A 72,089-nucleotide genomic window follows, 5' to 3' on the forward strand; every position below is an offset into this window, starting at 1 on the left:
TGTGTGTCCCTGATCCACAGACAAGCAGGGTGTTTACAGCACGGGCAGTGCTCAGTGCTGAAGACTGAGGAAGTTCAGAGCACAGTAAAGAGCCCTTGGGGGGTGTATGTGTGGGGACACCCCAGGATGAGGCACAAGATAATCGCAAATAAAGACACAGTAAGGAAAACAGTATGACCTGACTCAGTGTCAGATGAATGGGCAACTGCTCAGGGGAGTTGGTTAAAGTCACTGTTAGTAAGTAGGGTGTGGTGGAAACTTCTGGAAAGGCTTCTTTGTGAAGGTGAACTTGAAACAGGCTTTGGAAGAAGAAAGACTGCATCACAAAGCTGAGGGAGTAGGTTCAGGGAGAGAACGGGGAAGCCCACATAGGAGCAACAAGTTTAGAGCAGCCAAGTAGAGAAGGTGAACTTGAATTCTGAAGGAGGTAAGCGCATTCAGGGAAGATTGGGAAGGCCAGAGGAAGATGATGAAATCCTGTGAAAGAGACATTTAAAAAAAAAAAGATTTTATTTATTTATTTGTTTGTTTAGAGTGTGAGTGGGGGGGAGGGGCAGAGGGACAGAGAAAATCTCAAGCAGACTCTGAGCTGAGCATGGATCCCCATGTGGGGCTTAAGCTCATGACCCTGAGATCATGACCTGAGCTGAAATCAAGAGTTGGACGCTTAACTGACTGAGCCACCCAGGCGCCCCTAGGAGACATTTTTAAGGAGCCAAAATTTAAGATCAAATTAAGGACTGGTTAAAATTACTTTCTTAGCTGAAAAGATGGAGGAAGAGTGGGGATGATGGGCAAAATATCTTCTAGCCCTGAGTAAAGTCAGCCAAACCTGATAAAATTAGACTCAGGTTAGTAATTTCCCTTTGTTTGCTTCTGTGTATGTTTTTTAGTGTATGGTCCTACTCTCTTATAGTGAAGTCCTAATTCCTCTCTTCTTTCCTCACTTTCTTTACAAAACCCTGCTTAGGGATTCGAACCAGCAGCCAGAGGTCAGTCCTAACAGGGTGGTTTTTGTGGCAGTTCAGGAGCAGTGGCAGCGGGTTCTCCCCTAGCCCTCTCATCCCTGTGTGAGGACTTTCAGACTTCGGCAGATAGATGAGCCCGAAGCCACCACCTGTTCCCAGGGGCACATACATCTGCCTGCATCCATTTGCTCAGCAAGACTCCTTCTGGGGCCAACACACCAATTCCCATACCCAAACCCAGTCCTCTGACCTTCCCGAAAGGACAGGATTCCCTTATACTGACACAGGGAATCTAATTCTTGTCCTTTTGAGTAAGGAGTTTTTTTCCACAGTTGAGGTGGGGCCAGATTTAAAAATGAAAGCCTGGGATTCTGTTGTTTTTCTAATACCTGCCTCCCGGAGTGAGCTCACTGTTCATAATGACACCCTTCCAGCCCAGCCTCGCCCACCTTTTTCAGAATACCAGTAGTGCTTAATGTCCTTTCTGCTCTGTTGCAGCTGGGAATTCACCTCCTTTCATGCCTGTTAGAATCAGATGGTATCCCTTTAAGACCCCCACATAAAACAGGTGTAGATCTGTCCTTCGTTAACCTGCTTTTGATTGATCCACGGTTTTCATTTCTAATTAGGCCTGTTTGCTTAAGACGGACAAATAAAACCAACACGTGCTCCTTAGTCCTGTTAGAGTGGGTGGCAAGGTAGACCATTTTCTACTTTGTAGTTAGTTTTAAAATTCAAACTGTAAATGTGAATTACTTTTCTGACTCTTCTGGTGTAGGTTATTGTTATGCTAATTCAGGTGTATGTCTTCCAGGACCTTTTAAGTATATAAATCTTGTTGTTCTTTTGAACAAATTGGATGGTTAATCCCTTAATCAGTTATTGAGAGATTGCTACAAGCACAGAGCAAAGGCCAGACCTCAAAGCTCAGCAGTTTGAAGGTCATCATTGTTATGCATTTGGTGTTTCTCCTCTGTTTTTCCTTTTTTCTTCTGTTAAATAGGAAAGTTACTTTAATCCTACAGAAAGCACTTTCCTTTAAAGTGGAAGGATGGGAGCCTGGGAGGAGAAAGAGGTTCTAATGATTCAAACAATAGGTGATGTTGTGGATGGGAACTCTCTCTTCCCACCCCCCACCCTCTTTGCCTCTTCGGCTTCCCTCTTCAGTATTTTCTGAGAACGGAAATCTATCTCCAGTAGGCTGGCTGTATTTGTCATGCAGCTTCTCTGTTTTCTCAACAAAGTATTTGTGTGCATTCTGTGGATGACCTTTTGTTAGCATAAATAAGCAGTTTTTCCTTGATCTGTCCCTGGAAATATTCATTGAGACTCCATCAATTGCTCAGAAATAATAGGTTAAATTTAAACACAGTATCATTCATTGACAAGTGTTTCTGACTATAATCGGGGGAGGTTTAACTTCATATGGATGGTTATTGCTGACAAGACAAGACAATGTGCCTCAGATCCTGTGTGTGTGTAGGCCCTGGCTTGAACCCTGTCCTACCTGGGTTGATAGGGACCTGTAGCCGGTCATGCCCTTGGGCAGTTGTGCTACCTCCTTTCTACAGGATGTGTTCTGAACTGATTTATATTTACAAGACCTGAGTCCACCATTCTGCTGCTCCAGCTGACCAAAGCGTATCCTGTTACAGCCTTTCTTCTACCAGGCCTCACTCAATAGAGCCCAGGAAGGACCTTTTTGGGGGGTGCCTAATCAGCAAAAGCCCCATGTGGAAATCCCATCAAGGGAAAGTGATGCAGAATTGAAAGCAAGGTGCAGAAATAAGAGGAAGGTGATAGAAATCAAGATTCTGACACCAAAGCAGAAAAATTTCTGTGTAGACCTTCTCCCATGGAGTAGGATTAAGGTCCAAATTGGAATCTAAAGTGCCAAGGGAAGTCACAGACAAATGTTTTATTTTATTTTTTTTTAAGATTTATTTATTTATTTGAGAGAGAGAGAGAGAACGAGAGTGAGAGAGAGCTGAGTGAGCACTAGCTAGGGGAGGGGCAGAGGGAGGGGGAGAGAGAATCCCAAGCAGACTCCACACTGAGTGTGGAGTCCGACACAGGGGGCTCGATCTCATGACCCTGAGATCATGACCTGAGCTGAAACCAAGATTTGGACGCTTAACTGATTGAGCCACCGAAGTGCCCCACAAATGATGTTTTAAATCTGTGGCCCTGTGAGGGTTTTAAATTTTTATTCTTTTAAAAAAAAGTTGTTGTCTAAAATCTGTCTAAAATCTAAATTGCCTTGTTTGGTGTTCTTTCTGTGGCTCTCGTCACTCACACTGGGCCAGCTCCTGTGATAACAGCCTTTCTTTTTCAGGACTTGTGTTGAGCAGACGTAGGTGTTTATAGTGTTGGGCTTCACAAACGAGTAACCAAGGAAGGTCACTTAGAAAACAAAAGTAGAAGTTCCCCATATGGAAAAAGTAAGTCAACTTCTTTAGGAGTACAGACCCCCAAATGATGACAATAATCATAGTTACCCATCAGTGAGCATTTACTGCATTTGCTACTATAACCTGGGCATTACTGTCTGCCATTTTATAGAGGAGAGCAATGAGGCTCCCACACACTAAGCAAGCTAGTTATAGAGTGAGCATTCAAGTCCAGATCTGTTGGGCACAGCAATTGATTGAGAGATGGTCACATGACCCAAGCCAGGCCAATGGAAGTTTCTAAGATCAATTGGCAAAATAATTTCTTCTGGGAATCCTGAAAAGTTAATGTAAGCTTGAACATTCTTGATAAACCTGAAGGGAATGTGTCTAAGAGGAAGCCAAAGCAGAGAAAAGCATGAGAAATAGAGAAAATTGGGTCTCTGAGGACATGATTTCGGCACCTGGATACACCTATGCCTGAAGCCAAAATCTCTTAGACTGTTTAGTTACATAAAACAATATATTCCTTTTTTTTTTTTTTTTTGTTTAAACCTCTTTGTTGGAAAAGGTAGAGTCATGCATTCATGCAGGCAGTCTTTTGACCCCCATATGGCTGTATAAGAATGGGTTTTGGGCCTGAAACAATCTCTTGCCAAGAGATAGAGTCCTTGTGGCCTGTGCTGGGCTTATCGCCTTGTGTCAAAATAACTCTTCCTGTTTCAGATTTAGTGTGTGCTCTTTTGTTCTGGTTAAGCATGTGTGTCATATATGGCACCTGGCCAACCCTACTATTTCTATCCTCTTCGGGGAGGGGGCTGAGTCCTTCTACTGGAGCACAAGAGGGGTACGTGCAGGCCAGTTGCTCTGCATCTGCTGCCAGGAGGGACCTGCTGGCCATGGGGGACAGGTGCCCACCATTGGAACTGATCTCACTCTTTCCCTTTTCTGTGTGCTTGAAGCTTTGTTCCATCCAGTGCTTGACTGACTTGTGTCTTCCTAGCAATTCCAGTACCACGATTAAGTGGATAGAAGTGTTTGGACTTCTGTTCCAGGTGATAGGCAACATATGTCACTTGCTTGACACTCTTTGGAATAGTTTTCTGTCTTGAAATGGAAAACTAAAAGGATCTTGACTATTCTGTTTCCATTCCCAAACTTTCTCTGAGTCTACAGGTAAGCCCACTCATTTCTCCTACCCTTCCCTCTCTCCAGAATCTACCGTCATTACAGTGCCATCATTATCATACTGTATTTTTATGTATCTGTCCTTCACTAGACTGCAAAATCCTATAGAGCTGAAATAATGCCTCTCTGTGTGTATGTGTGTATTTAATTCTTGCCTCTAGGCCCAAATTGACTCCAAAAATGCAAACTAATCTTCAATATTTATTTATTTTTTATTTTTTATTTTTTTTTAAAGATTTTATTTATTTGACAGAGAGAAAGACAGCCAGAGAGGGAACACAAGCAGGGGGAGTGGGAGAGGGAGAAGCAGACTCCCCGCTGAGCGGGGAGCCCGATGCGGGGCTCGATCCCAGGACCCTGGGATCATGACCTGAGCCGAAGGCAGACGCTTAACGACTGAGCCACCCAGGCGCCCCCAAACTAATCTTCAATATTTAAACAAATTCTTTAGTTAGCCTTATGCGTCCAGGTGTAGATTCTCTAGCCACTCCCTAATATAATATAATATAATATAATGTAATATAATATAATATAATGTAACAACCCCTCCCAAGCTTCTCAAACTTTAACATGCAAACAAATCATCTGAGGGTCTTGTCAAAATGTAGAATCTATTTCAGAAGGCACTAAGGTGGAGCCAGAGATTCTTATTCCTAATAAATGCTTTGGTACTTTGAGAAGCAAAATATTGGGTATGTGTCATTAGCTTCTCCAGGAAGATGTCAGCTCAGAGCATGTAAGAACCTTCTAATAAATCCCTGACTTGTTAGGTGGTAAAGATGTATTTTTCAAGAGCTAAATTCAAATTCTAACTTTATTCCAATGGAGATTCAATTACTAAAATAAAACTTGAGGTACACAGAGGCATTATTTTCTTAGTCAACCAGTAAGTACTTTTTGAGCACTGACTTTGAGCCTACCTCTTGGCTAAACATAATGATATACAAAGGAAATATGGGACTAGTTCAGTGTAACCAATTTTAGACCTGGAGAGAAAAGAGATTCTCTCCTGCTGATTTAAGAGTGCTATCCAAATTTGTCATACCCCAAATATCTTCACTTTTTCCATTGCCTTGATAGTTCTTTGCTTGACATTGCAGATTAAGAGAAGGTTCTGGAGCTCATCATTCATTCACACTTTGATGTGTATTTACTCTGCTTTCTTTCCTTTTACCCAAAAGAGATCCACCAAATAAGGGAACTGGGATTTTGCTCTGGTGGCTGAACCTATCTTGGGGCAAGAGGATAATACTAGTGGAAGGCAGTGGGGATCCCATAGGATGAAGTTCTTATTGCTGTATTTCTTTAAGAGAATGTTATATACCCAACCATGTTGCTCAGTAGAAATGGCACCAAAGGTAAGATGAAGTCTACTTATTTTGAAATTTTATATCTGGACCATAAGAATCACTGAAGGTCAGAGAACTCAGTGATTGCTGGGTCTAAAATTATCTCCTTGTAAAGAAGGAACCCATGACCCCGAGTGTAGTTTGACTTGCCCCACACATGAGTCTAGTGCAGTGTGGGGCCCATTGCTCCTGGTTGGAGCTCTTTTTATAGCACAAGAAGCAGGGGTGAAGCAGGGGTGGCTAAGAGCCCACACACTCCTCTGCAGTCAGGCTGTTTGGGTTTGACTTTTACTTCTTCAGTTGCTAATGGGCTTTGAGTGAGTTTTTTGGGCTCTCTGCTCTCAATTCCTCATTTATAAAATAAAGATTGTGGTAGTAATTACCTCAGTGGGCTGTTGTAAAGATTAAATGAGTTGATATAGGTAAAGCAATTAAAGCAGTGCCCATCCCGAGCAGGTGCCCAGTAAGTATAGGTGGCTGTTACTATCCTCTTTACTGTTGCCTTCCGAGATGTGACTACAAGGCTACCAATAAGGACCCTCCGCTACAGGCCAGCCCTGAACCCTAGGCTTCCTCTACCTACTTGCCATTGCCTCATACTCAATTATATAAGCTAAATGTGCCTCCCTAACCAAAAAAAAAAAAAAAAAAAAAAAAAAAAGGCTGACATTACACAGTTGACAATGTGGGTTAAAATGCCAATATTCCTGAGAGAGGGATCATGATAATTTACTTTCACATTGGATCCTTTCCCAGAAACAGGTTTGCAAGGAAGAAGGACCACAAGGCTTTGGGAGTCTGGAATGTCAGGGTGATGGGGAAGGGGTGGTAGCTAGGACAGGGAGGAGGGAGGTGAGGGCACAGAAGGCAGTCTGTCCAAGGCCAAGCTCCTTAGCTCCTTCAGTATCCAGGATCCATTCTCTCTCTTGCCCTCGCTGATTCCTTCTCCATGGGCCCTCACATGGGAATAACTGTGTATCCAAGCTTTGATCCCTTTAGCCAACAGAAGTCTGAAGGACCATTGAAAACTCCTCATTGTATAGGGGGAAATAGAGCTCAGTGTTGCCGGGCCCAGAGCATCCCAGGGAGTGACTGGTGTAGGCCAGAGTTTCTCAACTTTGGTGCTATTGACATTTGGTGTTGGATAATTTTTGTTGTGGGGTTGTCTTGTGCTTTGTGGGATGTTTAGCAGCATCCTTTGCCTCTACTCACTGCATGCCAGTAATACTCCTTCCAACTAGGTGGTGACAACCAAAAATGTCTCCTGACATTGCCAAGTGTTCCCTTGGGAACAAAATTGCTGAGAACTGAGAACGCTTGGCTTAAGCCTCCCTAAGACCCAGCAATTTGATTCTCTCTTGGTCAGGCCAGACTGGACTCAGATCAGTAGGATCATGGGCTTATTGACTTCTATTCTCCACAAGGAGATTCTTGTCCACTCTCCAACTTCCTCTGGACAAAATCCACTTGAGCCTCAATTTACCTGATATAGACACTCCCCTGTGATAGGAGGAGGACGTTTGCTCCTGGCTAGAGATGGCTGGCTGAGGATGTAACAGGCTATCCTAGGTTGGAGGACAAGGTGACCCCTTAATGCCCACTACCCTAGTTGTCAGCTGGGGACACTCAGATTTTGACAACCACATAGGATCACTTCAAACTCCTATTTCTTCAGAGAGGGGGAAGCCAGCTTTAGCTCCCAGAGATGGTGGGAAGGAGCAGGGAAAGAGTATAACCAAACAACAACCAAGTTTGTAAAATGATCGTATGACACCCACTGGGGTGGAGGAACGTGGACTGTATTCCAAGCAACATGGACTGTATTCATGAAAAGGAATTTATTTCTTGGTTTTTGTTTTTTCTCCTTCAGTTGAGCTGGGTTGAAAGTTGTTAAGAGTGAGACTTTTGGAGTGAGACACCTAGGTTCAAATCTTTCCTTCACTTCTTCCTACTTGTGATCCTGGGCAATTTCCTAGACCTCTCTAAACCTCGGTTTCCTTGACTGGAAATGTGAATAATAATTATACCTACCTCCCAGAGTTAGCCATAATTAAGCTCCACATAACACTGATGCGTCCTGGGAAATGAAAATCCCCAAGTGCACCTCAGTCCTCGATCCACAGGGCTCCCATCAGCTTGTTCCCCGATTGCCCGGCAGCCTTCCTCTCTGCTTATTTCTCAGTACAGACTCTAAGTGTCTTCCAAATGTGTATTTCTCAGTTCTCCAGGGGTTGCTTGGCTATCAGTCTGTGGCTGAGCCTGAATAAACACCTGGAGTGTGGGGATTTGGTCGAGTGTGCTTTTGGCAGCAAAGCCAGGCTTGGAGTGGGCTTGTGATGTGGTACATCTCACAGCCCAGACACTTAGGCAGGAAGCGCTCTCCTCTGGGCTCTTCCAGAACCCATAGTAACACCCACGTAGGCACCCGGAACAGGAGTCCCTCGTGTCATGTGATCGTTGTTGGTCACCTTATCACAACTTTTCAACTGGCAAAGATGAGGTCTGAGATGTCTTCACTGGAGGGTCTTACTTTGTGTGAAGACAATCAACATTTTAAGACACACCAGCTGGAAAATTCTTTCATAATATGAATACTGTAAATATTTATTTAAGCTTCCTCTTCCCTCCACTGACATTTCAGAAGCAAGAAAATTGTTGAAGAGGCCAGATTTTTACACATAGTATTTATAAAGTATACTTTGGGTAGGGAGAGTGTAAACATCTCTGTCCTGGATTTTAACTCTTAGTACAAATTACTTCTTTGGGACTGAGATGGTATTTCAGATTAGAGAGGTAGAGTTATGGTGTTTAACTAATTTGCCCAAAGTCACACACTTAGTAAATGACTTTGTAGTCAGACAGAATTCAGCTTAAATCTCCACCTCAATGGTAGTTATTTGTGTAAATTCAGCATGTTGCTTAATGTCTCCAAGCCTTGGTTTCTGTATCTGTAATATGAGGATAGGGTTGGGGTGATTACATAAAATAAAGAATGTCAAGTTCTCAGTAGGGTGTTGGCATATAACATGGGTTCAATAAATTTAGCTATGATGATAATTAGACAGTTACATAGATTATCATTTTACAATTCCTATCTGTCCCCACGACCATTCCTTTACTTACTGGCACCAATGGACAGGAAGGTGTCTGTGTTCAGTCAATGCCTAGCAGGATACTTGATATTTGGGGTGTTGAGAAAGTATTTGAATGAATGAGTGAATGAACAAATAATGAGACCATGACACAGGAGATTTTCATTGATCAGTGAATTTCTAAATTGATATGCTGGGAAAACTTGTTGAAAATATCTAAGGCTCAGTAGTGACTATTGAATACAGATGTTATTGAACTAGGTTGCAGAAGGTCTTTGGGCAGGAAGGCAGCCAGAGGGCAGAGTCTACCAATGACTGATTAATGGCAAACCCTTACCAGAGGTCAACTGAAACAGTTGTATGTGTGAATAACTTTTAAACAAGGCAATTTGCAGGGAATTGGGAAATTTCCTTCACCCTCCCAATTCTGCCCAACATTGTCTCTCTGTCATTGGAGAATGATTCCTTTGGACTAAGTAGTGTTTATGGTAGGCTAACTGAAGTTAAAAAGAGAGAGACCCAACATGTGTATTACTGGCTCTTTAATCACATTTGGAGGGCAAATATGTGCTCAGGGTGGCCGTCTTCCATTCAGGGACCCGATTGTTGGAGGTTTGCCAAATCACCCTAGGGATCTCCTCCCTTCCAGCCAGCTGAATGGGGAAAAGAGCATGGAGAAGAGCTCTATGGGAGATGTTCATGAGCCAGACTTAACAGTAGCACTTAGCACTTCTGTCTCTATTTCATTGGCCAGCACTCACCCATGTGGCCATACCTGTCTGCAAGGGAGTCTGGGAAATGGAGTGCCTGGCTGGGCAACTGCTTTCCAGGCACATTAGTGCAGTATAGGAAGAAGGACAAAAACACCTGGCGATCCGTGAGCTGTCTTTGCCACGCCTTTTAAGGAGGTAGTATTTCTGGGAAGGGTGGGTTAGTGTAAATTAGTTTGTCCCTGCCAGAAGAAGGAGATCCTCAGTTTGAAGCCTTTCTCCCAGAAAAAGTTGAGGAGAAAGGTTTGGGGCTACCAAAGTGGAGTGGTGCAGGCTGTGGGGAGAATAACTGGGGCAGACCTGGGACCTAGGGTCCTAGTCTCAGGGGTGGGGAAAGTGGGGCTTCAGAAGGGGACAGGAGAAATGTAAGATAAAGACACAAAGTCTCTGAAGTCCCAGTTTTGTGGAGGATAAGAAAAAGCTGCCTTACAGGGAAGCAAAATGGTGCCATGGGCACCTTTGCTGTAAAGCAGTTACAGGCCACTTGTGGGCTGCATTCAGGTGCCATGAACTGTGTGGGGAGAATAAGGGCATGCTTTCCTCCTCACTGCTTTTCCTCCTCCAAGGAGAGTCAGGCTCATTATGTCTCTAGGTGGATTTTATAGTTCTGGATTTGAGCCTAAAAGTTGCATGTGGTTTTCAAATACTTATTTTATCACACACTCCACGATTACTTCCATTATGTGTGGCTAACATTTGAGTCTTTTCAGATTTAGTAGGGATATAAAAGGTTTAAATAAGCCCAATATCAGATGTGTCTGGGATTCCATTTCTTGCACGCAGACTGTAAATAAATGCTGATGAAAAATATTTTAGTTCCAAATTCTGCCACCCCAAATCCTGCAAATATGCACATTAAAGCCCCATAATCCCATAAAAGCCTTTTTACTTGTAAATAACACTATCTTGTTTTCCATCTCAAATTTCTTCTCCTGTAATTACACAATATTTGGTTTCCCCTTTTTAGGCAATTCAAATTAAAACTTATTTCATTTCATAATTACAAACATTCATTTTGAGTAAAGACTAATCTGAAGGGAATTTGGTTCCAGTGATACTGTAACCTAGACTTGTAATAGCAAAGCAATCCATCTCCTTACTAATGTCTTGGAATCTTTTAAGACTCTACCCCAGCTAAACATTTGCATTTGGAAAGTTTTATCCTTTTTCCTGAAATAATAATGCTTTATTAAGAGCACTGTGTGATTTGATTTTTTTTTTTAAATAATGATTTAAATCAAAGACTTAAAGATATAAAGAATTTAAAGCGTGAGCCAATTCACCCTCTTAGTTTTGGGTTATTTTATAACTCCCATGAGTTCTGGAGTAGAATGTTGCTTGGAAAATGTTCATTATTAAGTTCATTTTCAACCATTTCCTGGAAAAGGAGAAAGAAAATATTCTTTGTCTGGGTGTCATGATAGGTGGTAATTTTGAAATGTTAGATAAAGTGTATGTTATTACTATTCTGAATATGGATAGAGGAGAAAAAGAGCATGCTGACTGGACATTTATGGATGGGTAGTTAATATCTAGGAAAACATAGTGTCTATAAACCAAAAAAAAAATACATTGAGAAAATGCCAAATGGAGTGCTTGCAAGGTGTTTATCCACTGCAGTGTAAAACAAAACAAAACAAAACACAGCAGGCCAAAACACAGTGGTCTACAGCAATAATTTATCATGATCTCACAGTTCTGGGGCTTGATGGGTTCAGGTGGGCAATTTTTGCTTGTTGGGGCTCTTCATGTGTTTGTAGTCAGAAGGTGGCTGAGGCTGGAGGCACCTGAAGTCTTCATCACGCACACTGCTAGCTCTCAGGCTGGAACACCTGGTGGGGGCTGTTGGGGCATCTCTTTCTCTAACAACCTCAATCCATGGCTAGCTTGGGCATCTTCACAGCGCAGGGGTCTCATGGTAGTCGGACTTCTGATGTGGTGGTTCGTTTTCCCCCAGAGCAAGTGCTCCAGGACACCAGGACAGAGGTCATAAGGCTTTTTCTAATTGCCTTTCAAAGTCCTGTGGCATCACTTCTCCTCATCTGTTGGTTGTGAGTGAGTCATGGGGAACAGTCCAGGTTCCATGGGAGGTGATTACCCAAGATTATGAATAGAGGGAGGCCTGGTTCATTGGGAGGCCATCTTTACAACTGCCTACCACAATCACCAAGCCATTGATGAGCTGCCCACTCAGACCATTTTAATGGGTGAAGCGACCACACCACATCAGATGAGTGTCTGTATTCTGAGAGGTCTGATTTGGTAAGAGCTGGGAGGGAAGGGAACAGATGGAGGTTCTTTCTTAGGACTACCTCATACTGTTTGAATGCTGTGTGCATGTGTGCCTGTGTGCGTGTGCACTTTGGGTAGTATTTTGGATTTCCCTGGTTACAGTTTGATTTAAGCTGGGGTCAGGAGGAGAGATATATTGAATGCCCACCGTGTGCCAGGTTCTATGCTATACACTTTAAGCATTTAATATTATTTTTGGGAGACTGTTAATGGCGTGGTCATATTCAAATACTTGGTGGCTTTGTCGCAAACCACGGGACACTGAACGAGGGTAAGTTACTTAACTTTCCCAGGGCCTCAGTTTTCTCATGTGTAATGTGTTTGAAGGGCTTTTGTTCATAGAGAGAAATGCTCTGTTCTCTTTTCAATTTTTTTCATGCCCATTTTATTAATCTTATGAATTTATCTACGAGTATTTAAAAAATTTTTAAAGCTACAGATTTCTCTCTTTATGTACTGTTTATACAACGAATAATAAAAAGTCATGAATTTAACCAATGACATTTTTGAAAACATGTAAACAGTGATTACTGGTTAAATCTAAGATTTCTAAATATTTAATTAAAATTATAAGTCTAATTTATCATATTCTTGTAAATATTTTAGAAGGCAGATAACACTCATACAATATTAATGTGTTTACAGTACTAATCAGGACCCTTACACCAAAACCTGGTATAAAAATGGTAATATACCTGTTTGTTTCTTCATTATCTCTATTTCTTTTCTGTTTATTTTTCCCCAGGCAGAATGCTTTGGTGCATTTACTCGCCTGGAGATTCAGAGTGAGCCTCCCAACTTATTGAGGTTGTGGGCCACAGGTTGACATCCTCCCCCAGTCAAAGTTCCTAATTCCCCGCTCCTGCTTTATTTTTCTGCATAGCACTTTTCTTCACCGGAAGTGTATACTGTACTCGTTTGTTAAGTGTCTTCACATCCATGCAGATATTTTTTGTCAGTTCACTGTTGTATTCTCAATGTCCAGAACAGTCCCTGGCACATAGGAGTTAATCACAAAAATTTATTGAATGAACAGATGATGTATTCTGGACCGGGATAGTGATCCATGATCCATGAAATGGATCCGTGAAACAAGTGTGTCTCTTCCATGGAGATTTTGAATTGGCTACCCTGTTGGGCAGACTCTGATGTAAGTCAGGTGTCATTCACTTTATGACGAACTGTTCAAATCCTGGGCTTTGACCAAGTAATAGTTTTTATTTATTTATTTTTCTGATCAAGTATGCCTCCTGAATCATACTGATTCGTATCCATCTTTATAGATCCAGGGGAGTGCGTTTTAGCATTGTGTGCTCTGAACTGGGGCCTAACCCATGTCAATCATATCACATCAGTTTGGTGCCCTGAAATGGCAAGTTTCCTCCTCATTGACCAGTAAGACCTACAATATTAAAACCCGCGTTCCAGGTTTGAAAGGATGAAATGGGATAATCCACGTAAGGTGAAGAGAATAAATAGAGCCTGGCACATATTAAACTCTCAGTATTCTTCTTCTCATCATATTAATTAGGTCATTTTCAGTTATTAGCCTTGCTAAAAAAGAGAGCCAGTTGTTTTCTCCATAGGAATTATGAGGAATTCCTTTGTCCCAGTTTGGATGACAGGATATATGCTTTGTGTATTTGCGCCTGTAGAACCAAAGCGCTGTGTCTCTCACAACAGGTCTGAACAAATATAGGAAGATGAATTAGTAATGAATCCTAGAACAGTAGAGGTGTCTGCTCCCAGCTTTCTCTTCTTTTCTGCACAGCTCCATGACCTATAGATTGTAGGAGCAGAGGGGACTAGTATTTGTTGAGGCGTGTAGTATGTGCCATGAATTTGCTGGGTGATATACAGCTATTATTTATTTATTCCAACCAACAACCAACTGAGATCTGAGTTTTCCTTTCAGATACCAGTTTTTTACATGTATCTTATGGATATAGAAACCGAGGCTTAGAAAGTTAAAGTCACCTAACTAGCAGGCATCGGAATAAGAATTAGAACTCACGTATGACTGATTCCAAACTGTTTTTTTCCCATTATACTGTGGTTTAAGGGGGAGAGAGCATTCCTGAAGAACATGATAACAACTTCTTTGAACGTTCTTAGGGCTTTGTCAGTTGCAGTATCTTTTCAATCCCAATCAGTAAGCGTTTAGTATTGAGACTTTACTCAGTTCTTATTGAGCAAAATTTCCAAATGAAAACTTGTGTCCAGGATGGCCAGGGACCTAATGTCAAATACGTGGGTGCAAGTGGCATTTACCTGGGTGGCTCAGTCATTGGGCGTCTGCCTTCGGCTCAGGTAATGGTCCCGGGGTCCTGGGATCAAGCCCCGCATCGGGCTCCCTGCTCGGTGGGAGTCCTGCTTCTCCCTCTCCCACTCCCCCTGCTTGTGTTCCCTCTCTCGCTGTGTCTCTCTCTGTCAGATAAATAAATAAATCTTTAAAAAAATTATTTAAATATAAGTCTATTATGCTGACATATAATTATGCTAGTATTTCAAGAAGATATAGTCCTAGAAAAGGAAGTCATCAGTACACATTTTAAATTTAAATGGTTGTTGTAAATTTACCCTTTAAAATGTAATAATGGGCACCTCACAATGTTTTTGCTTATATAGATGTCCTTAGCTTTAAAAGTTTCTACTAATATTTTTGGCAAATACTGCTTTAATGTGCATTAAAGTGTTAATGAGGTTGTGTCTTCATTATTATTGTTTATTATCTGGATTATTTCATGTGTCTGTGAACTCATATTCATATTTCTTGGGCTCATTTTTACATTGAGTTTTTTTCCTATTCACTTGGACATTTTTTATACTAGAGATGTTAACCCTTACCATTATATAAGTTATAAATACTTTTCTCATGTCTTGCCATTTGTCTTTCAACTTTGACCACAGAATCAATTTTCTTAGCAAAATTATTCTGTAAATGTCATTATAAGAGAGAATATAATCTGTTATAAATGTTGGTTTGATAATAACAGCATTAAATAAATATGTTTAATGAGTAAAATAATATTCACAGAACTAAATTATCCTCTGGGAAAAAGATACCTAATTCAGTATATGGGAAAGCTAACCCTAGAAGACGTAGTAATAAACTTTTCATCTGTCAACAGTATAATGCTATATTATAAATAGCAAAATAATTTCTGGAGAAATTTCCCTCGAAATAGAATGAAGACAGAACTACTTTAGACTGTATTAACAAAATATACTTACGTTCTAGAGCTGATATATAAAGGGAAAAATAGAGTACAAAGGAAAATCTTCCCTTATCGGCTCAAAAAAGCTCATTCTAAGAAAAGCCTTTTCCCTGCTGCCAAACAAACTTACAGGACAATCTCTTTTTACATGAGCATGGGTCTTCCTACCCTTGCCTGTTATTTGTCACCATTGGCCCAGGAGGGATAATTACTAAGCAATCTAGTTGAGATTGATGATGGCAGTGGGATAGTGGGAGTCTTGGTTCTATCACTTATTATTTGTATAGACTTGAACAGTTTACTTAGCACCCCAGCCTCAGTTTCCCCTTCTGTAGAGTGGGAGTAAGAATGCCTACTCACAGGGAAGTTGTAAAGATTACATGCGATAAAATATGTGAAACTATTTTAGAACACATAAATTGCTATAAATCATAAGTTCTTGGATATGATAATTCATTTATCACATCATTTTCAAATAATGATGACTAAATTAATCAATTCAGTTACCTTTTACGGAGGGAATGAGGTTTGGGAAGAAAAGAAGACACAGGTTCTGCTTTAATAGGTCTTCATACCTACTAATTCTACTTTGCATGTACATAATGCCTTAGAGTTTACAAAGTGGTTTCCCCCTCTGTGTTTCTTATCCATTCATTCATTCATTCAAGCATGGAACTATAACGGTGACAAATCAGGCAGAGTCCTTGACCTCATGGTTAGAGAAAAAGCAAGTACACAGAAGAGTAAGTGAAACATGTGCAAATTATAATACTTGCCATGGAGAAATGGAGCATGGGTGGGATGGCGAATGACAGGTATTTTAGGAGGGTGGTTGGAGAATGTATCCTTGAGGTAGTCGCAGTCAAGGCATGCTATTCCTGAAGCAGGAAAGTGCTTAGCATGTTCAAAGAGCAGAAAGTGCTGGGAGGTGTGTGTGTGCAAGGCGGAAAGTGCCTCAGGCTCAAGGTGGAGAGACAGCGCTGGGCTGGATCCTAGAGGGCTCTCTGGGCCAGGCTAAGGAGTTTGGATTTTATTCCAGATACAACGTGAAAGCACTGGAGGCTCTTAAACCAGAGCTGAATGTCGAGAAGATTGCTTTATTGCTCTGAGATTGGATTAGAGGGGGTAGGGTTGGAGAGGTGGGTTACCACTAAGGGGGCTTTTGCAGTGGTCAGGGGAGAAAGACTCTTTATTTAATTATGACTGGTAGAATTTGTTAGGAACTAGGGTAGACACAGGAACTCTTTACCTATCTAACTTCATCTTGTACTTGGGGTCTCAGGGCTTTGAAAGAGATGTTATTTCACACCCAGTTCTAGGATGGCGTGCTCTGTCACTGGTTTTGAGAGTTGAATGGAAATGATCATGGGAAGCAAGCAAGTGTATAGCAGATTTCTTTCAGCTGAACTGTCCTAGATTTATCCATGTCAAACATCCACAGTTTTGGATTCTGTATTAGTCTGATGGAGTTGCCATAGCAAAGTACCACAGACTAGGTGGCTTAAACAAAAGAAATTTATTTTCTCACAATGCTGGAAGCTTGAAATCTGAGATCAAAGTGTCAGTAGGATTGCTTTTATCAGAGGCCTCTCTCCGAGTGTCTTCACATGGACTTCCCTCCGTGCGTGTCTGTGTCCTAATCTCCTCTTCTTATAAGACACCAGTTGCATTGGACTAGGGCCCACCCTAATGACCTCATTGTAACTTATTTGCCTCTTTAAAGACCATATGTCGAAATACAGTCCCATTCTGAGGTACTGGGGGCTAAGACTTCAATGTATAAATTTCGGAGGGAACACAGTTGAGCTCATAACAGTTTCTGAGATGAAATTGTGTTTGGGGAATCAGGCATGGTAATGAAAGTCAGGATCTAGTTAACTTATATCTGGCATGTGCAGAAATGGTTGCATTTCTCCTTAGTCTTAAGAAGAAAAAGACATGGTTTCCTTTTATAATTAGTGCCAACTATGATGACTTAAATACCTCCTCAAAGGATTGTTTAGCACATTCACTAAGCCTTTGTTAGACCACCTGCTTTACCTCTTGTTAATATTCATGTGATTTGTGCCCTCTTTCTTTAAGAGTAATATTTTAACTTCTCTCTACTAAGGTAAATTTTGGGGAAAAAATAGAATGAAACCAAATATGAGCTACTGTTGATACTCTGTATTTTGCAGTTATGTGCTTTCTATACTTTCTCTGTGCTATCTCATCATGAGAGTCAATTTCCAGGCACATTTTGTAGCTGTGATGATTGGAGGCATCGCTTCCTCAACTGAAGGGATTTCAATTGAGGGACCAAGCCACAAGTTATTCAAGAGGGATTAGCACTTCTCTCCCTGGACACAGCTTGAGCACATGAAAAGAGGAAGTTGTGGGGAAGAGGAGGTCAATGAGAGAAGTGGCTCAGGTTGGTGAAGGTTAGGGAAACCTCAGTAATCTTCCCGTGGGCACTGCTTGGCCCTGTGACTAAATGCTCACTCAAGGTAGCATTTTGGACTTTTCTTTCCCTTGCTGGGGAGGGGGATATATCACTATATGGATTTCAACTGACATTTTGATATTAAAGTGTCTCATACAAGTTTTGGATGAGCTAGTTACAAAACTTTGAGACCAACATGCATATTTATGAGTTTATACGTAATATTTATGAGTTTATGTGTCCCAACCCAAAAAAAGCCTTCTGTCCCTTTTGTGAATTACCATGATCAGAACTAGGACTGGCTATTGGCAGCTTCAGGAATCAAATTCTGCAGCCAGAGTTCTTTTTGGACCTTGGTGTTGGTCTAAGGCCTGTGGTGTTAGGGAGATCCATAGACTATATGGTCTTGCCATTCCATCTGAGGGTTTCATCTGTTTACTTATGAAGTTCCTGGGGCCAGGCTAGGTTCAGCAAAAATAAAACTGGCTTTGGACTCAGACATTGGCTGCACCACTGTTAATTTTTTGACCTCTCTGAGCCTCAGTTTCCATCCCTGAAAATGGGAACAACTCTTAAATGGTTGAGTCATAGAATTGCTCAGTAAGTACTTGTGAACCGAATGAATATTTCCTTCCCTTCCCTCCGATCAGTCTAGGTCTATCCCATTTCTTATCCTTTCTATCATTATGTCTTTATCAAAAACACTTCTTAGAGATGGTTTTTGATATGTTAATATATCCTCAAGTAAATTTAGGACAGTTACCTCTCTTAGAGCTATCTTTAAACTTTGTCTCTAACCACGGGAAGAAAGTTCTGTGTCTCCTTTGGAGAGGTTTTATATAGTAAGTGGAAATAGGTGCGAAGGCATTGTTGGTACCACTTAAAGTATGCCCCATAGGCGACCATATAACACTGTCTAAACATGAGGGTGGTTTTAGCTTCTGTAGTCATTGGTGTCATCATAATCTTCATCATCATAGTCATGCCATCATCATTTCTTTCTTCTCCTCTTTCTTCTTCTTGTACATGATCATCAGGTGCAATCGTAAGTGTCCAGGTATTTATTATATTAATGGATTGTTTGGAACAATGAATGGTTATAAGGGTAAATGCCTTTATAATCTCAAAACTGTTGAGCTTAATAGGCTGTCATGGACACATTCCATATCATACCTATCAGTCTTTCTGTTCCTATTGTCGGCACTGTCACTCAACCTTGGGAAACAGCCTGGGTTTTATATTCAGACAAAAACTCTATTCAGATACTGGCTCTGGAGGGGACAGGGGAGGGGGAAAGGGGTAACTAGGTGATGAACATTAAGGAAGGTACGTGATGTAATGAGCACTAGGTGTTATATAAGACAGACTAATCACTGACCTCTACCTCTGAAACCAGCAATGCATTATATGTTAATTGATTGAATTTAAATAAAAAAAATGCTGGCTCTGCTACTCTGACCTATGTGAACTTGGACAAGATCCTTAACTTCTCTGAGCCTCAGTTTCATTTCTGCAACATAAAAATAATAAACCAATGGCAAGACCAATTGCAGAGATGTTGCAGGATTAAATAAAAAGAATGTATTTGGAACATTTGACATAGTTCTGGACACATATAAATGCTCAATTAATGGTAGTTATTACTATTGTTATTAATATTCTAATATAAATAAAAACCCCTAAAATGAAATCTAGCATAGAGTAATGCTCAGTGAGTAGCAGTAATGGTTGTTATTTTTATTGGTATAGGAACCCTTCAAAACATAACATAAATCTTCCATCCATCCCTGTACCTTTAAAGGAGCCTGACTTAACCAAGCCCAAGCTGCTGACACCAATGAAAATGAGACTTTAACCTGTAGCTCCAAGGTCAACTATTGCCTTGGACTTGCTCATTTCCATTCTTTATTTAACTCCTCCATATCTCCTCTGTTCTTTACCATCTAGCTTCTGATATCTCAGTTTTGCCTTGCACTTTTAGCTCTGTGCTCATTCCTAAGACATGGTTTAACTTGGGGACTCTCTGCACATGGCTCACCTCATCTTCTGACTCTCCTGTGCCTCCCCCTAGGCTTCTGCTGTCCCTTGCTTCTGTTAGGCTCTGGGCTTCCCAAGGGGACGTTGGACGAAATCTAGCCATGGTCTGGGTTTGGTCATTAGCAAGTCCTTGATCAATCAAAAAAGGTTCTTATTTATTATCTCAAAATGTCTATTTGGCATAAAATTCCATCCTGGATCTTAAATTCTCCCCCTTAGAAAATGTCCCTTCTTCTCTACTAGTTTACTAGGCTTGTAAGAGGATTCTGAGATCAATTCACCTTTTCCCCATGGTGAGAAAGCTGCTAGCAATCCCCCATTCTTACAGTATTGGCAATATTTTGTCCATTCTGACTCTGTCACTCTCTGGCACCTATTTTTATGAAGATTGCTTTACAAGGCCAGGCCTAATGATTAGGAGGATCATTAGTCCAATCATTAGTCCATGGGTAGAGCACACTGAAACACATTTGGCGTAACTGCCCTGGGTCTATGCCAAAATGTCTAGAGAGGAGAGACCACAGTTCTTGCCAAAGCTCTGAGCCCCAATGTGGTCCCATGAATCCTACTAGTTCAAGGGTTTAGCCAGCCTTAATTTTATTTTATTTATTTATTTTTTAAAGATTTTATTGATTTATTTGACACACAGAGAGATAGAGAACACTAGCAGGGGGGAGCAGCAGGCAGGGGGAGAGGGAGAAGCAGGCTCCCTGCCGAGCAGGGAGCCTGATGTGGGACTCGATCCCAGGACCCCGGGATCATGACCTGAGTCAAAGGCAGACGCTTAACTGACTGAGCCACCGAGGTGTCCCATAGCCAGCCCTAATTTTAATTAAAATTTTGATTGTAGAGTTGCTTGATGCCTACGCTATTTCTTACCAGTTTGAATTCAGCAGACTTCCATAACCTATTACCAAGGGCTATTTAATAGATCTACTTCAGCAAAATCATTATCAAAATAAGCTCAATAACTGAACAGGCAGATTTCGCTTTCTAAACTGGTCTTCCCTATACAGAGGTTTCCAGATAACAATTAGTAAACTGTGGTCATGCTATTGTGTCTCTTGGGATCTGAATGGATTTTTTATTCCATGCAGAGAAGCGGACATGTAGACAGCACGAAAAGAAAACACACACACATTTCAGGAAAAACCACCTAACATTTATTTCAGGGTTGTTTCATCAAGCAAAAAGGCTGCCTTTTAGCTGCTCCGATGCTTTCTGAAACCTTTCAAGCTACAAAGAGAGTGATTCTGGTTTGTGTGGCTAAAACGCTGGAGAGGATGATTGGTTTCATTAGCCAGGGAGGAGTGATAATATGCTGCAATACTTCTCTAGTTATTGGGCACTTTATATTAATAACTCATGATGGCTGGAGTGTTTAGGTGTATATTTCAAACTCAGTGTAAAATACCATGCCATTAAGAATTTAAACACATTCTAATTTAATTATGGCCAAGAGCTGGTTCCAAGTGAGCCTGTGTTTTTGTTGGCTAGTTTCAATATTGCAAATTTTGAATATGGAAAGATTTATTTTCTTTTACTCCTTGCTTCTTTTATTCTGGATTGTTAAAAACCTTAATCATTTAAAAGAACACACATTTGGAAAAAGAAATGCGATTGAAGTTATGGAAAATTCTGGATTTCTTTAATACTATTTTGTTTTCCCCTTTGAAATGGGCCATTTTTTTCCCTACCCACAATATATTGATTAGTCACAAGTTCTTTTTACCTCTTTTTGTCCTTAAATGACTTTTCCATTCCTCAAACAGCTAGATTCTTGTCACATAATTTTTCTATCATGGCTTAAATGGTAAAAAAAAATCTACCACTTGAAAAAGAAACTATCATTTAGTTACCATCCAAGTCAACTTGGGATATGACAGATAGAGATGATTGCCTGGGTCCTACCTTCTGGGAGCCATTGACTTAGCCAGGCAAATATAAGGAAGGAGGAAGGAGTTAGCCCAGGACAACTAGTAATGAATAAAATTGAAGCTCATATGTAAATTCAGCCACATAAGAGTATTGCCGCCCTGTCCTACTGCCTGAGCTCCTTCCACACACTCTTCAAGCTAACCCCTTTTGGTGGCTTTTGATAATCAATTTAAACAGATCTAGCTTAATAAAAGTATTTTTAAAAAATAAGGAGGAGGAGAGGAGGGTCTTCACTGAGGGATTTTCCTTGAATCTTGAATACTTTGAATTGGTTGGTCACGACTCTTCAATGTTTAGGAATGAGCTCAATTATCAGTGACATCTGGGGAACCGGTGAACGATGTGAATCTAATGTTTATGCATAGCTTTTATACCTGATGGCAATTTTAGAGCCAATTCTCATGAATTCCCTGCCATCTTCACCCACGGGGACCTTGGAGGCTCCAAATGTAGTAAGCAGTGGGCTCCCTAGTATAACTCCAAGTGTAAATCTTGGGTCTCTGAGTCCTCGAATTGGTAGGGAACCAGGAGAGGATAGATGCCAGGGTGGTGCAATGTGTTCTGATAATTTTTTATTATGTTGGGAAAACAATATAATTGATACAGTAATTTAATATTAATTTGAAAGACATAAACCACTTAATTTGGAAAAATGAACAAGCATACCGATCTAGTTTTCTTATATAAATTATACACCGAGGGGAAAAAAAATTGGTCGATTTGGGATGTGACAATGAAAGAATCCAGAAGATTCAGATATGGGTTTAGGGGGAGAGTAGAATTAGCTTTTTGGATTTTGGATTGATAATTTTAAAGATATACATGTCAAAAGATGCATGATTTTGAAAACTGTTTCTTGCTTTAATGGTTTTGAGGGGCAAGGAATCCTTTTCAGGAAGTATATAGCCAAAGGACTGTCCCTTAGGAAACAAGGAGTCCCATCTCTATAGTCCTTTGCTGCCCTGTCATTTTAGATGTTCCCTGCTGCCTTGCCTGCCGTAGGAGGATTAGAGTTGGCCGCTACACGCGTTGCAGGCCACCCAAGACTGCTGAAAAGACCTGTAGCATTTTGTCAAATTATTTTTCATACTAAATTTATATTTAAAAATTATTTATTGATGTGTCTCCCTACCCCATTAGGCTGTGAGAGCCCTTCAAAGACAGACATTATGAGCTGGTGCCGGGCTCAGAGCAAGCTCATGATCAATATTGAATAAATGAATTAATAAACATCTTGGTTTTAAAGGAGTGATACATGAACCAGAAAAAACTGCCCACCCATGGAGCTGCAATGCCAGTGGAGAGTGGTCAGTACCTGTGAGTGAGGCAGGGTGGAATCTTGAGCGGACAAGGCCTATTCCTACAAGATACCACTCATTACTCCTCTGCACATTAGCTATTTGTATTGTTAGTGTCTAGGACATTTTATATTCTGTGTTTTTCTAGTTGGCCATGTATTATAAATATTTTTCCACATGGCTTCAAGTCCCTCATGCTTTCTGTTTGTAACAGATGAGTACAATTCCACTGAGTTGCTATAAGATGATTTTCTTAAACTTTATGTCCCGTGGAGTTATTGGTGTGAGATTGTTGAGTGAAGGGAAGTGGACTCTTTGCTATTAACAGCCTTATTATGAAAAAAGAAAAACAAAAACTAGCACAAATTTACATGACAATCAGCTTAGAGGAGTGAACCAATTTTCAGTTTGGCTTTACCATCACACCCCCTTCCAGAAGTCACTTTCAGCATCCTACCTCCCACATTGCACACTCCCCTCACCTCAAACACCCACAGCCATTTCCTGTGGCTTGCCTCTACAGGACACTGAAACATTCAGGGGGAAAGAAAAATGCTCCAAATGTCTCCCAGATGTCTGAATGTGTGGCATAATTTGGCATTGAAATTACTGGAGTTTTCATTTTTCAACTAGATGTTTTGGCAACATGCAAATACAACCTTAATATACTAAGTAAATTTCTTCCCCACCCCCAACAAATAGACTTAATTTCATAAGTATTTAATGAGCACATACTACGTGTCAGTTACAGTAGTGGGAATTAGAGAATGCAAGGCTTTAGTAAATTATGGAGCCAATATGAAGAATTTGATGGTTGTATGAAGGATAGGTATGCATATTACCTGTTTGGGCAAACATCTTATGGCAAATACTGATACTTTCAACTGAGAAGATTGTATTTCTCACACTCCTCTTTAATTTGCAAATTTAGTTTTATAATTACATTCTGGACAGTGTGTCACTTGTCTACCAGAGTGTTTTTCACTAGTCAGAGGAAACGAAATGGAGACACATCCAGTTTAGAAGGAGCACGTCTTAGCTCAAAAGAACAGAACAAGACCAAAATGTGCTAACCCTTCTTGGGAGCTCATCCTCCATCATCTGGGCTGTAAGAATAGAAATATTTTTGTCCTGCTGATGTGGACCCATGTTGAAAAGATACAGAAGAAAATCATATCCACCAAATCTAATCAGGTTTGCCTTTAAGAGGTCTAGTTGTTTCAGTTACAGAATCTTCATCTTGGAGGCAAACTAGGATAAATTAATCCAGGTATTTTTCAGTGCTACTATGGATGAGGCATGATTCCAGGTGCTGGAGAATACACATCCCACACAATGCTTTAGATAGGTGACTAATTGGACAGGTCTATAGGGAATAAACTGATTTGAATATAGGACCTCCAAGGCATGCCTTAAGATTAAATATTCTATTGTACTTTTTTTCCGGCTGAAAAATCAGAGACTCAAAGGAGAAAAGTGATTGGTTAAAGATGATACAGCTTGTTGATAATGAGGGAAACCCAGTCCGTCCAGCTCTTAGTCTCCTAGACTCCTGTTTTCTTTTTCACTATTTGAAATTCCATGTTCATTTCCTAGTGAGGAAAAAGCAGTGGATGGAGAGGAAGAAGTGTATGATTGTCTGGAGCTCATTCATTTTTGAGCAACCACTGTCCCAGATTCTACTCCTGTGGTAGATTGCAAAAATAGCCACAGTTTTTCACCCCTTCCTGTATCCACACTATTTACTATGCAACTTTGAAGCTCCTTTTAAAGAGAGGTGGAATCCATTCCCACACCCCTTGGTGCTGGGCTGGCACCATGACTGGCTTTGATTAATATAGGTGGCCAAAGTCTTAGGCTTGAGTGCTTTTGCTCTTTCTTGGGGCACATCTTGAAAATAGGCCTGGGCTAGCTGTGAATGATGGGAAACTACATGGCCCCATTACTGTGGTCATCCCAGATGACAGCTAGATAGCTGTCAGACTTGTGACTGAGGCCGTCCTAGGCTAGCCACCCCCAGCCCACCTGCCACCTGATTGCAGACATGTGAGGAAGCCCGGAAGTCAGCCACGTCTTCCCTAGGTCAGCTAAACCACCCAGTTGGGTTTCAAGCCAGTGAACTTTGGGGTGGTTTGTTACTCAACGGACGGAACTATAATGGTGTCTAGTCACGTGATCCTGCCTTTGCTGTGGAATTTCAAGCTACATGTTTCCCAAGTCCCTGCCACCTGAATGGCAGGAAGTATCTGGCACACTTTCATCCTGGCTCAGCCAGTCTGGACTGATGCTGAGCCCAGGGCAGGCTCTCACATGCACAAGGCTTGTGGCATCAACATCGGTATTGCCCTGGTGTTGTCCCCTCAGAGGGAGGCTTAAAGGAGGACATGGTTAGCAGCAATGAGGTCCATGAGGGAGCCCAGGGCTTTGCAGTCTCAGGTGCTCTGGTTCACTGAACTTTAGGGCATCCCTCATGCACATGGAAGGTCTGGCTTCCTTAATGCTAGAGATGAATCTTGCTATGGACTGAATTGTGTCTCCTCAAAACTCATCTGTTGAAGCCCTAATCCCCATTGTGATGGTATTTGGAGGTGGGGCCTTTAGAAGGTAATCAGACCTTTAGATGAGGTCATGAGGGTGGGACCCTAATGATGGGATCAGTGCTCTTACAAAAAGGGACACCAGAGAGCACTCACCCTTCTCTCCCTCCGTCCCCTACCACCCCTCTCTGCCATGGGAAGACAGAGAGAGAGGAAGGCGAGTGCAAGCCAGGAAGTTAGTTCTCACTAGAACCCAACCATCCTGGCACTCAGATCTAGGACTTTCAGCCTCCAGAACGATGAGATAATAATCTCTGTTGTTTAAGCCACCCAGTCAATGGTATTTTGTTATGGTATCCCAAAACTAATACACAGCTGTTTCTAGTTAGACAGATGTTTGGCATTGCTTCAGGGGAAAATAATCTGAATGATTAAATGCATTTTTCACTCCAGATGTTTTGGCAATGTGAAGATGTAGCCAAGATGTGCTCGTGGGATGGCCCCATGGCTGTCCTGGGGAGTAGCTTCTGGATGAGAGGGGAAATTCTGAGAGGGGCCAGAAGAAGCCCCCTTCCCTTCCACGTCAGGAAAGCACATATTCCTTTTTGGAAAGAGGGTACTAGAACTCCATATGCATGCTCTTGGTCCATGGAGATTTATGAAATACATAGAACCCCCTTCTTTTAGTTACAAACAGACTACATTGAACAAGGCCGCCTGCTGGTACACCATTGTCTTCCTGCAATCCGGGGCTGGGAGCCACTGTTGAATTTGTGGTTGAAAACTCCAAGAAGGAAATTCTGACCGAGGTCAAGTGAGTGAGGAACAGAATGTCAAAAGATGAAAGTGGTTACTCATACGTACTCTTACTGCAAAGTACCAACTGTATAACGATAAAAGGCATATTAATGCATAAATATGAGGTATGGATAGTTGTGCTCTCATTCTCAACTTCTTCACCATTCCCTAAACCAATAATTCTGTTATTAAGCATTCTGAATTTCTCGCATGTGACTTGGAGAGTCAGGTTTGCTGACTACACAGAAGAGAGTTCTCTATTGTAGAGTGGGCAAACTTTCTCAATAAATACTAAATAGTACACATTTTCCATTTTGCAGGCTGTATGTGTTGCTATGACTCAACTTTTCCATTGTCATGTGAAAGCAGCCAGGCATAGCCCTTAAACAAAAGAGTGTGGCTGTGTTCCTACAACACTTTATTTATCAGAAGAGGTGCCGGGCAAGATTTGGTCCATGGGCCGTGCTTTGCCGATGTCTACTCTACTGGGTTAAGTGAATACGTGTTTTTAAGGGCAGTTAAGCAGTGCCTGGAATGTGGTAATATCTTTGGAACTGTTGGCTATTGGTTTTCTTTGCCTGGTGTGGAGTAAGGCAGCAGGAAGTATGCACTAAGGAGAAGTTGGTTAGTATATAGTGAATTTTAGTCAAATGAAAATAAGGACAGGGAGTCAGTTGAGGGCAAGTGCACACAGCCCTGGCACTTGGCACAGAATTGCCTTAAAGATCGTGTGTTTTTGTCAGTTCAGGCTGCTATGCCAAAGTACCATAGACTGAGTAGATTATAAACAACAGAAATTTCCTTTCTTTTTTTTTTTTGGAGAGAGAGAGAGAGTGCATACATGTGCATGCACATGCGATCACGGGTGGAGGGAGGGGAAGGGGAGAGGGAGAGGGAAGAGAGAATCTTAAGCATGCTCCACACCCAGGGTGGGAGACCAAAGCGGGGCTCATCTCATGATGCTGAGATCATGACCTGAGCCAAAACCAAGAGTCAGACACTCAACCAACTGAGCCACCCAAGGGCCCCGAGACATTTCTTTTTTATAGATCTGGAGGCTGAAAATCCAAGATCAGGGTGCCTACATGGTCAGGTTCTGATGAAGGAACTTCTTCCAGGTGGCAGACTGCTGAGATCTCCCTGGCAGAATGAGAGCTAGAGGGCTGTCTGGTGTCCCTTTTATAAGGACACTAATTTTATTTGTGAGGGCTCCACCCTCATGACCTAATTACCTCCCAAAGGCTCCACCTCTTAATACCATCACATTGGGGGTTAGGATTTCAATATATGAATTTTGGGAGCACACATTCAGACCATTGTAGTGTGAGTCTCTCGCGGTGCCAGGAAATTAACATGTCATGTACCATCTTGGAGTAGGCCATCCTCACGTTCTCTTCTACGTCAGTTTTATAAACTAACAGTCTATAGGGGTTCTGCCTGCATAAGCTACCTTGATATCCTATACCCCACGGTATCTAGCAGAATAGAAGTCTATCAGTGTGACAAGACAAAGCAAATAAAACTTTAAACCATCGTACATGATCCAGACTAAGTGTCCACACGAATATTCCTGCATGATTTACAAATCTTTTCCCTTAATCCTGGTTGCACTGGCTTTTCCATTGCTGCATTAGCTTAGTGCAGGTGTGTAAAAACATTTGAGCATGATGAATTGTTTCTCCAAGAGCCAAAAGGTAAATGATGAAAGAATTGGATAGAAAACATGTTAACAAGATATTTTATATTAGCTCCAAGGAGCTAGATCAATTACTATGATGTGTTACATGTTCAGAAGTCAGGAAATTCTAAATTATGGTTCCCAGTATGAACGTAACTCAGCCCCTTTGCACATGCAATATTTTATATGACTGTATATGGTGTTAACTTTAATGCTTTAACATCTATGCTTAATGTGGCAACTATAAATTTGAATTTCTTGACTTCAGAGGTTATAACATTTAACCATACAGCTGCACTGACATACTTACTGCATTCAAATATTTCTTGGTGTAATATTTTGAAAAATAAATGCTCTATATGGATAGCTCTAGTCTTTTGTTGTTGTTGTTGTTGTTGTTATCATGTAGGAATTAAAAAAAAAAAGACAGTGGCCCTGCTACTGTTAGCTCTGTAGCTCTCTCTAGGTCATTTGAACTAAGTGGGATATGACTGAACAATTTTCACTTTCTGGTGGTTTCTACACCAAATCACACGTGAGGAAGAAAGATTTTCTGAACATTGTTGTGTCATTTATTTCAAAGGGTTTGGTCACCCTACCGATGGCGCGGACAATGTAAGACAAATTCAGAGTTTAATTTCAGGCTGCATTATTCACAGGGTAATAACTGTAAATGGAATCCCCTTGAGTTAAAAATCTAACACAAGAGTCTAATAGGTGATTTATAAATGAAAAATTCCACATGCCTGGGGTATAACCACGTTTTCCCATTAAGAATCTGGTATCAGGTCACTTGTTCTTTCTAGACAGATTTCTTTGCTGCTGTGTGCACATTGTTTTAGGTAGACAGGTTTCTCTAGTTTCAAAGAAATTCATCTCTCCTTCCCCCCCATCCTCATACCACTCAGGGCTGCAACTTTCTCTGGTTTTAGCAAATAGGTTGTGAAACAGCTGTCCTGGCGACTGCTGGCAAGAAGTGCAAGGAGACAGGAAGGAGTCTGTGCTCTTAACCACTTTGCTATTATAATTGGTCCCAAGTTCCTTGTTATTGGGCCAGGTACTCACCACACACACACACCTATGTGTAGGTACAGTGAGTATGGATCTTATTTCATAAGCTCAGGTGTGCAGGAAATGTAGCCTTTTTAAAAAATTTTTTCTTTAAATCAACTTTTAATTCCTGGCACCCATCCTACCAGGCTATATTATATACTCCCCACAAGAGCCATACTTTAAATAGGAGGACACAGAAAGGTTGAAAGTAAAATAATGGCAGAAGATATACTATAGCAACATTAACCAAAAGTAAGCTGGCATATCTATACTAATATCAGACAAAATAGATGTAAAGGTAAGAAGTATTACTACAGATAAATGAGAACGTTTAATAATGTTTAAGGGAACAATTCAACATACTTTCAATACTAACCTAATACCATAACCTCAAAAAATATAAAGCATAATCTAGCTGAAGTAAAAGGAGATATTGACAGATCTACAGTCATAATTGGATTTGTTAAAATAAGGAGCCAAAATGGGTAGAATAAGCAGTTATGTGAATACAACTTATTCTAACACAATTGTTAAATATGTAGATAAAAAATATGTGAGAATATAAAAGATTTGACCAATATTACCTACCAACTTGACCTAACTGAAATTTATAAAACTCTATACTTAACAACTGTATAATACAAATTTCTTTCCAGCATGCATGGAACATTTATGCACCATTATTGACCTATATGTTGAGTCATAAAGCAAGTCTCAAAAATTTCAAAAGATTGGAACCATGTGTAGTATATTTTCCAACTATAGTGGAATTAATTTAGAAATAAATGCAAAAAGATAACTCAGAAACTCTCAAATGTTTGAAAATGAAGCAATACACTTCTAAACAACCAGTGGGTCAAAGAAGAAATCACAATAAAAATTAAAAACATTTCACTGGGTGATCAGGAAAACACAAAATGCTAAAACTCGTGGAATAAAACTAAAGAAATGCTTTGGTGAAAATAAGTGGCCTCAAAAGAACACGTCTGAAAAGAGGAAAGGCTGAAAAATCAAAGATCTTTTTGTTTTTTTTTTTTACTGTATTTTTATTTTTTAAAGTTTTTATTTAAATTCCAGTTAAAGATCTTACCTTACATCTCAGAAAGATTAAAAAAAAACAAAAACAAATTAAAAGGAAAGTCAGTAGTAGAAAGGAAATAAGACGGGTAAGATCAGAAATTCATGAAATACAAAACAAATACACAACAGGCGAACAACAAACTGAAAGTTTGTTCTTTGAATACACTAATGAAACTCAGAAACTCCTAAAAAACCAATAAAAAGAGGAGACACAAATTACCAACATCAGGAAGGAAGAATGGAGAAATCATAGTGATCCTGCAGATATTAAACATATAATAAGAGGGAATTATGAACAACTTAATCCAATATATTTGAAAATTTAGAATTGGACAAATTCCTAGAAAAATTTAACACACTGAAAGAAGAGAAATATAATCTGGATTTCCTATTTTAATTTAAAAAATTGGATATGTAATTAAAATTCTCCACACATATGCAAAACTCTAGTCTCAGATGACTTCAGATATCTAAGGAAGAATTTATACCAACTTCTTATACACTCTTCCAGAGGATAGAAAAAGAGGCAGCATTCCCAGATTGTTTCGTGAGATGGCATAATTGTTATGCCAAAATTGATAAATACATATATAAGTATGTATTAAAATATATATAATAAATCAGTATATAAATAAATAACCCCCCAAATTTGAGATCAACCTTCTTTGTGAACATAGGTGAAGAAATCCTGAATAAATATTAAATAATCAAATACAGTGAATATCTACCTACCTATCTAACTATCTACTATCTATCTATGATGATACACAACCACCAAGTTGAATTTATTCCAAGAATGTAAAAGACTAACTTAAGTTGGTTAGAGTGTCAACCAACGTGATTTATCATATTAAGAGACAAAAGGAAAAGAGCTTATCATCATGTCAATTTTATAAAATGCAACACTCATTTATGATTTAAAATAAAACTCTTAGCAAGCTAGGAACAGAAGGGAAATTTTTAAATCTAAAATGTATCTATAGAAATCTCTGGCAAACATACTATTAATATTATCCTAATACTAGTAATATTAAATGCTTTTTCCCTGAGATAGGAAATGAAATAAGGATAATTATTATTACTACTTTTGTTCTTCATTGTGCTGGAGGGCTGAGACAGTGCAATAAGGTGAGAAATGAATGAAAAGATATAAAGATTGGAATGGAAGAGATGAAAATGTGTTTATTGAAGATAATATGTTTCAGTTTATAGAATATTTGAAAGCATCTATAGGTAAACTATTATAATCAATAAGTTAATTGTGCAAAGTCATAAAAATAAGGTCAATATAAAAATTATTTCTACACACTAGCAACAAAGATCAGAATGTCACTTTCAAATGAAACCATTTTTGGATAAAAACCATCAAACATGTAAATAAGCTTAATGCAAGATATATGTGACCTTACAGAAAGAAAGTACAGATGATTACTGAAAGAAATGATAGAAGACCTAAATGAATGGAAGGATATAGCTTTTTCATGGATTGAAAGACAAAATTATAACAATTTTAGTTGATTTATAGATTCAAAGTAGTGTCAATAAAAAACTTCAGCAGGTTTTTCTTTTGATGGAAATTGACAAGTAATGTCTAAAATTTATATGGAAATTCAAAAGGACAAAGGAAGACTAATAATCTTGAAGAATAACAACACTGAAAGATTTACAATGCCAATATCAAATTTTATTAGAAAGCAGAATGAATTAAAATGGTGTGATATTGGTGTAAGGATAGAGCAAAGAACAGATTACACAGAATAAAAACTGTGTAAGTTTTTATTACAAGACAGACTCTCATGTATGTGGTCACCCGATTTATGATATATATGTCACTGCACTGCAGTGGGAAAAAGAAGACCTTTTCAATAAATTGATTCAATAGATTAACCATTTTGGGAGAGGGGAATGAATTTTTACCTGCCACTTTACACTGTACATAAAAAATCAAATTCAGAGGATCACTAACCTAAATGTAGAAGATAAAAAAAGGAAGTTTCTATAAGATACCACTTGAGAATATCTTCATGATCTTGGGGTAGGCAAAATTTCCTAAACAGAATGCAGAAAGCCTTAACCATAAATGATTTATAAATGTCCTCCATGAAAATTAAGAAGTGCTCATCAAAAACACATTAAGGAGGGTGCCTGGGTGGCTCAGTCGTTAAGCGTCTGCCTTCGGCTCAGGTCATGATCCCAGGGTCCTGGGATCGAGTCCCACATTGGGCTCCCTCCTCAGCAGGAAGCCTGCTTCTCCCTCTCCCACTCCCCCTGCTTGTGTTCCTGCTCTCGCTATCTCTCTCTCTGTCAAATAAATAAATAAAAATCTTTAAAAAAAAAAAAACAAAAAAAAAAAACACATTAAGGAAGTGAAAAAGCAAGTCACAGAATAGAAAATATTTGCAGTACAAATAACCAAGAAAGAATTCACCTCTCCCCAAACTAAACAGCTCTTGTCTTAGTCTGCTCAGGCTGTTGTAACAAATAGCCTGTTGGCATAAACTACAGAATTTTATTTTCTCAAAGTTCTGGAGGCTGGAAAGTTCAACATCAAAGCTCCCGGTGAGCACTCTCTTCCTGGCTTTCAGAGAGCCACCTTCTCTAGTGGTCCTCCCTGGGAGGCAGAGAGATCTCCGGTGTCTCTTCCTTTTTTTTTTTTTTTTCTTTCATAACAACACCAGTTCTGTAGGATCTTCTACCCTTATGACCTCATTTACTTTAATTACCTTCCAAAAGGCTTTGTCTGCAAAATAGTCACATGGGGATTAGGGTTTCAACATATAAATTTTGTGGGGACACAATTCAGTCCATTGCAACTCTTAAAAATCAATTTTAAAATATGGACACAATTAAAACAGAGACTAAAGATTTGAGCAGGTACTTTACAAAAGAGCATGCCCAAAGGCCCATGTGTATATGAAAATGTGTTCGACATCATTGGTTGTTCAACATCATCAGGTGAATTAAAATTAAAACCACATTGAGATACCATTACACACCTGCCAGAATGGCTAAAACCTAAAGAAAAACCTGACAGGAGCCAGTATTGGTGAAGCTGTGGAGCAATCGTTACTCTCCTACATTACTGTTGGGAGTATAAGTCAGTAAAACTGATTGGCAATGCCAAGACTACTAAGACATAACATACCGGTGTTCATCAAAAGACATGTGGCAGAATGTTGCTAGAGCATTATTTTTAATAGTCCCAAACTTGAAACAATTAGTGTCTATTGACAGTAAGATAGATCCATAAATTCTGATATATATATCACGTATGTACACATATTTACATAGATACATATATATATATATATATATATATATACACTCACACACAACAGGATATTATATAGCAATGAATGAATGAAATACAGTTGCACACAAAAGACAAAATGTTGAGTAAAAAGTGCAACACAAAGGTGGACACTCAGTATGGCTATGGCTCCATGTATGTAATGTGCAAAATCAGGCAAAATCAGGTAAAATCTATGACTGAAGCCAGAAAAGCAGTATTTGGGAAGGGGTGATGGCTTAGAAGGGGCACAGGGAGGCTGCTGGGCTCTGCAATGTTCTACGTTTTGGGTGATCGTCCCGTGAGTATGTTTACTTTGAAAATATTCATTGAGCCCTACAGGTAAGGTTTGTGCACTTTATTCATGGATGTTAAAATTCCATGCAAAAATTTTCAAGTATGTACAAAAGCAAATCATTTTTCCTATTCCTTAAGCATTGAGAAGGGCAGGAAAGAAGGAAAACCAACATTTATCAAGAGTTTGCTCTGTGCTAGGCACTTTACTTCCTGCAGTATGACGGACCTGTTGTGGTCAGAGAGTGAAAGCCCTATGATTCTCTTTAACTTGACTGCATTTGATTATGTGCCTGTCCCTCCAATGGTGGACACAGGAGGAACCACAATGTGCAGATTAGTTTGTGCCTGTGTGCCTGAGGCTAGGGATGGGCCCTACCCAGAGCACAGAAAATGACATTAGGGAAAGGGGAACTCCCAGAGGAAAATCAGGGCTATTTTGAGAAGGAGAAATGGGTGGTAGAGTTACAAGTCCTCAATAGTCACTGGAATTGCACAGAAAATATCATGATCCCTTGTTTAATACGTTAATATATATATGTATATATGCATATATACATATATATATATATATATTTATTTTTTCCTGCTTGTATCACAATGTACAAATTATTCTTTATGCTAAGCCACCAAATAAAAGCTCACTCTTTCATTCCTGTGAAGAGGCAGAATAAGGAACACAGGGCAAAAGAATAAAGAGCCAGCTGGAGAGACATAGCAAACTTCAAGGCCCTGCAATAGAGCAAGAAGCAATTTTCTTGGTGGTAAGTAGCCAATTGATGAATATGCTGTACTTAAGTGAACTTTGAGTAATTGTATAAACTAAGGCTGGGTTTTTGTTTTGGCAAGTAGTACTAAGGACTCTGGTAGATGAAACTGGCATAACTCCAACACTGGCCTAGGACACGAATGGCACAAGTCTAAATTACTTGGGTAAAATTAGAACTTACCATTGGAAACTCATTATTACAGTGGTTAGTGATATTTAATTTGGCTTTATCCTAAACTGTATATAGTTCATTCCAGTATGTAAATGAAATCAATAAAAATCGTCCTTTTTAAGGCGTGTTTTGTTTTTCTTTTTAAAATCCTGAGTTAAGGTGTTTCTCTGGATACACTGGGTGTCAATGTGTGAATTAGCTAGAGAAAGAATCTGATTCTTTGAAGAGGCAAAGTATTCAGTGACTGTTACAGTCTCTTAAGGGAACCTAAATTCTTGACCAAAGATCTTAACTTGGAGTGGTTCTTTCTGGATGAGTTTTATAATACACATTCACCACTGTTCGTTCACTGGGGTCATACGATTTGCAAAATTAAATAATAAAACATATGTACTGCAAAGGGCAGATGAGTGACCCCCGATGGTGAGTTTCAGGGAATTTGAAAGGGAAGAATTCACTGTGGGCTGGGGAAGACTTCATGAAAGAAAGGGACCCTGGCTAGGGACTCAAAGGAAAGTACCTTAGTCCATTCATGGCAATATGGGCTCCTACTGGTATGCACCTCAAAACTCTTCTAGCCTCTACCCATTACTCACTTGCAAAGCTACTCCCACATTTCTAGAAATTCATTAAGGCAGTCCCTGACTTCCCAATGCCAATTTGTCTTAGTCCATTCAGGCTGGTATAACAAAATACCATAGACCAGGTGGCTCATAAACAATACAAGTTTATTTCTCACAGTTATGGAGGCTGAGAAGTCCAAGATCAAGGTGTTAGCAGATTAGGTGTCTGGTGAGGACCCACTACCTGGTTGGTAGGCAGACATCTTCTTGTTGTGCCCTCACATAGTGGAAGGGAAAAACTCTGATCTCCTCAGCCCCCTATGAGGACACTAATCTCATTCATGAGGCTTCCCACCCTCATGACCTAATCACCTCCCAAAAGCCTGACCTCCAAACACCATCACATTGGGGATTGGATTTCACCATATGAGTTTTGAGGGACAAAAAATTCAGTCTATAGCAGGAGTTAAGCCTTAGTAAAGAGGAGAGGGCAGTGGGCATGATGAGGAGAGGTACCATCATGGAGAGATCCAGGGAAGAGTAGTATGGAGGACCTAGACTGGATATGAGAACTCTTGAGGTAGCTGATCAACTTGCCCAATTCTGTCTTCTTTTTGAATGGCCTTTGGAACACAGGAGTGGGTCCCCAACAGTGATGTCTCAAATACATGACCCTGGCCCTCTGTGCATAGCTGATTAACCCACTTAGGGTCTTAAGAACTTAGAATGGGAAACAGAATCACAGAAATGGGAAATTTTGGACTCAGTCTCCATAATGATAGATGTACTAGAACAATGTTTCTCAACCATTTAAAGAGACTTTTCAGACTTTTTTTTTTCCTAATGGCTCCCATGCCCATGAAATTTTAACACCACAGATATACTATATATCTGTGTATGTACTATTTGTATATCTGTGCTTTATACATAGAAGAGTAGGAGTATTTTTTGCCCCCTCCCGCAGGAATCAATTTTTGCCCCCTTGAGGGCAATATCACCGAGGGCATACTTTTTAGAGAAAACATTTCTGAACTCCTATAGTTGGTCCCTAGAGTATCACTGTTTCCAGACTTTTCTTAGTCTTGTTTGTTCAAGTCTTCCTTGGAATTTTTGAGATATTGCTTCATCTTCTAAAAATGTTCACTTTCTGTTACTTGCAACCTAAATAACCTAAAAGAAAAGCAAAAATATTTTCTAATAAAGGCTTTAAGGAAATTCAATCATGTTTAGAACACCCAGAGGGCTACCTCAGGGACTTTATGCCATGACGCTCCTTATCAGATATGTTTTCATATCAGCACCTGCTTTTTTGTATGGAAAAAAGGCAGATACTGTTTTTTAATTCAAATTGAAGACACTCTGAATGCCACATTTAAATCTACATGTTATAGAAAAGGCAACAGGAAATTGTTTTGAATAATGGAAAATACATCTGTGTCTGAATAATTTAAAGATACTGAACCTATTTTCATTTGCATTTTACACATGTATACCAGCCATTCCACAAAATGCTGAACAAGTAGAAGAATCGATAGCGGAATTTAATTTTGCACAGAAATTTAAAAGCTGGTAGAAATAGAGGATTAGAAGAAGGATCTGATCTGATCTGATCTCATCTCATCTCATGCACTATTATACCATCAAATCAAATCTAAAATAAGTGTGTGATTTGTTGTTTCCTTTAAGAAACTTATTTTAAAAGTTTTTTTTATCTTGAAAATTTATTTTAAGTTCTCCTTGATAGGACTCAAGTTATGACTTTTAGATTAGATATTTATTTCCCACATTTGGTACACATGGTTTTGTTTTTGTTTTTCCTAATAGTGGAAATTAAAGACCCTATTTTTTATAGTCTTCATACTTTGTTAATCTGGTTCTTGATGGTTTATCTTTCGTTCTCTTTATGTTGCCATTCTCCTAGATTTGATGAATCTTTATTACAGCTTTTAATTTCTAATCCTTTTGCATACATATATATATAATATATAATATATAATATATATATATCTCCTTTTCTTTACTACTTCTATATTTGCAATGATACCTTCTTGAAGTCTTTAGATTATTTTCCCATTACTTTTGCTTTTAAGTATTTTTCTCAGTTTCAAGTGCTTCTTTATGTTATGATTATATTATTTTCTCTAATATGTAATTGTTAAAAAACATAAACTAGAAAGTAGAATCAAACAGCCTTCCTGTGCATACTGGTTTTACATAGCTTCTATTGGGGCCTCACAAATATTCTGCCTTCAGTGAAACAGGTGGATACCAACCCTTTATTAGCATACTTCTTTAAAGGAAATACGGCTGCTTCTTTCTTTGGGGGAAAAAGCCAATTAAAAAAATAATGTTTAGTAATGTAGTAGATTAAAATCAAAGCCTACATCCACTGAGTGTTTTCCTGGGTATAAAGCATCATGTAGGCTCTTTACATATGATCTAACTTCATCTCAGGACAATGCTAAGATGTAAAGTTATAATTCCACCATCTCACAGGGTTGCTTAAAGAAACTGAACCTTACAGAGGTTGATAGTGAATAATTTTCACAGGGCTGGAGAATGGTTGCAGGAAAAAAAAAACATTCAAATCAAAATAAACTGTAGGTCTATATAATCCTGAGGCCTAATCCCTTTCTACTTGGGTAAACATTTTTAGAAAGTTTAAAAATATTAACTTAAGAGGTAACAAGTCCATGCAGATTTATCCATGAACTTGGGGCGTTCAGGGGATACACACGTGCCTGGAGCATACTAGGTACTCCTTGTTTGCTTTTGAATGGATGTTTGATGAATTAATTAATAAATCAATGATTTAGAAGATAAACCATTTCTTGGAGTCTTTTCTAAGCCAGGTAGTGAGTTTGTGGTTCCTTTTTCTGATACACTTTGCACGTTTGTGCAATCGTACTGCAGGGACGTTTCAGTTGGGTGAGGAAATCCGTGGTTTGTGTAGGTGATTGTGACTTGAGTAAAGAAACATTTTGTGCCCTCCTTCTGTGTGTCTTGCTTTGGCTCCCACACTGACCTGCTAATGGCCAGGACACCTGCAGTCTGTGGGTTCAGCTATTGCCTTGGGAGCTGACAGCTGTCAGCTAGGGGCTAAGGGGATTTCTCTCTACCAGTAATGAGATGGTCTTCTCACAAGGAGGGTGTTGGGACTTTGTCCACTTCCTGGGCAGAAGAGGAGCTCTCTTCTTGTTAAGATGGAATCAGGTACCCTCTTGTAATCAAATTGTGCATGGGTCCTTCCAGCTACGTTAAACTGGTATCTATTTGCATCCATCAGCACATTGACTGGATGGAGGCCCAAGGGGAAAGGGCCTGTATTTCCCATTGAAGAGAGCAGAATTGGCTTCTGTGAGGCCCAGAGACAGTTTTCATTTTTATTTTATAGACCAAATTACAAGATTCTGCAGCAATGGGGAAGACTGACTAGAGAAATTGGAAGGGAGGCCTATGAATAGGTAGGTATCTGAGCAAGTATGATGGGTCACACAGGCAATTTCTTGTTTATAGAGGAGTTGACAGGACCCATAGGTGTGTCCTGACTTTCCAGCCAAATTCCCGCAGGAATGGAAGCCTGGCTCTCTTCCTGTATCGTCCTTTCTGTTCCATGTTCACTTATATTCAGATCAATGGTGTTTATCCAACACCTACAAGGAGCCAATCCCTGCGCTGGATGATGTTATGGGCAACACAAAAGAAGAAAAATTCATGAACCTAGTGGAGTGTACAGGCAGAAAATTTTTATAGATACAGAATTTATATGGTAATGTCATATGGCATCAGCGGAAATGATTGGTCATGATACAGGTGGCCAGTGACACCTGCAAGCTGCTGTGGACCACAAGCTCCATGAAGGTAGCCACTTTGGATCTTCACTGCTCTATCCCCAGCCACTGGACCAGTGTAGGGCTCATGATAAGGGCTTACACATTTGTCAAATGAAGGAGTAAATCAGAGCCTTAAGGAAGGTGAGGTGGCATATATCACAGTTAAGTGACCAAGCTCTAGGCTTTCAACCATTGGTCTGTCCCTCACTCTGTGACATTGGGCTGGTTTCTTAATTTCTCCAAGCCTCATTGCCCTTACCTATAAAATAGGGTTGCCACGAATACCTGATTCATAGGATTGTTATGAGACTGGATCTAAAAGCAGGTTAGCACTGTGTGAGGGTTCTACTAAGGATACAATACATTTTTGGTATGAATGGCAAGAATGTCAGTTGGGGTTGATTTCATTTGGAGGTGAAATTGATGGATGAAGGGAAAACCTGGAATCTACATCCAGCTCTGCCACTAGCAAGATGGGTGATTTGGAGCCAATGATTTCCTCTTCCTGAATCTTCACTTCCTCACTTATGAAGGAGGATTTTGGAGAAGAGGGTCTCTGATATTGCATCTGGCTTTTTCAAAGTGGAGTTGAAAAATTAATGCTTACAGAGGCCTGGCAGGTAACAGTAACAAGTCACATAAGCTCAGGGTAAGAAAAACTTGACCCCAGCATCTGGGGACAAAAGAGAAGGGTAGAGACTTTATAAACCAAGCACTTCAGCTGAATGCTGCCTTGAGGGATATGTGCTCATCAGTATCGTATATTCTGAATTTTGCAGAGAAGCTGGGGATACACATTTTCTATGAATTCTCACAATTTTTTAAAGGTAACACCTAATTCAGTTTTTTTGTTAATTTGTTTTAAATATTGTTTGAGCAATTACCTTAGGAGTCAAACAAACATCTGTGGGTCCCCGATTTGCTGCTTCTGATTTGGAAGATAAGAAGAAATCAGAGTCTGAAAAATGAGAGTCTTCGGGCAAGATTTAACAGAAGCAGAATCATTCTGAGATATGGTAGCTTGCCCTCTGCTTTGCTTATAAAGGTTTCTAGGGCTGGCTGACCTGGTGCCCACTAACCCAGACAATTACCTGAAGGTAGTAAGAGGACTGAAACTGAATCCTATTCCTAATTAGGTCAGAAATACTGAAGTCCTCCCTTTCTCTGATATTTCCAGCCACTTTCAAGCTGTTTTAGTTGTTTAAGAGTATTGAACATGGCTTAGGACTCCTCAGAGGGACCAAAGCTAACATACCCACATGATACTTTCCACAGCCACTTTAAAGCCAACTCTAAATGGGGGATTCTCAATCGGGGAAGGGAATGACCGCTCAGGATCCCAATGTTGGTAGAAGATGTAGTATAAGGATGTCTCTACCTCCAGCGGTTTTTGATATGCCTTTTTCAGGGTGGGAACTGGAGACTTGGGATTTCCCCACATTGCTGAGAATCACAGTTGCAGGGTTTGAGGTCTTGGGAAAGACAGAAAATCTCACTGAGTCCATGAGTCCAGACTGGGTCAGTCAAGGATTGTGTGAGACCGGGGCTGCTGTCCATTAAGAATGTCCTTCTGGATGGGTGGCAGTCAATTTCTACGGTTGGAAAATTCATCTTGATTCAGTTGACTGGCTTTGTGTAGGTATCAGCAGGAGTCGAACTGAGCATGATGTGGTCTTTAGATCATCCAGCAGCTGACCGAATCAATTGATTTTTTTGTAACTGCAGCTTTTCATTTGGCATCATAAAGGCATACCCTAAATAAAGCATTAGCCTCTAGAATGTGTTTAAATTGAATTTCTGGATACTTTGGCATGTATCCAGTTTTAAATAAGTTCTGATCTAACTGTATCTAATCTCTAATCAAAGGATCCTAGTATATGGAACATTCTCGTTAATAATGATACCTTAGACATCCATTAAGTCTGGACATTAATTTTATGGAAATTCTCCAATACATCTCCATTAGATTTTTTTCTGGGAAAAATTAGTAATAAAAGCTTTTAATAAATGTCATAAATATCTATGTTCAATCAGACTACTACCCTAATTAAAACCAGACCAAAACAGAAAATAGTTACTTCTGCTAAAAGTCATGGCCTTCAGAAGACATTTTGGAGAAAGAAATTATGTGCTCTGTTATTACTCAAAATTTGTTTGTTACAAAGAATAATTAGCTAGTGGGAACAGATTACTAGTTATTTGACTACGGGGTGGATTCTCTAGTCTTGCACACCTAGTGGCTCATGTAATAAACTCTGTGGTCTGTCCATATTGTGAAAACAAGCTTTGCAGCCAGGAAAGTCAAGGTTTGAGCCCCATACTCTTCTCTAACTAGTTTTGAGATCTTGAGAAAGTTAAGAAATTTCTTGAGTCTTGATTTCAGCATCTTTAAAATGGGTCAATAATATCTAGTAAGAGTATGGTGAAGATCACAGGAGATTATGTACGGAGAGCATCTAAGTACTGCACTTGGCCCATAGGTGGTGCTAAGTTTGTAGAAGCCATTACTGTTAACATCCAGGATTGAGAGGGAGTTAGGTATATAGGTTTTCAGAGGTCGGAAAGAAGGGCAATAAGGAGTGAATGCTGGCTTTTATTCTCACCAATATATCTAAGCACATTTAAACCTTTTCTTGCCATTCTTTGGCTTTCTAACTCATGCTCTTGTCAGTTAACTAAATTAGAAGTGGCAATGAAATGAAAATCTGTATGTGCTCCAGTCTTTTTCTTTCCATTTAAAGCTTTGAGGGTAGAGTACAATTGCAATCTAGGGTTTGCCCTATTTGACCTGGCCTATATAACCACAATCCAGCACTTAAGAAATGTGGATGTTAGGAGTATATTTGGAAAAGTGGGAAGACAGAACGTAGAACCAGATTCACTGGCTTCCTAGTTGCCCATTGGGTGCTCACTTGCATTTGGCTTGTATTATATGGCCAACACCTTTAGGCATCTGGTCCCTGCACCCTTTGTTTCCTGACTTTGGCCACCACCTGACGTCCTTCTAGGTAGATGGTTATAATTTGGAAATGCGTTAGAAGTCATCTAGTCAATGAATTTTCAAATTGTTTCATAAAGACAGTGGAACTATTTCTTTAAACAAAAATCTTAAGAGGAAATGTAAATGAATAAAAGAGATAAAAATTATAATTGCTCTGGTTTGAAGCCAGAGTGGAGGGGCTGGGGGGCTTTCCATTCATCCCTTGTTTCATCCCCCTGCTGTTTCTAAGAATAATAGTTAGAAAACCATTAATTCTAGTTTGATCTTCTCTGGAAATAAATTCTGAGAGGATAATTGATCTGCTCAAGGTCACATAGTTAATTAATGGAATAGCAAGTCTAGGGCACAGGTGTACTTACTTGAGGAGCTGTACGAGGATCATAGTATTTGCAGGGCTTTTGTTGGACTGTAACATGAGAAAAGTTTGTCCTTTATCCGCTGTGTTCCTGCTTCCTGTGGCCCTGTTATAGTCTCCGGCCAATGCTTTTGATGCAACACAAGGTACGTATGGTTTACACACGTAAATACAGGTGTGGAGAATGAATGCAAGTATCAACAATGGCATGGCATAGAATAGGTCATCAAGGCTTTATTCAGAGACTCCTTTATTTTAGACGCCTCTGTTTAACCGCTCAAGGTCTATGTGTACCCAACTCGGGATTTAAAAATTATTTTAGCCTTTTTGATTTTCCAGGACCTCTTTAGCCTTTCTCTGGTTCCTGCTTGCTTTTATGTCTGCCTTAAAGGTAGCTTGTGGACTCCTGAAAACTGGGAAGGCTCTATCTTTTGCTGGACTCTTCAGATTCGAGGCCCAGTGGGCTCATCTTCAGGGAGGCCTATTCAGGAGAAGGTCCTAACCTAACCTGCTCCTTCTGCGCTGTGGTGTAAAACCGACAAACTCCAAACAAACAAACGAGACTGGATTTGGCCTCTTACAAAGTAGAAAGCTGTAGACAATTTAGAACATAAAGCTAAGCGAATGGAAAGAACAATTAAAAATTACCCACAATTTATAATAAGTCAACACTTTTAACCTTTTGGTATGTTTTTTCTCTCTTCTTTGTGTCTTTCTTTTTTTCTTTTTAAAAATGAGTATAGCTTTAATTTATTAAAATGGTTTCCTACTGTAAACAATTTGATTTTCATGCTTTTTTCCTTTTATAAACAATGCTGTGATAGCCCATGTAGCTGAGCCTTTGCCTACCTCCTATGAATATGCTCCTGGGTGTTTGCTATCTGGCTCATTGGGAATGTGTGATTTTAAGGTTTTTGTTATCTATTGTCTGTTACATAATTTTGATCTTTTTTTGAAAGGTGTGGTTCATTTAATTCTATTAGACACTCTTTTTAACCTTTTACTAGTGCTCTAAGTAATCCTCTGTCTTATGACATAAACTGCTGTTCTGATCATAACTTCAAAAAATCAAGGACATATTGTTTCAGTATGATCATAAATATGTCTTTCAAACACAGGTGATGGGAAAATTGTAACAATTTGAATTATAAAAGCTTCAGGCCCCCCTGCATCATTCTTCTTCTTGTTTTATTTTTGTTCTCAGTGTTGCAATTATTGAACACTTGCTCTGTGAGCTGGGCCCTTTGCTGAGTACTCTTATAGTTATTTGATTTAATCCTCAAAATAACCAAAAACTTCCATTTGACAGATAAGGAAACTGAGGTCCATCAATGTTGCACCTTGCCAAATGTCACACAACTAATGTGGCTGGCAGAATAGTGGCCCCTGAAGGTGCCCATGTCCTCATCCCAGGAACCTGTGAATATGTGGCAAGGGGAGATTTAGCAGATGTGATTAAATTAAGGGTTTTGAGATGGTGGGGTGATTAATCTGACTCATCTGAGTGGGCTTAATGTAATCACAGAGGTCCTTATGAGTAAAAGAGGGAGGCAGGAGGAGCAGAGTCCTAGGAGGAGATGTGATTCTGGAAGCAGAGGACAGAGTGATGGGATTGTAGAAAGGGACCATGAGCCAAGGCAGATAGATGGCCCCCCGGAAGTGGGAAAGGCAATGAAACATTCCCCTTTAGAACCTCCAGGAGAAGTGAAGTAACTTCCCCAGGATCCTGATGCACCTGTCACCCAGATGACCCCAAAGCCTTGCTCCTTTTCTTTCAGCACGCTGCCTTCCCAGACCATTACAACATTTTATGGAGAACTAAGGATGGTTTAAGCTGCTGCTTAAAACAGTTCTGAATTCTTTGGGTAAAACTAGTTTGGATAGAAAGACTTTGCTACCCGCACCTGTTGAAGCTGATCCATTCCTTAGAAATGGCATCGTCAGCAAGAGTGGGTGCACAACCATCAGGCTAGCTTGCTGGAGTGACAAGTGGATAAGATTGGCTGGCATTCTGTGTCTTCCTGGCTGATTTTAATTGTTCTTTTGGCTGGAGTGAATGCAGCTTTTGTTCTAAAACTGATCATGAGAGACTTCTATTGCCCCTTTTATCTCCATGAGAGATATATCTGCATTTTTTTATTCCATTACATACACATCTGTCGTTAGTCTCTTATTTTTCTAAATGTAATTATCCAGCTAGGCTAAATTATGGAAAAGAAATTATAAAAATCTTTTCCTGCCAACAATCTGAATCTGGCCAGCACATGCTTGGTGGTTTGAATGTTGGGTATAGTTTCGCTTTATTCTGCCTTCTCCCCTGCCCCACCCCCACAAACTTTTAAAACTCCAGCATACTTTTTAGTGGGACTGACATTTCTTAATGTGGTTCCTTGAGCAGAGCACTTTTGCCAAGTGGTATATTCGTCCATACTTGGTAGGCGTAGGTATATTTTAACTTGTGTATTAATTTTGAGTCATTGTTATCCAGAAAACAAAGGTGCACACAGTAGCTTTTCTATATTATGAGTTATGCACAGAATGAAATCATATGTAAAATCATAACTGGGATTCAGAATGTGGTATTAACTGGCCTACGTTATACATAATCAATCTATTTTTAGTGAGAATAAAAATAATTGAAACAATTCTTAAGAAAGTTGGCTTAACCTAAAAAAGGGCCTAAGGAGCAGCATGGCAATTAAAGAATAAGAGACTCTAAGTTGTGTTTGGTTACTCAGTTTTGCTTGGTTACAGACCCTGCACAGCGCTAATCTTACTCATCCCTCACTGGCAGGCGTGTAAACTGGCCTAGCGTTCTTGAAGAGTAACTGACATCGACTGGTCATCTGTGGGATTACCTACACCACAGATGTTTCTCTCCTGATTAGACAGCCTGGAAACTCTTGCAGGAGTCCACAAGGTAAATGCAAGGATGCTTCCTGCTTGCTGTTTGTGGTAGCAAGAGTCGGAAGTAGTCTGGGTCTCCATCGCTGGAGGAACGGCTTTGTGAAATATGTTCTGTGTCAATCCCAGAACACAGTAGTCAGAAGCAAGGTGCTTGCTGTGTTCCCATAGAGCATCGTGGAGGCCTCAAAAATATTTTTGGGTGGAAAAAAAGCAACAAATTGGGAAGTGCGTGGTCTAAAGGAAGGCACACTCAATAACAAGGAAAAGGCTTCATTCTTCACTCACTCTTCACAAAGAAGCAGCTGCTGGAGCCAGCTGGCCTGGCGTGGGATCCCAGCTCTACCAGCTCTGTGATTTCCTTTTAGCTTGGTGACTGATCAGATCATTTAACCTCTCTGTGCTCCGGTGTCCTGAATTGTAGAGTGAGCTTCATACTAGTACTGACTTCATAGGGCTTAATGAAGCTTCAATGAGTTAATATATATAATGTGCTTAGAACAGTGCCTGGCCCATAGTAAGTACCATACTATTAAGAGTTATTGTTATTCATCTAGTCAACTAATATTTGTTAAGTATTAAATATAAAGTGTTCTGAGCAGTATGCAGTGCTTCTATCATCCAAACAGGAGGGGAGGAACCAGGAAAACTGAAAGGTAGATATAGAGCTAGTAACTAGGCATATATAAGATTCTCCAGATTTTGGGATTGTTACTAACTAGTGAGGTGTTAAATCAAACTTTCCTTTGATTGCATGGATAAATTTAACACTGAGCACAACATACAACTTTGAGTTGAACCTTACCAATCGGGTGGAGTGTATGGCAAAATATTTCTTTGGGTTTCATAGAAAATAGCAGCTGTCCATTTCTGTATGGTGGCTGCATCCACACACCTGGTTCTTTGAAGTCCAAGCTTATTTGTCACTGTGACTTGGCTCCCAGGGGACTTTGTTACCGGAGGAAGGCATGTGCAGAGAGGCAGCAAAGGTGGGTGACTGGTTGAGGGGACCCAGGAAAACTGGAGAAGAGTGTCCTAATCTTGGACTCTGTCTCACACCCCAAAGGAGGTTTTATGGTCCTTGATTAGTAGTGGTCTAAAGAGGTTGAAATAATTTTTACTCGGGTGCAGGGAGCCACAGAAGGACCCCGTCTTGCATTTTCTCTCTGCATGTTCTCTCTTTTAGGCCTGGTGAGAAAGGTTCACTCAATCCTGCTCCCCCAGAGAGCCAAGTATGGCGTCCCACACAAGCAAATCGTAGCAGTAAATGGGACCTCTATTCACACTGCCGAAGGTCCTTTTATCTCCTCTCCAATTTCTGGGAGTGGCTGGTTTTAAAATGTAATTGGGAGTTAGTTTGGCTCCATTCCAACCAAATCACAATAATTAAATGTTTACTGACCTTGGTAATTTTTTTTTCCTTTGCTCTAAACCAGTGGTTTTCAAATATGGTGGCATATTAGAATTATCTGGGGAGCTTTAAAAAGTCCTGAGGCCTGGGTCCACGAACAGAAATTCTGATTTAAATGGTCTGGGGTGGGGCCTCACATCAAGATTTTTAAACAATCTTCTGGTGATTCTAGTATGTGGCAAGGTGTGAGAACCACTGCCTTATACAGTGACCCATGTGGGCCTCTCAGTGGAGGAACCTTACTTACATCCTAATTTAAGAGGGAATATACCCTTGGATACACATCACTGAGTGTGAATGTGTAATGTCAAGAACCATCCTCCAAGAACCCCACATGAACCCTCTGAAAGCTGCTATGAACTTTGGCAATTTTTACAAAGTTCACTATTCCCATTCCTTGGGATGGAGAAGGCAGGGTGAATATTGGGGTTCTTTCTGAGATATAAACAACAGTAAAAAACCTTGAATCCTAAGAAAGTCTAGCCATTTCAAAATGGCATGATTTGTTCATTCCACTAAAACTCTGTTCAGAAAAGTTCTTGTAGAAGTTTTCCCTGAGAGGGAAAAATAGTCTTTTGCTTTTTGTGAACAGATATAAATTACAATGGGTATAAAATTATACATAGACGTATATATGTATGTATAGAGTTCTTCCTCAACTTACAAAGTGGTTGCGTCCCAATAAACCCACTGTCAGTTGAAAATATCTTAAGTCGAAATGATTTAATATGCTTAGATTTCTGAACAGCCTAGCCTAGCCCACCTTCAATGTGCTTCAAACACTTATGAAGCCTACAGTTGGGCAAAACCATCCGACACAAAGCCTGCTCTGTAATAGTGTTGACTATCTCATGGAATTTCTTGAATACTGTACTGAAAGGGGAGAAAACCGTAGTGGCTGTGTGGGTAAGGATGGTTGTCAGGGTGTCTGTTGTTTACCCCTGTAATGCATGGTGTGTGGCTGACTGGGGACTGCAGCTTCCATGCTCAGCATCGAGAGGATACTGTGGTATGGATCGCTAGCCTGGGAAATCATCAAAATTCAATAATCAAAGTACAGTGTTTACTGAATTCGTATTGCCTTTCCATTATAGTAAAGTTGAGAAATTGTAAGTCAAGGCTTCGTTAAGTCAGAGGTCATCTGTACACACACACACACACACACACACACACACACACAGACACCCCCCAACACACACCCCTAAGCAGACACCAGGAACAAGGGCCTGAAATGGGTGGGGGCCAAATATGTTTCTATTTACTCCTTGCAATACGTATTTTCAAGGGAAGCCAGTGAAAAAAGATAGGGGACTGCAGGATCTGTTGAAGGCGTGGAGGTGGTTAAAAAAGTGCTGGGTGATCCTCATAGGTTCTGATGAACTGTTGCAGGCAGTTCAGTTCATGTAGATTTCATTTAGCAAATTGCCTTCCTTGTATTGTTTTTATTTTCTTGATTTGGTATATTCAGATACGGCTCCATCTGCCAAAGGTCACAGATCCACCCAGGCACCAGCAAGACTTTCCCTTGAGGAGCCGAGTTATTGATGTGCTCCATGGGGGGTGCCCTGCCTCTGATTTTGCAAAGTCAATTAGCGGAACTAACACCAGCATCCCTGTTTTGTCATTCTGCAGCCCACGATTACTGTGGCAACTTCCAAAAGTTGTTTGGGGGCCTCCCCGGATCCCAGTGGCCCTGTGTGGTGTCTAATACCCATCTTGCCTAAGTGTACACCCCAGGAAATCCAGATATGTAGGATGGAGAGGCTTTGCGCCTCAGCATGTGCTGTTTAAATACTTCTCAGCATTATCCAAACTTGTAACTTACAGATGCTTACCAGAATGTGTAACCAATTAACTATTATGGACCATGGATGTTAGCGTCACTAAATAGATCTGCATTGGCAAGATGGGTTTTTATTTTGTTTTGTTTTGTTTTTAACATAGGGACATTTAAAAAAAAAAATCAGAGTACATGCTCTGGTATGAGCAGATATACTATCTGAGACATGGGACTCACTCTCTGAAGCCAGAAAGGTTTCATATACTTTGAAATGCATGTTCTTCCCATCTGTATAAACTTATTTCCTCCTAAATATGACTATACTTTTGATAGCTTTCAAAAAATAAATGGTAGTTCTCTGATCCATGCATAGATTATTGATAGAGTGTATTATCTAATGGCTTAATTTCATTTTTAATGAAACAAACTATTAAAATAGACCAACACTTGCTCTTTCAAACACAGATCGGTTTTGTGTTTAAGATAAAATACCATTTGGAGCAAGGTTTCATAAAATTGCAGATTTGGGAAATGCTTGAGATATTGCTATGTCTGGTCTAGCTTCATCCTTTTAAAAAGCTGCCCTAGCAATGACCTCCATGGGCCTGTGCATGGAAGGACCAGCCTGTGGTTGCTCTACATTCTGGTTCTTAGTTCCACCGCTATCTCGCGTCACCTGCTCATATGTCTCTGGTTTTTTTTTTTTTTTTCCTTCCGAAGTCAATACCTTTTACTTCTTTTCTGACTCATTTTCCTAGAGCTTTAGCTTTATGGATTGACTCTCTATCTTTCAATAGCTTCCAGCCTGGGGCTTCCCTTTCTGGCTTCTGAGCTAATTACTTCTCCCTGGAGTTAATTCTTTTCTGCATGGTGAGAAAGGAAAGTGCAACCCCTGACTGCTGTCTGGCCCTAACAGCAAGACCACCGAGTTCTGTTGGACATAAGCAATTTCGCAGAGTATCGATATCAGACGATACTACTCTCTGACCACGGACGGGGCAAGACAAAAACAGAAACCGCTGCTGTAAACACGACTGCGAACTGACAAAAACAACACGGCCCAAACCAAAATGGCCAAACACTCCCCTTTCTGGGCTAACATGAGTCACACTTGCTTTACCAATTATAGCTTTCGTGTCACTCTGACCCTTCTGTCTACCAGGAAAAAAAAAAGATTAAGATACTAATGATAGGGGCGCCTGGGTGGCTCAGTTGTTAAGCATCTGCCTTCAGCTCCGGTCATGATCCCAGGGTCCTAGGATCGAGCCCCGCATCAGGCTCCCTGCTCCGCGGGAAGCCTGCTTCTCTCTCTCCCACTCCCCCTGCTTGTGTTCCCTCTCTCGCTGTGTCTCTCTCTGTCAAATAAATAAATAAAATCTTTAAAAAAAAAAAAAAAAGATACTAATGATAGAACTATTCCTGTTTTTTGATAGCACCCAATTCAAAACAAAGCCATGCTTCCTTGAGCTATCCTTAAAATTACATATAAATTCAAATCTTAATACAAGCCCATCCTAAAACCCTCTCCTTGAGATGCCCAAGCCATGGTTCTCCATAGCGTCGTGTCTGTCTCATTGTCTCTCGATGAGCCAACGAACCTAACTCGGTTGCCTATCGGTGTATTTCTGGGGGTTTCTGGCTGGAAGGCATCGGCAATGGAGACGCCATCTCCCTGAAATATTCATTTAACGACAACACACTTCTTGACATGATCTGCAATCCCCCACACATCGAATACTAGGATGGCTGTGTTCCATGAGCAGACCTGAACAATCTAGTCGAAGTTCTTCAATTTTCAGATTGAAATGGCAACGACGACGACAAAAAGCGATGTTGTGATTTTTGTGATTTTTCCCTCCCTGGGTCATCAGGCAGTTAGTGGCGGAGCCATGATCAGCATCCGACCCAATCTCCGCATGCCTAGTTTTGTGCCTTTTCTGCTTTACCATACTGACTCTTTAAAGAAGTACAACTCCCAAGTATAATGCACCTTTGAGCACTAAATTCAATTCACTATCCATCTCTACTTAATTGAATTTGGTTTCCATTCTCTCCTTAGAAAACACTTTAACCTTCAAATGCTGGGCTCTGTCCAATGCATGGCTTCTCACCAGTCACTTTTAGCTTTGATTTTAAAAGCTCCTATGGGTACTTTTGGTGGGGCATGAATTTCTTAGGTGTGAGAATCTTATTTAGTTGCTAACGTGTCAAAGCTGCAGTGTTCTTTTCTGCCCAGATTTGGCTGAGCTCTCCAGAGCCCCTAACCAAAGGGAGGTTTTTAATTTGTTGTTGTTGTTGTTGCTGTTGTTTTAATCTCTCCCCTTCTTCCGTTAAAAGAGAGAAATCTTCAGAAAGCAAAACGCTGCAACAAAATTTAAAAATTCTCTCGTCTGGCTTCCCCGTGTCATTTTTCTCCTTGTTGAAGAAATGCTTCCTGGTGAGACAGTCTTCTCCAGACGCCATTCCCCACGCCAGTCTTTTTACTTCCCTTTATTTTATTTTTTTAAGTTTTTATTTAAATTCCAGTTAGTTAACACACAGTGTAATATTCGTTTCAGGTGTACAATAGAGTGATTCAACACTTCCCTACAACACCCGGTGCTCGTTCCCTGTATTTTTTAATCTCTAAATTTTTTAATCTCTGAAGTCTCTAAAGAGACTTCTTTAAATACACTATAATTTTGCCATCTGGATTTATATCAGAGCCACATTGCCTCTTGAAAGGACTTTCTTAAAAAATACACATTTGAAGAAACAGAATCGTTTGTTTGTTGAGATCACAAAAATAAAATCAGGGAGTTTTTAAACAAGAAAAAACTGAACCTTACTCTCGGCTAAAACTATTTTTATTATTTTCGTATTGCAAATGAACATTTTCAACCTATTTGTGACAGAAGGTAGATAGTACTCAATATCCTATTTTTCAACTTAACATTGTGAAATAAAAGTAGTCCCCTATTTTCAGATGGTTTGCATTACATGGGGTTTCAAGGAGGCAGAATATATTATTATGTTAATGTATTGTAAACTGATTTTGGACATTTAGTTGCTTCCAATTTTTGAGTTTTTTGTTTAGTTTGGCGATATAGACAAGGCTGTAGTAGATATCTTTATGCACATGGCTCTTTGCTTTTTCTGAATTCTTTTTTTAGGTTAATTCTCAGAACTTGGATAATAGTGTTGCTGTTCACAGTCTGGGGCTATCTATGGCTCTGCTTATATTGTTCACCAGAAGATTGTAGGCCGCCAGCAGTGAGTATACCAGCATCCCTGAAACCTCATCAGAATTAAGAATTATCACAAGAAATATTTGGCCCTTGATTTCGGAACTGTAAAATAACAACTCTGTTTTACTTTGTTTTGTATATTTTCCATTATAAGGGAAAATCGCCTTTTATCATATGTTGGCTATTTTGTAAAATGGCAATTTCAAGTTTTTGTGTTGACCTAAGGTAAATAGATTATTTAACTTTTGCTCCATCTCTAGAGTTATGCACTACAGTAAAGTAGACTCATTCCCAGGCTGGGGAAAAGCCAGACTTCTCTGGGATTTGGAAAAAATTTGAGGAGTGAGAAGCAGAGATGGTGTAGTCTTTGTCTAATAAAGGAATGGGGATCTCTAATAGACTTCTTTGTAACCAGAATTGTCATTTGAGATCTGTTTTGCCCTCTTAACTTTTATGGGCATTTTAATTTTTGATCCTGTAGTAATTTTGTCTTTCTGGTCTTCTTGGGCTGTAATATTAATATTGGGCACTTGCCTTCTCTTCGTAAGTTGAGAATAGTGTATGTGCAGTACCCTATACAGCAGATTTGGTTTGTTTTTATTTGAAAGGAGGCCAAAAGAAAAATTTTTTTCCTCCAAGCCAGTGGAGGTAACCTTCTGTTGAAAAAGAAGTTTCATTTCCTGTGAGAAGCCAACATTATATATTCAACGTATTTAGCAATATTTTGTTTTCAATGAGAAGAGCATGATGATTCTTTTCTTACAAGAGTTATCATTTCTAAAATAATAATATTCTCTGGAAAATACTCTTTGTTTTCTAAATGAAAAACAAGATTCTGTGCACAACGGAACAGACTATTTATGGAAAATACTGGCTGCTTCAGATGCACTGTCCCTACCAACTATAAGCTAACTACATGTGGTCTTTGAACTTGACATGTAAAAAATGCAACTTTATTTTCCATAGTCAGCCTCATCCTCAGTTTTGTTGAGGGTGGAATTGCGAACTTGATCTCATCAGTTAAGGATGACTTGATCTATGACATCTCTCATCATTTCTTTCAGGTAGTTATTTGAAAGTTCAAACTCCCACACAGAGTCATTTTTGTTCCTTTTAAAAGACCCCCTTTCCCCTCCTTCTTCCCAATGGCACATAGTGCAAGAAGAAGTTTGCACAGGGGATGGGGGATGGAGCATGGGGACAATGCTGTTGCTGGTCCTTGCTGGACTTCTCCGAGAGGTCCTTTGTGCCCTCTGGTCACTGGCATCCTGTTCTAATGTCTGCTGTATGGCTGGACCCACATGGTTTTGGGGCACCTCCTCTTTCTTTTGGCAATGACAATAAGATAATTATAAGGAGGGGGAATCAGATTATTGAAAAGGGATATATATCAGAAGACACATCCAAAATATCATCTCTATTTTAGAGTTTTAGAATAAGAAGGGGACATAGAAGAGCCAGCTGAGGATCAGGGTGGATGGGGATATGAAGAAATGAATTACATGGTACACATTTTGGAGAAAACAGAAACTGCCCATAACATTTTAAAAGATGCTCAAAGGCTGCTTTTATAGTTGTCTCTAGGTCCATTTTAAATAGTCGGCCTTCACACACATACACACAAAAGCACACATGCACACATGTGCACGGACCATACACACGTGGACTCTGCCATTCTATAAAACTAGGAGGCATGCGCACGCTATTTTTATAAGAAGGGACATGAGCATCATTTTGAGTTTTAAAAAATTAGAATTGTCCAGCTAATGGCACACTTCCTCTGTGTCTTAAGTCCAGTCAGTTAACTGATTTCCCCATTCTCTCCTTGCCTGTAGGTGTGTGAAGCAATTGTACGACATATTTGGAGAGACTACTACATACTATGACTCACTTACATGACGATTCCTATGTAGCAAGCAGTTCTAAATTCTGTAATTTACTAACTCATTAGTCCTCCCAACACCCTTATGGGGTAGTGCTATGGTCTGAATGTTTGTGTCCCCTCCAAATTCATATGTTGAGATCTGAATCCCCAAAGGTGATAGGTGGGGGCTTTGGAGGGGATTTGGTCATGAGGATGGAGCCCTCATGAATAGGATTAGTGTCCTTATAAAAGAGACTTGCCAAGCTCCCTATTCTCTTCTACCCCATGAAGACCCAGCAAGAAGACTCTAGCTCTGAACCAGGAAGAGAGTCTTCACCAGAACACCACCACGCTGGTGCCTTGAAGTTGAATTTACCAGCCTCTAGAACTGTGAGAAATACATTTCTCTTGCTTAGAAGCTACCCCAACTGTGTTTTTTTTTTTTTTTTTTTTTTTTTAATAGCAGCTTGAATGGACTAAGACAGGGAGGTACCAACGGCCACAGGTGATTCTGAGTGGCAGTGTTTTGGTTCTTCAGAAACCCTGTGAGTCTGGTAGAGGCTGAACACCTGGAACCGTTTCCAGAAGACGGAGCTGTAGACCCTCCTGTTGGCTCCATCAGGGCATTGGCTCTGAGCGCTCCCTTGCCTGTCCCAGGTGATACAAATCAGGGCTGATGTCATCTTGAATTGGATCCCATCTCTGCCCCTGCAGACATTCTCTCTGCTGTAATGAATATTTCTCTTGATGAATAATACAGGGATTTTTTTTTTTTTCCTCAAGCAATGGATATTTAGGATTGCTTATGGGAAATCTGTAAGAGTTTGAAATAGGACCATATGTGGTTTGGGAGGGATAGTGAAAATGCTTCATATATTGAGATGTTGACGAATCCCTTAGTGGTCCATCAATATGGCACCAAATTAGAGCCAGGCTGCAACAGCACGTTACCTTTTCGGTGCTAGGGACTCAGGAGGACCAAAACGTTTCCTCTTGATTTTCACTCAGGTGGACTTCTTCCCCAACTTACAATACAAGCTGTTTCAAAGGAGAGCTATGACATATTAACTAGTGATTCCCAACGATCACCACAGTGCTCAGCGCCTGGGCGGCACTCAAAGTATTTGTTGAATAAGTGAATGGAAAAAAAAAAAATCCTTTCTTCTCATGCTAGAACTCATTGCTCTTAGCTTTTATACTGATTCCTTTCTTAGACGTTTCCACCACGCTAAGAATTTGTTTATGTGTCTGTATTTCCTGAATAACCAAGTTTCCTGAGGATAGGGACTCCCGCCTTACCAATTTCTGTCTTTATTCATTAAATCCAGCATTTTGTCAGTGCGAAGCACAGAGCAGACACACCTAACATTAAGTCTGTTGATATTAGATAAAACAAAGGCATACTGATCTGGGACTTTGGCTGGCTTTCAGAGAAATCAACCAGTATAGGAAAAGAAAAAAAATAAATAAAAGGAGCAAAGGTTAACACTCTCCAAGACTGATAAACTGAAAAGTGAAATATAAGTCCGTGTTACATTTCAAAGCAAATTGGCAAGACATACAAGCCACAGCACATTTCTCAAGGTCTGTGTCATTCCTCGGTGAAATTTGCAGAGGCTGCTCTAGCTCAGAGTGGTCCTTTCCTTCCCTGAGCTCCTTGTCTCCAATGAACTTCTTTTGTTTGGGGTTGGTTTCCTGTCCCTATGCTATTGACTGTAGTTTCACATGTTTATGTTTTATCTTTCTAGCTTGATCAGGAGCTCTTTGTTGCCTTTCTCATATCTTCCTTTCATGCAGATCAGGGAGCCAGCCCAGCCCCCTTAGTTAGCATCTGTCTCCCACCTGGGGGTGAGGCTGCAGGTGCTTCACAGCCAACCACAGGCGACAGACCCATTCTGCTTGGGGCCTCTGGCTCCTGTCTTGTTATTCTCTGCTTTCTTCCTGCCTTTTCTGCTCCTTCAGGCTGAAGGTTCCATAGCCTGCTCACTTCTAGTCTGCAGCTTTGCCCTGGATGAAATCCTTTAGATTCCTTTTTCCTCAAACTCTGCTCACATGCCAGTCCTGCTTCTTCCCCATTTCTCCAACCAGCCCAGCTCTCATGGCTTTTTCCAGGTTCACAGCCATGGGCCCTGGCTTGCCTTGGAGGAGAGTTTGCACAAGGTATTGCATACCTATTTGCTAACCGATGAAACATTCTCTCCATGGCTCTTTTTCGCCTCAAAAGAGCTGTTATTATTTTTTTGACTAGAGGAATGTCATCGTTATCCTTAAAAAGGTACACATTGTTTTTTTTTTAGGTTATTTGATTTAGTCTGAATATAGGAGAATATAGGTTACTAACATTTATACATGGGTGCAATATTTTACTGCCTCTTTATTAAACATGACTTGGAAAAGAAATGCACAAAGCCAATTAGATGCCCTGGGTTGTTATCTTGGGCAAGTCACTTACCTCTCTGAGTTTGGTTCTCTTCTGTAAAATGAGAATGGAAACAGAGGTTGTACGTATGGCATAGAAATTTTGAGATGCTCAATTAACATTTGTGAAAAAATTGGGAAACGTTAAAGTATTATGTACATATAAAGCATTATTGCCGTGATCCGTGATTTAAACTGTAGGCAAGTGCTCTAAAAGGAAAATTTTTCCTCTTGCCTGAGAAATATCAAAATTGAATGTAACATATTTGAAATTTGCTAAGGCGGTAAATCTTCAAAGTTCTCATCACAAGAAAAAGAATTCTGTAGTTATGTATGTTGACAGATGTTAAGTAGTCTCCTTGTAGTGATCATTTAGCGATATATACAAATATTGAGTCATTATGCTGTACACCTGAAACTCATATAATGTTGTATGTCAGTTACACCTCAAAAAAAGGGGGGGTACCCTCTGAAAAAAAAATTGAATGCAGTGCTTTATTTTTTTAAAAATTTATTTACTTTTATTTTTTTATTATTTTTTAAAGATTTTATTTATTTATTTGAGAGAGAGAGAATGAGAGACAGAGAGCACGAGAGGGAAGAGAGTCAGAGGGAGAAGCAGACCCCCCGCTGAGCAGGGAGCCCGATGTGGGACTCGATCCCGGGACTCCAGGATCACGACCTGAGCCGAAGGCAGTCGCTTAACCAACTGAGCCACCCAGGCGCCCTGAATGCAGTGCTTTATTACAACTAGCTAAAACAGTTAAATAACCATGAACCTGAGTACTTCCATTATGCCAGTCCCTACTGAGTCTAACTGAAAATTATTTTGTTTTATCCACGAACAATAGGACATGTTTGAACAATTCCATATACCACACAAATCTATTGACATACTCCATACCATCCAGAGAGCTTGTTTACCATAACCATTATCAACATCTTTGCTAGAACAGACCAGTCTTGAGTCTTGCCTACCTCCTCCATGTTTATTTGGTGGTTCATGTCCAGGGATTTCCCCTTCTTTTGAATTTCTTCCACAGGAATTGTTGGTAATGCACATTTGCCATCTTCTGGAAGCCCTTCATGTACTCCTCCCTACTGGGAACACCTCAGTGTCCTTTGGGGAGATGACTCATTGGGTGAAGTCGCAGAGGAATGACAGATCAAAGGACTCTTCCATCCTACAGGAGAGGCTGAGAGGTCCTCAGGGGCTTCTCCCATCAGATTCCTCCTATTATTGCTCCAGGATAGCCATGGGGATGGTATTCTCTAAGCTCATCCATTTGGGCTCTCTCTACTGGGACTTTGAATCTTGAACAGAATCTTGGAGAGATGGAAAGAAATGGTTGGCAATTGTTCGTTCATTCCAGCAATGGTGGCTGGGTTAGGGCACTTTGAAGCTTCCTGAGTATGCGGCCTTCTTTCCTATCCTCTGGCTCTCCATATGCTTACACTGTTTGGTCACTGATGCCTACAACAAAAGAACCCTAAATGATACATTATTTCTTCCACTCAATTACACCTGCCATTTAATGCTATGAATTGGGATTTAAGTGTGTCCTGAGTGTTTGTCTTGTCCTCTGTCTTCCATTAGATTCTTCCATGAGGACAGGGACTATATCTTATTTTTCTTTCCATGCATACTTCTCACTCTCAAGTCCTAGATGGTGCCTACATTCTGTGAACTTTTGTATATTGGTGGGTTATAGTCAGTTGGGGGTCCTTAATGCCGGACTTGTCCATTTAAACCTTGAGAGTGATGAGCTCTCGAGAGCCATGGAGAAGAAACTGGATCCACCGCTGCATCTCTGTGAGCCTCTGGGCAAGTTATTAGATCTTTTCCTTTGATTTGATTTCATTTCCTCCAAGAGGAAAATGACATGAATAAATGGCCTCCGTCAACCACACAGTGGTAGTTTGGTGCAAAATTTAATGTGCTAACTTTGGTTATGCTTCAAGCTTCTCAGAGGTATGTTCCTCATAAATACGACATGGGTGTAACCAGGAACATTTCTTTTTAATTTAACAGGGATTTATTTTTGAAAAAAGAATATGTTCTTCATCTTCCTTATAAACCTTTGTTAAAGTATGTACTTATTAATCTTCCCCAAGGATATGTTTCAATGAGAAGAGTAAAACTGTAGTTTGGCACACCCCCTATTTCTTCTCTGTTCTCTTTCTTTTTTGTTTCATACACTGCATATGCTTTTACCACCACAGACACATTCCCTGCTAACGTCTGTTTATCTGCCCAACATATCTTTACTGAGCACCAATCCTGTGTGAGGCACCGTGCCAGGCTCTGAGGACACTGTGAATAAAAGCAGTGTCCATGTCGCTGGTGGAGATGGATAAAAATGTATTCATTCATTCATTCACTCACTCATTCATTCATTCATTCATTCAACAAATACTTATAGAGTTGACTACGTGCCAGCCACTCTTCTAGGTTCTGGGATACAGTGGAGAATATGAAATGTAAACAAGTATTTTAATTCTCTGGGACAGATGCTGTAATACAGGCATGTGCAGGATTCAGCAAGAACGATTGCCCAGGGGAGCAGGGCTGGGACCGAATCTCCAAGGCTGTCTATGATAGAACATAATAGAAATGGAGAAAACCGATGAACGTGTGGGTCGTGGGGACTGGAGTTCCATATAATTCTAGAAGAACAGACAGATGTGAACAGAAACAGATCATGGGCCAGGAGTCTGCAGGCAGGATGAATGGATTATTTTATCAATATAAAGCACATCCTTGATGATCTGGAAAAAAACCAAAAAACAAAAACCCACATTTATCTGGTTGACGCTTCCTACTCGAATATTTGACCCACTGTTGGGTATAAGAAAATGTTACCTGCTAGGTTTGCAAGAGGCATTTGATGTTTATTATCCAGTCTTTCTGTGGGGGCAACCGTTGCAGGAATGGAAACTCTTTGCAGTAAGAGCAGCAGCTGAACAGCAGGGTATCCCTACATTTTTCTCCTAGGAAGAGAGCATTTCATTATTTCAAGATGCACGCCAAGTATTATCAGAAGGCAGAGGAGTTTGGTAGTTCCCAAAATTTCAGATGATTCACAAGCAGGATGTTACAGACGGTAACATCTTGACTTAACACTCCCCTGGCTAAGAAACAAACCTGGCAATTAAAAAAAACTGCCCGTGACTATGTTCAGGTCACTTTTGAATGATTGGTATGCAATTTAGGATTTATTGGATTTTTTTGAACATTCATATGTAACTCCAGGCTTAAGAGTTGCTCTCTAAATGATCAAATATTTATGTTGTGTTTTTCCAAATGTATTTATTATTTACTGTACAATCTATGAAATATTTACACTGATTTTTAAGAAAAGATATACATCATTTACATTGCCTTGAGCTTCCTCTTGATGCAGGTAAAATGACAACAGAGCAGGCTCTAGGAACCTCAGGTTTGTCAGTAACCATGCAGAGGCCCTTTCCCTCGAGAGAACACCTGGCAATAGAGGAATGTAATTAAAACCTATGCTGGGGACCACCCGGATTTCCTTGGAGCCCCTACTTCCTGTTAGTTCTTGAGTCTCAAATGGCAGGAGGGAAAGTTGGGACAGTCCCATCAAAGTCTCCCCTCATTCTTCTAGGTTTCCAGGTGCCTTTCCTGCAGGATGGGCATCGCCTTGATTTTCTTTCTGGGACTCAGAGATCCCCAGCTAAAGAGGGAATGATTGTTTTCTAGGAAAATGGAGTAGATCCCTAGATCCAGCTAATCATCAAACTCAACTTGGTGATATTATTAATAATAGGTATTCTTAGACTCTATCTTATTCAGGGAGATTCTGAATAAGCAGGTCTGAGGTGTTGCTTGTTAATCTGTATTCCTAAAAGTGTGCTTATTGATTCTGGGACTCTTTAGAGGAGAATCTTTTTTATGTGTTTTTTTCATTTGAAACGGACTTGGATGACCCTCAGTCTCCTGGCTGTCCAGCCTCTCTTCTCTTGTTAGCAGATGTCTGAAATCCCCTCACTAAGTCTTGGTGTATGACTTCTCATCCACATTCGAGATTGGCTTTTGATAAGTTTGGACATTTCCAGGCCTACTATTGGCACATAATTCAGGAAAACAAAGTGGATTGTTCTCTGGGTTATGCAAATTGCTCTGCTTTCTCTGTAATTGTCATGCAATTTTCTCCAGGGGAGCTGTGATCTCTTTGGGCCAAACAAAATTATTTTGTAGGTATTTGAAAGCCATCAGAAATATCACTAAAGCAACAAGCAAATAGTCATTACAGATTTCACAAAATGATATTTTAATGGTCTTATCCTTAAAGCCACTCCTAAATCTTCTTTCCTGCTGATAAGATCTGTGATCTATTCTTCCCTGAGTCTCATGACCTTCCTCAGCCTTATTTACAGTTGCTCCTCCAGCTCTGCCATACCTGGTTTCTGGGATTTGACATCAGATACTCTTGATCCACGTTGAAAGAAATCTAAATATTGGCTTTAGGGTCCTACTCAAGTATATATATATTTTTGATGTCTATTTAGTTTAACACATATACACTTTAATGACTATATTTGACACCTATGCTAGATGCCAAGAATATACTTGTGTAATATGTACAAACACACACACTCTGAGGCATACTATGGTACATGTCTCTCTGTATATTATACACTATTACATGATATATAATCTCAAATGCTGTATATATTATATATAATCATGTGCTCTGTATGTGTTAAATATAACCATGTACCATAGAATAAAGGGTGATATATATAATATATATAAATATTTTATATATATGTAATATATTTTAAATAACATATGTATATAAGGTGAAGAGTGCAATCCAGATAAAAGAAAGAACAGCAAAGGGAAAAACTATGTGGGAAAAGGAGAGGGCGAACTGGGCCTTCATTGGTGAGTAGGATAGACCTAGTAACAGCAGGAACAACATCACTTTGTCATGAAGGGAATGTCATGCAATACCAGAAACTGGGATAAACAATTAAATCACTACCTACTTTAATTATTATAACAATTCTCAGGGATGGATACTATTTTATCCCCATTTTAGAGATGAGGAAATTGAGGTTTAGGGAACGTTAAGTCAATTTCCCAAGGTCTCAGAGCTAAGCAGCGGTGCAGCCATGATCTGAACCAGAGAGTAGTAGGTTATTATAGAGGATGGGGAAAATGTGTGCAGAAACAAGATGGAAAAATGAGCATGGCATATTTGTGGTACCAGGAGGAGACCGCCCAGACTCAAGCACTGGGGTGGTCTGCCATTAGTAGAGTGCTAAAGCTAAGTTTATTTCCTGGTTCTACGAATAGTACACACAAATCTCCAAGACCTTTAGGGAAATAAGCATGTTTGTGGTCTTAAAAGAAATAAAATAAGATTGTTGCCCCTGGAAAATAAGTTTTGACTTTTGGATATTTGACCTTTAGTTTTTAAACATGCTTTAAGGCATTGCTGACCTATGGGATTATGCAGAATTTACTCCCGTCACCAATTTATAAAACTTCCCGTCTCCTGCCAAACCTTGATGGCAATAAGAATGAGTACAAATGATGGATGTAGAAATTTGGATTTGGTTTCTTTCCTTCAAGAACATCATGAAGCTTATTTGTGAATGGAAACAGATTTGAGTGATGGACACATATGGTAATTTGGAATAGTGAAAACAGCCATGTCTATCAACTTTTGAAATATTTACAGAGGATGATGTCTGCTGATGTGATTCTAAATTGGAGTCCCTGCTGACTCAACAGGAGTGTGAGTTACCCACCCTGAATTACCGGGTACCTGAATTACTGGCTATTTGTTCTCACACAGAGAAGAGGCAAATTGAGGGAAGAATCAGCATAATTCAAAAAAAAAAAAAAAAGAAAGAAAGAAAGTAACATAACACAACAAAACCCTCAAAAGGAGGCCCAAAAAATTTTCCACCAAATAATTCTGAAAATTTAACTCTTAAAAAAATATATGGATATTAGATGTGAAAGGATTGACTTCACTTTAATTATTCAGTTAACAATAATACCGAACACTCATTTAATTCTTGTTAAATGTGAGGAATTTGACTAAGCAACTTTCTAGGCATTTTCTTATTTAATTGTCACACCACCTTTACGAGGTTGGTGATATGTGTGAAGGTGAGAAAATTAGACCTCTCAAGGAAAAGTAACTTGCTCAAAGTAACAGAGCAAAGGAATAATCAGGTTAATTTTATATGTTTCATTTTTTTTTTCTTTTAAAGAACACCTTCCAAGATACTTCACTTATTCAACTTATATTTATTAAGCTCCCACCACGTGCCAGAGGCTGTGCAGGCTTCAGGGTGGATGAATAAGACGTGGTCCCCACACTTCAGGAACCTCCTAGTGCTTCAGGGAAACACGCAAATAAACGGGTGCTAATAAGTTAACCTCACTAGAATGAGAGACTCATGTGCAAGATATTATGTGAGCTGAGAGAAGAGGAAATCTTCCGGGAGGACAAGTATTACAGGATTAAATGTTAGCCAGGGGAAGGTAAGGGAGGCGATTCCAGGCAGATGGGAAAACCTAAGCAGAGGTCCAGGAGTGCCAACAGCTTGGGGTACGTGAGGTTCCCTGGAGAGTTTACTTTCAGTTAAGTGACCAAAGGGGCAAGGAGTGACAAGAAACATAGGAGTTGAGCCAGGGTCACACATGCCCTCATGTGCCATGCAAAGGCTCTTGGTACCCATCCTGTGGGTGAGAGAACCTTTGAGGGGTTTTAATTAAGTAACATGAAGATGACCTCAGTGTTCAAGGTCAAGGGCTACAGAGTTTGAGGTGATGAGGGACAATATTTCAGTTTCCTGATTGCTCTCTTCAACAATCTGTCCTTCCTAATGTTTTGTGATGTTTGAATAATATCAGTATCGACACTCCCTCCCTTCCTGACTCAGAAACAGGGTGTGCGTCATCTGCCTTCTGTGTTTTCTTGCCATAGCTCATGAGAACACACCTGTGGGAAAGCACTGTTTTTGGGTGTAATGCAACATCCTGATCTAAGAGAGTGAGTTGAGCAGCTAGTTATGGGCAGGGCGAAGAAGGCGGAAGCTTGGTGGTTGTTATGTCATCCTAACCAGTGATCCCCACATTTTCGTGATAGCAAGGTACCTACTGTCTACTGGGGCAACGAGATTCAACAAAGGATAACAACAGAATTGATGCGAAGGGGCAGTTTCTAAAACCAAAATACATTCTACCAAGTCACATATATATGTTAAAATGAGAAACAAATGTAGTAACACTTTCTATCAGGATTCAAGGACTGTAGATTACAGCACATCCAAGAAAGAGGGAAGCCATCACTATGTTTAATAGCATTATCCAGAGTAGGACCTCATATCTCTTTCATGAGAGAACATAGTTTTTAATCCCTAAGTAAGCTCCCCCCCATACATGTATAATAAAAACTTAACAAGTTTGCAAAGAAAAATGATTGTCCTATACTTTCTTCCACAAGGTCACACAAACCGTCTCTGGAAACTAGTTCTGAACGAGCTGAGGATAATCAACTGCAAATTTGCTAGAATGTAGACTAGCCTCACACAATAAAAATCAATTACTACAGCAAAGCTGTCCAGCAAAATACATTCAACAAACCTAGAAGAGATGTCAGACCTGTAGTCATGAGAACTGTGGGCACTCAGATTTTAACTGAGAAGAAATTCCTGTGACGTTGAGGAAATTTTATTTTGCAAACTCACACGTGTGCAATGGCAAAAAGTCATCATTTAGTCGAGTGCTGGATCCAAGGTCTTGTTACTGATCGTAAAATGAACCGTTTCCTGCTTTGTGCCCGGAGAGACAGCGAGTGCATGCACACGCTCTCTTTTTCCTTTCTCTTCATACAGAGTCAGTTGTTCTAACCATCATGCTGTGTGCTATTTACAGAGCAAATGCCTGTCCTATTGTCCTTGCGTGCTGAGTTGGTCCAAATTCTCCTGAGTGCCGTGGTTGTGTGAAGGGAAATGCAGATGCTGTGCGCTGAAAAGCTGGACTGATCTGAATACAAGAGGGAATGCCTGGCTGACCCATAGGTTTGTGTTTTAAGGCCCTGAATCCACTATTTTGAACTAGGAGTCACAACACTGTTGATAGCAAATCACCACCATGGCCATGTAATTCTTGAGGAGGTCTAAAATTGTGCATAGCAATGCACTGATGCCATATGTTTCTTCCTGCTCTGCTGCCTTGGAATAGAGAGAGTTCAAGGGCAATCATTTCATTTACTCGAACTGCAGAGGTAATGACTTATCAGAGGCAAAATGAAACCAACAAAGATGAAAACACACACACACACACACACACACACATATATTTAAGTGAAAAGTGTATCACAGAAAGTTAAAAAAATTGTAAATTAATTTTGTCAAGGCTGCGAAAGCAGCCATTTTACATAGAGATAGCTTGTGTTTATGAAACACATTACCTAACCTAGCATATTTCTATGTTTCCTACCGATTTTGCTCTTTGAAAATGTTGTCTCCTTGCTGCATGGATTTGGATTTTGGGGAGGACTTAAATCGTGCCTCAAATTTGGATAAGTTGCCTAATCTCTTGAAGTCCCTTAGTTTTCCCATTTGCAAAACAGGAGAAATAGTAACAGCGATCTCCTGGCATTGTGTGGACTTGGACTGAAAGAGAACCCGTTTCTACGGCTTAGCCTGCGCATAGATGGAGCATACATGTAGTACGGATATGCGTATGGTTATAGCTATTGATATAGTTATAAAATGCATCCTGATTGGTACTAACAGCTGGCTTGAAAATCAGTTGTCAATCAATTTTGACAAGTGAATCATTAGATGAGAATCCATCTAATTCTAGAATGTTCTTCCCCCACTAGACTCTGAGTTCCACAAGAGCTCTTGGCTCACCTCCAACCTCTCAAAGTCTAACATGGTGAGCACAACGAGTTGGTACTCAATAAAAATATACAGATTTATCTATTTTTAGTCTCTTGATTTTTTTTTTTTTTGAGATAAGAATTAGTTTTCCCTGAAGGTTTATAAGGGCTTTTTAAGTATTCAAGCATTTTAACCTCTTTGACTGTCATATTGTTGCAGATGCTCCCTCATGTTTCTCTTGCCTTTTATAATGTCTAGAAAATCCTTCCCCAACTGAATATCATTTAAATATTACTTTACAGTCTTTTCTACTTCGATTTTTTACATCTATCCCTTATGTTTCTGGAATTTATTTTGATGCAAGGTAAGATATCTAACTTAATTTTTTTTCTTGGCAAAATGTATTGGCTCATTTACTGTTTCTTAATTTGGTTTGTGATATTTCCTTAATTATACACACATACACATTCATGCATCTATTTGATTCTGTTAAGAAATATGTATTTCTATGTATATATGTATGTGAATGTACATATGTATTTTCTTGAAGTGGTTTTATTATATTTTGATCAAACTATTAATAAATGTACAAAAGGAAATACAAAGGAAGGTAAGTCTTCTTCAACTCTACAATACTAGGCTTCCCACCAAGAAAGAAGTATCAACAATAACACTTTCTTCTGCAAGACTTTCCTGCCTAAACAAGTATTTGAGTGTGTATGTGAGTGTGTGTGTTTATACCGAATATCTTTTATATTTACACAAATGGAAAAATCCTGTACACACTGTTTGACACCTTACTTTCCTTCCTTTACCACAAACCTGGGAGGTTGTTTCTGCAAAAGCTTTATCTCATTCTTCAAATGTTGTGTATTCCATTATGTGGGTGTTCCAGTTATTCAACCAGTTCTTTTTAGATGGTCACTTATTTTCTTGCCTTTTGATATCACAGACTGTGTTTCTAGTATTTTTTTTTAACGCTTCATTTTTTTTTTACATTTCATACTATTTAGCCTGTACTGTTTTATGTAATTTTTTCTGTTGATTTTCTTCTATGATATAAAAATATTTTACAATTTCTACTTCTTAGTTCATTATCTTTAAATATCACTTATTATCTATACTAGATGAGAAACCAAATATTTATAATTCTCCCCATCTTCCTTCCTTCACTTCCACAACCTAACTGGTGTAGGTTTAATTATTCTTAGTTTGTCTATATTATTCTTAGTTCTCTAGACGTTGTTTTGTACTTCAACATATTATACTTAACCTTGTGCTTTGTCTACTTTAAACTGTATCTTTTGACCCCAACTCTGAAGAGGAGATGAGCATGTTTATACTATTCTCCTGCCTCCTCCTTTCTTTATTGCTTAATTTTTTTAGGTGTAATATTTGTATGTTGACCTGATTTATACTGTTAATATTCTCCACCCACAGTTACTGAGCCTTCATTCTATATTTAAACTTATTCAGTGCTCAGGATCGGTTTCACTATGGTTTCTCCATTCATGGTTTCACTGGTTGGGGTTTACCTTCAAGTAATTATTGTCCACATGCAGCATCCATGGGGACTGCATTACACAACTTTTGGAATATATGAGGGTTTATATCTTTGACCTTTCTAGCTTCATGATACCTTGGCCAAGTGTAAAATTATTGGACCACATTTTCTTTCTCTCAGAACTTTGTACATAGTCTACCACTGTCTTCTAGCACCGAGTGTGGCTGTAGGAAAACCTGAGGTCAACCTGATCATTTTTGATGCTCATAGTTGACTTGATGTTCTTGACCTGATGCTCACAAGAGTCTGGTAATGTAATCAGGGTAAGTCTGCATTGATCATTCAGTATCTTCCCTTTTTGGAATATCGTGTGGTCTTTTAATCTATAGATTTTTGTCCTGTCCTGTTTTATCTCAGGAATATTTTCTTCTCTTAGATCTTTGAAAAAAAGTTATTTCCACTTCAGATTTTCTATTGGTCTGCAAACACCAATTATGTGTATGTTGGATCTTTGCCTGTTCAGCAAATTTGTGATTTTCTATCTAATTCTATTTTAATAATCCCCATTTTCTTCTCTGTTTCATTTTGCTTCGTATTTTTCACATTCTTACAGATTGTCCTCAATGCCCTTACTCTTTTAAACAGGATTTCTTTGAAGTTTGAAAGAATTTGCTTGAAAAACTCCTTGTGCTCTATTTTGTTTTTAGTAGTCACTGCATTTTGGTGTCTATTTTTGAGTACCATATAAACTATGAAAGAAAAAAAAACACCTGAATGCTCTGCTATTTCATTTATTCTTTATAAAAGAATAAACTGCTCTCCATGTATATTTGGCATCTGTTAAATTTCAGCAGAAGTTTTAAATATTTATTTCATGAAAACTGGTCAAGTTATGCCAGTGATTCCTTTCTCTATACCACAGGATATAGAGAAATCTGCTCATTTAATATTAGTGAAAGAAGCAGTACCTTCTCTTTATCCTAAACGATTAAGCACTGATTGAAAGTGACCAATTTAACAGTGAAGGGTCTCATTTACTCTTCATAGATAACATGAAGAGAGGTAAGTCTCCTCATGCCATTGCTCTTATACATTATTTAATAGAACTTATAAAGCTCAATCATTTTGAAAACAGTTATATTTAATATTTATTCTTCTTGTGTATACTGTCCATTGAAATAAGATCTGCAAATTTTCTTAGAAGTGATTGGTTGTTTCTTTTTTTTTATTCTTAAAAATGAACATCCTCAAATAATACTTAAGTTCATTTATGTGGCATATTTCATGTGTAACTTTTGGTTTAAAGGTTGGTAATTGGACTATTTATTGGCCTGTTTTTTTATTATTAGAGTAATGAAACCAGTCAATAAATTCTTACTGAATGACCACTTTGTAGAATTATATTGTATCATGCAGCATAACTAAAATTGTTGTTTTCCAGAACATACCATCTCTATCCCTGAAAGGGGTCATCAGCTTATTTTTAAACAATTGATTGGTTGTGTGGTTGACCTGATTTAGTCAATAAGACAACAGAAAAGTCAAGCAATGACATCTGAATGAATCTGACACAAAATCTCCCCAGACTGTAGCTAGGTTCTGCTTTTTCTCGGATTGCTTACTTTTGGTTTGGATTAATTTTAGAACTAGGCATCTGTCCTTACTTGTTCCATCTTCCCCTTCCTTTCTCCCTCCTTTGCTTTTATCTGGTTTGCTGTATAATTCTAGATTGTGTTATGATGTTTTTGCATCAGTAAAATACATAAATAAATGCTCTAGTTCAATATGACTGATGAGTTAATTCTGCTAATTGAAAAATACTAACGTAGGTGTGTTTTTTATTCAGTGAGGTTATAATCTTTATCTGGTTCTTTCTCTGCTGAACTTCATGCCTGTCAGGTACATTTCATCAAGTTATTTCCAATGGGGAGCCAGCAGTCAGGTGGCCATATAACTCACTGGACTGCTGAATATATTCTGGCTTGAGTTTGGCCTGAAATCTGTGTGTGTGGGTTGATAGTGCCAAATTCTGGAGACATCTGTGTCCAATATGCATTCTGGTCAGTTTTAAGGTCTTTCTTGAGACGAGGATTTGGCTCAATGTTCCCAGGGTTAGAACAGGGACCCTGATGGAGTCAAACCCTCAGGGACATTCTATGAATGGCTCAGTTGTATTTAGCACCAGAAATGTCTTGGAATATGTAAAACAAACAAAACAAAACTCCAAGAGTGGCTGCTGCCAATGGGAGAAGGGTGGGACCTGTCTTAATAAAACCATATTTTTGGACATGACCAAATCATGTATATAGGCTGCAGATAGCCTCCCCAAATTGAGTCTCCATTTGCATTCCTTCTGAGCCATTTTGAAGCAGGTACTTATATAAATACCAGTAAAATCTGAACCATATATAGACATAGGAGTGGGACTGAAACCAAGCAATAGCATATGGTAATAGAAGCTTGCCTTTCTTTCATCTCTCTTTCCTTTGCTCCATCCTGTATCTATCCGTTTGTTCTCCTTTTTCTTCCCTTTTAAATAAGTCTATTTTCAATAAGTTGATAAATGAGTCAAAGTTATTTACAACAGACTATGAATTCAAACTGGTGTATTGTTGCTCTCCTTTTACACCATAAAATAAATTTGGACTTTGGCAAATAACATTTACTTGTTTTGTAAGAAAAGGGTCTCCTTTATACCTTCGGAAATCACTGGACTTTAGCAAGTCTGCCTCTGGCTGCCTGTGTGGTAGATGCTGCAGGGAAGGTATCCTTTCTACAATTAGATGCATAATACATGTTATATCAGAAAACATTTGTTGTATGTTCACTACGTAGCAAGTACTAGAACAAGTGTTTTGTGTAGATTATTTCATTTTAGCAACTGTATGAGATACAGGTACTGTTATTATCCCATTTTACAGATGAAGAAACTGAGACACAGAGAGCTTGGATAATTTGACCAAAGTTACACAGCTGGTAAGTACAGAGAAGAGATCGAACTTGGGCAGTCTAATAGGTGAACCCACACTCATAACTATCACCATTCCTTTCCCACCACAAACCCACCACATATGAACAATGGCCCTTAACCACTTCCTAGGAGGGAAGATGGAAATGTAAGAATGATAGAGTCTGAAGATTGGAGTGGAAATGACCTCAATGATTATCTAATCCAGCCCCTTTACGTTATACATGGGGTAAAAGAAGTTCAGGGACGCTCATCCATCTGTTCAGTTCCACCCAGCCTTCATAGGTGACTAGAATCTGTTTCTGCAAGTCTCTCTCTACTATAAGAGTTATAGGATGAAGGCTCATTAAAGATTCATGTTCCATAGATAAATTTCCCTGCAGTCTTTTATTTAATTTGGCCTAGTGCATCTAGGGAATTGACTAATGTCACTGTAAACACAGAAGGCTCAGGACTCCAATTATGGGAAAAAAGGAAATTATTATTGATGAGAAGTTGGAATAACTGAGCCCCACATTGCATAGTAACACCCCAATGTCTCCAACATCTTTATGTTAGCTCGATTTGTGATATTTTTTAAAAGCAAAGGCAACCTTGATGAAGATGCCGATTTCCTGGGTTGAGTTATAGAAGCAGTTAATTTCCTAGATGCCAGAACACAGCCACCAGGGTGAATGCTGCAGTTCAGCGGAGCCCTAGAGTCTTGCCTTTTCTCTGAGATCTCTCATATTGCAGAGATGTGGGTTTCCTTTTTTTTTTTTTTTTTCTCCCCAAAGTCTCTTATGATGGGCATTTTTAATTAGGACAGTACTGATGCACAAATGGTAGCTAATCCTGACAGCTTCCTTCTCAACACATGTTTTCCCTCTCATTCATCCATCTTACTTGTCAGCCTCCTTTTTCCTCTGTGACTATGTTTGAAATGCTGTCCCACACATCCTTCCATTAGAGAAAGGAAATTTGACACCTGGGGAGGCAATATTTCCTCTTACTCTCTAACTGTGCGGAGGGCATGCTGGCTATTTCTCAAAATAGCACAGTCAGCAGTATTGAGAACATTAGTGCTTTGTAGAGGAAACCAAGAAATTTTTTTTTTCTGATGAGATGCAAATTGTACATTCTATATCTCCCATCAATGAGAACATCGTTTTTTCTTGAATAGTTATGCCAACACCTTCAAATCAATTAAGGGGCTGTGGTGACCTTGCTGTGACATCCCATTAGCCCTTGCCTTTTGTTATGTTCTATTAGAAGCGTAAATAAAAAGTGATTTTGCCAGTCAGAGGTGGAATTTCAAATATCCTGGTGTTCCAAGACAGTCACAGGATCATGAATTTAGGGTACTCCGTTTGCTTTGTGGCTGTTTATCTTAACCAGGTGGTATCAGGTTAAATTTTGAGTTCTGTGAGGGCGGGGGCCAGATCTTTGTCATTACTGTGACACCGTGGTGCCTAGGGCAATGTCTTGCTCACAGTAGAATCACAGATTACAGATTGTTCGATTGTTTATTCATGTGTGCTCAAATATTTAATGAGCGGTTATGACACAGGGACCCTGTGCTTGGTGCCCTTCTAACTGAGAAGGGCTTTCTAACATAATTCTTAACATGGTGCCATTCGTTCAACAAAAAATTATGGAGCACTTGCTATTTGCCAGACATTGTGGTGTACAGAGGTTAAAAAGACATGGTTTCTGGTTTCAAGGAGATTCAACTCTAGTGGAAGAAGCTGAGTTGGAGAAATGTCCAGTGTTGTGTCAAAAGTTACACATGTCATTACTATCATAGGCACCAGACTTGGGTCTCCTTACTCAAATACTTAGTCCTCATTTGGGGCTTAGCATTATAGAAACATGGGACTAGGGGTCATTCCACTCATCTGGGATTCAAATTCTCCAACAACTGCTGTAATATATATTTGTCAAATTGAATATTCATGGTGTATCAGACAAGGGCTAGAGTGGTTCAATTTATGCTTATAAACATTTATCAGATGAATTGCTCTTAATTTTCTGCTTACTAAAGAGAATTGGACCTATTTTAATGTGGCTTAAGAATAGTAAAGATCTTAAATAATGGCAGAATCAGATGGTTTATGTGGTGTAACTTGAGAGCTATGAAAATGTCCTTGGAGTATAAAAAAATCTTACCAGTAAATCAGTGTGCCTAAAATCCTACCACTAATAGCTTGCTTTGGTTGTCAACTTGAGGAGGACAGGATTGAAGGTAAATCTTAGTGTAGGGGGAGTAGGTGGGGAAAAGATAGTAGAGAAAGGGTAGAAACTATCACATCTAGAACATAGTGGGCACTCAGTAATTATTGCCCATGTGGTTGAGTATTTTAAGTGTAAGTCAAGAGACAATCAAAGTGCCACAGAGGCACAAAAGAGGAAGCAATTCTTACTAGAGACAGAGGAAGGTCATGAAAAAGCGACACTTGGAACTCTAACGGATGGGTTGAATTTTAGTAGAAAAAAATTAAGGGGGAAGAGAATTTTAAAGAGAAGAAATGTCACAAGCAGTGGTTCTCAAAGTATGGTCCCTCTTGGGGTGTCCATGAACTTTTCAGGGGGTGCATGAGATCAAAACTCATTTCATGATAATACTAAGATGTTATTTGCCTTTTCCACTCTCATCCTTCCATGAGCACACATATACAGTTGAGTTTCTGGAGGCCACATGATGTGTGGTATAGTGAGAGATTGGATGCAGAAGCAAAGAGATTCTTCCTGTCCTTTATTAAACCAGATA

Source organism: Halichoerus grypus, chromosome 4 (assembly GCF_964656455.1).
Source record: "Halichoerus grypus chromosome 4, mHalGry1.hap1.1, whole genome shotgun sequence".
Lineage (NCBI taxonomy): Eukaryota > Metazoa > Chordata > Mammalia > Carnivora > Phocidae > Halichoerus > Halichoerus grypus.